The 68655-nt window shown below is 42.1% G+C and overlaps 2 protein-coding genes across 2 annotated transcripts; both read right to left on the bottom strand.

The window, feature by feature from the left end:
* Positions 1-8265: 8265 nt before the first annotated feature.
* CPB1 (carboxypeptidase B1) lies at positions 8266-33074 on the bottom strand. The gene is made up of 11 exons (XM_064152884.1): positions 33004-33074; positions 32823-32898; positions 30659-30783; positions 28117-28216; positions 26503-26604; positions 25331-25432; positions 22534-22644; positions 21906-21996; positions 20590-20792; positions 10064-10148; positions 8266-8488 (listed from the first exon to the last, which is right to left on the bottom strand). Exons 1-11 carry the CDS (start codon positions 33072-33074, stop codon positions 8301-8303), a joined length of 1254 nt encoding a protein of 417 aa, XP_064008954.1. The 3' UTR covers positions 8266-8300.
* Positions 33075-63898: 30824 nt separating this feature from the next.
* Positions 63899-65675, bottom strand: AGTR1 (angiotensin II receptor type 1). The gene has a single exon (XM_064152844.1). It carries the CDS (start codon positions 65629-65631, stop codon positions 64552-64554), a length of 1080 nt encoding a protein of 359 aa, XP_064008914.1. The 5' UTR covers positions 65632-65675; the 3' UTR covers positions 63899-64551.
* Positions 65676-68655: the final 2980 nt, after the last annotated feature.

The following is a 68655-nucleotide window of genomic DNA, read 5'->3' as shown; positions in this document are numbered from 1 at the left end:
TAAGTATTAATAATGCTTAATTGTCTTTAGATCTGTAGCTCACATGCAGTTAAAATTGCTCCAAAATCAACTTGCTCCAGTTTTCTGACTTATTATTTTATACCTGATGCCTTGAAGTATTTTTAATGGGGATTTTTTTGTGACTTGAGAAACCGTTGCCAGCTTGTTCAGCTTCGTTTGATTATAAGTTTTTGCTTTGGGGTGTGTGTTTGGTTTTCTGTCATACCACTGTTTTGCAACATCTGAAATGAGTTCTTGTGGAAGCAAAACCCTTGTCAGCTTGTCACGCTGCCACAAGATGTCATGAGAAGCCGCATCTCGCTTCAAGATGGGTGTGCTCTGGGAAGCCTCTCCAGCAGCTAAGTCAAGTCATTGTTCTGGAACCATGTGTTCTGAAAGCATCTCTTTTCACCATGCACTACTGCACTGTCTCAGTTTCTTGAAGAACCTGTTTGACATTAGGGATTCTGCTTAAAGCAGAAGTGATGAGTGACTGTTGACATACCCTGGAGCAGCAAATGTGGAAGTGCCTGAAGGTTGCTGAGACGTAGCATACCTCGTAACTCTTAAGCACTGTAGCACTGAAGGGCTCTGCGTGTAGTAACCATCACTGTGTTTGCTGCCAAAGGACTGGTTTGTGGTTTGGCTTTTGTAGTTTTAATTTTTCTCCCCTCTGAATTTACTCCAGTAAGAGAAGTGTGTTTCTAGGAAGCAGAAAGGACTTTTTTTGCTCATTGAATCCGGGAACATCCCCCTGTACTCAGCACTGGTCAGGCCACACCTTGAGTACTGTGTCCAGTTCTGGGCCACTCAATTCAAGAGAGATGTTGAGGTGCTGGAAGGTGTTCAGAGAAGGGCAACAAAGCTGGTGAAAGGCCTGGAAGACAAACCCTATGAGGAGAGGCTGAGGGAGCTGGGGTTGTTTAGCCTAGAGAAGAGGAGGCTCAGGGGTGACCTCATTGCTGTCTACAACTACCTGAAGGGACATTGTAGCCAGGTGGGGGGTGGCCTCTTCTGCCAGGCAAGCAGCAACAGAACAAGGGGACACAGCCTCAAGTTGTGCTGGGGAAAGTGTAGTCTGGATGTTAGGAGGAAGTTGTTGGCAGAGAGAGTGATTGGCATTGGAATGGGCTGCCCAGGGAGGTGGTGGAGACGCCATTGCTGGAGGTGTTCAAGAAAAGCCTGGCTGAGGCACTCGGTGCCATGGTCTAGTTGACTGGATAGGGCTGGGTGCTAGGTTGGACTGGATGATCTTGGAGGTCTCTTCCAACCTGGTTGATTCTATGATTCCCCTGTACTCAAAGCACTTCTGCTTCTTGCCAAGCTGCCCTCTGTGATTTACCTGAACTACTGGTTAACTGGGGAGGTGCCAATGGCCTGGAGGGTAGCAAATGTAGCACCTACTTAGGAGAAAGGAAGAGAGGAGGATCCAGGAAACTATCGACTTGTCAGTCTGACCTCAGTACCAGGGAAGGCCATGGAGCAGGTCATCTTGAGGACTATTACATGCCATACAGAGAACAACCAGGGGATCAGGCCCAGGCAGCAGGGGTTTATGAAGGGCAGCTCCTTCTATGACAAGGTGACCTGGCTACTGGATGAGGAGTGACTGTGGATAGTGTCTACCTAGCTCATGGCTTGAATGAGCACAGCTCTACTGGATAAAGCACTGCAGGACAAAAGGGCCCAAAAGGTGGTGGTCAGTGGAGTTAAATCCAGCTGGTGGCCAGTCACAAGTGGTGTCCCCCCAGGGCTCAGTGTTGGCACCACTTCTGTTTAACATCTTTATTGATGACCTTGATGACATAGAGTGTGTCATCAGTAAGTTTGCAGGTGACACCAAGTTGGGTGGCAGTGTTGAACTGCAGGAGATTGGGGAGGTTTTGCAGAGACACTAGGATAGATTGGATGGATGGAGATGAGCTTCAATAAGGCCAAATGCCAGGTCCTGCACTTGGGCCACAACAACTTAAGCAGTGCTACAAGCCTGGGGAAGTGTGGTTAGAAAGCTGCCTGGTAGAAAGGGATCTGGGGGTTGTAGTAGACAAACAACTCAATATGAGCAAGCAGTGTGCCCAGCTGGCAAGGAAAACCAATGGCATCCTGGCTGGGATTAGAAATGCTGTGTCCAGCAGGAGTAGGGAGGTGATTGTCCCCTTACATTAGGCTCTGGTGAGGCCACACCTTGAGTATTGTGTTCAGTTTTGGGCACCTCATTACAAGAAAGGTGTGGAGGTGCTTGAGTGAGTGCAGAGGAAGGCAAGGAAGCTGTGAAAGGCCTGGAAAATAAATCTTATGAGGATCAACTGTGGGAGCTGGGGATGGTTAGTTTGAAAAAGAGGAGGCTGAGAGGATACCTCATTGCTGTCTACAGCTGCCTGAAGGGATGTTTTGGAGAGGCTGCTGCTGGTCTCTTCTCACAGGTAAATAGTGATAGAACAAGAGGGAATGGCCTCAAGCTGTGACTGGGTGGCTTTAGGCTGGACATTAGGAAACATTTTTTCATAGTAAGAGTGGACAGACATTGAAATGAGCTGCTCAGAGAGGTGGCCAAGTGACCACCCCTGGATGTGTTTAAAAGTCATTTTCACGTGGTGCTTGAGGATATGGTTTAAGGGTGAATTTTATAGAGTAGGGATAGTGGTTGGACTTGATGATCCTGAGAGGCTTTTCCAACCTGAATGTTTCTGTGATCCTACTTTCAAGTTCCCAGCTGAATTTCCTCTCTTGAAATCTACGTTAGCTTGAAAAAACCTTCAAGCAGCAACCTTGCATTGTTCCACCCCTCACAACTGCAAGGAGAAGGCATTTGGTGTTAAAGCTTGTTGCAGGGAAACTCAGCAGAGAATTTGAAGTTACTCAGAACTGTCTCCCACACATTGAGTTGCAGCAATGCTTTTGATGAATTGTTTTATAGAACACAGCCCCATCAGGAACTTCATTTTATCTCCTGTTGAGTTCAGTGAGATCTGTGTGCATAGTACTGAAGTACCAAATGTGCTTTGTCTAACATTCCTCCATAAACTAAACATGTGATATGCTAACATGCCAGCAGAATGCTTGAAAGGTCGTGGGGGAGCAGGATTGACTCCTGAGTTGTATCTCAGAGTAAGCCTTCAGGCCACTAACAGCACTTCCAAGTGAGGAGGAAAATGTAAGAATAGTTTTCTGAGAGCTTGTATGAAATGAACATCCTCTTTGGAAACCCTTTGAGTCATTCAGTTGCTAAGTCCATTTAAGAAATCCTTGGAGAATTAATAGAAGCTATATGAAAAATAATGTTCAAAGCCCTCAGTGAAATTCTGGTTTTGGCAGTTTAGTTTTCAAGTTATTTAGCTGTTGCTTTCAATGGGCCTGGGCTCATTAGTTGTATACACCACAAGGATGAAGAGTGAGTTCACAGACTTTGGTGGCATTATTCTGCCTAGACCTGGAAAGAGAATGGACGAACAGATTATCTGCTGCCATATGCAAGGGATACTTCTTTAAAGAGAAAAGGATCTCAGTTTCTGGATTTGAAGGTGCTACAAACCTGGACATCAGAATATTTCTGCCGTGCCGAGCACTTCAGCTTCTAAAACTTGATGTGTATGGGACTATTATCTTTAGGCATGTAAATCTTATGGACAGGGACATGAAAATGTCCACGAAAAGCAGGCTTTCTGCATCTGTTCTTGTGATTGCAGTTCCATAATCTGAACATTTTGCACCTTTGTAATGGCAAAATAGTGAAAAGGGACCATGCTGATGTGTGACGATGGTGCAACATAAGTGTGAACAGTGATGTCACTGCTGCAGCACAGCACATTTGTCTTAGAGTTCTGTCTGTAATTTGCAAAATTGACTAGCAGATCTTGGTTTTTTTTTTGTAGCAGGTTGATTAGATTATGGATTATCTCTGGTAGAAACAGAGACACTCTGAGCTGTATCACTATTGATCATCGTGACACTGAGCTGTGCTCTGTGGCCTGACTATCAGGTCTGCAGCAACACAGAGATCTGCAGGGATGATAGGCACTGCTCCTGAGCTGGTTGGCTTTTTTCCTTCATTCAGTCTTAAAGCTGATTCTTATGGCCCAATGCATTGATGTATTAAGGGGGAACATGAATGTTTTGGTTTTCCTCACGAAGCCAGGGAATTGGCAGTCGATTTTATATGAAAGAAAAGTGATTCATACTCTCCTTGAAGAACTTCCAAGTTAAGCATCTCAGATCTTCTGTTAAATGTAGAAAGAAAATACTCTAGTGTTTGCCAGGAAACTGGGGTGCTTTCTTTTAAAAGATATGAAGAAAAAGGTTTTAGGTGTTTTGCAATGCCTCCTTGCTTCTTGCCTCATCTGTATATATTTGTCTATTGGTAGCAAATTCCCTGTTCTCTGTGGTTTACTGCAAGTAGCCTAACATCCTTCCTGTAAATCCCGTTCTAATAAGCAGCATTTTACTCTTTCCTCTCCTCCTGTGGTAAAAGCCTGTATGCAGCTATAGTGTAGCTGTTCTGAGTGCAGGGGCAACCTGCTTTCATGCATGGCCCACATCTCTCCTTGGAAAAATGTGGTGACCAGAAGCATGCTGAGGCCCTATGTCAGCAAAGCTGCATTCAGAGCAGACTGTAGTCTAAGCAAAGGTTAATTTCTAGCACAGTTTTTGAGGCAGTGGAGCTTGGATCATAAAGAACAAGTCTCCTTCTCTGAGTTACCACTATGTGTCAGCAGCTGCTTGAGAACTTTGAACCAAGTTGGAAGTATCTTCCACAGAAACACGTTCTTAACTCTCACACAACTGTTGGGACTTACTGAACTTCATTCATTTTTGTGTAGGAGTTACCTGCTTTACACCAATGAGACAAGGATTTTTGCAATCCCAAGCACAAATCCAGGCTGGGCAGTGAGTGGCTGGAGAGCAGCCCTGAGGAGAGGGACTTGGGGGTGCTGGTGGAGGAGAAGCACAACATGAGCCAGCAGTGTGCACTTGCAGGCCAGAGGGCCAAGCAGAGCCTGGGCTGCATCAGAAGTGTGGCCAGCAGGTCTAGGGATGTGATTCTCCCTCTCTACTCTGCTCTGCTGAGACCCCACCTGGAGTACTGCATCCAGTTCTGGAGCCCCTATTACAAGAAGGATGTGGGCATGCTGGAGCATGTCCAGAGAAGGGCCATGGGGATGCTCAGAGGGCTGCAGCAGCTCTGCTGTGAGGACAGACTGAAAGAGTTGGGCCTGCTCAGTCTGGAGAAGAGGAGGCTCCCAGGTGACTCTCTTGTGGCCTTCCAGTATCTGAAGGGGGCCTACAAGAAAGTTGGAGAGGGACTTTTTAAGCTCTTAGAGAGTGACAGGACTGGGGGGAATGGAGCAAAGCTGGAGATGGGTAGGTTCAGACTGCACATAAGGAGGAAGTTGTTGAGCATGAGAGTGGTAAGAGCCTGGAATGAGTTGCCCAGGGAGGTGGTTGAGGCTCCATCTCTGGAGGTGTTTAAGGCCAGGCTGGCTGAGGCTCTGGCCAGCCTGATCTAGGGTAGGGTGTCCCTGCCCATGGCAGGGGTGTTGGAACTGGATGATCCTTGTGGTCCCTTCCAACCCTGACTGATTCTATGACTCTAGGAGTGTGCTGCCTTTGTTGGGCCTTTGCAGCTGTGCTCTGTGCTGAAGGAACATTTCCCTGTGAGTGGCCTGGTATCTCTAGTGTCACTCCTGTGAGACCTGGCACATGGGCTGTACATTGTCCTTAAAACACTTCATCACTTCTTAAATCCTTTTCAGTTTTAGAGCACTGAAATGAAGTGACTGAATGTATTTGGCTGAACAATAGCTTAATATGAGAAAGATGGCAGCTTTTGGGTGTGATTCTCAGCCAAGAAAATAGTGTGCTTCTTTTTCATTTATCTAAATTAAAGGAGCACTATAAATCAAATAGGAAAAGCTGAAATTGTTCTTCTCAGTCCTCAGTTGACCTGCATCAGGCAGAGATTAATTTTACAGGATCACATAACAGTTGAGGTTGGATAAAACCACTCAAGACCATCCAGTTCAACCTCCTGCTCAAAGGAGGTTTTACAGGGCCATATCCAGTCAAGTCTCCAAGGATGGAGACTCCACAACATCTCTGGACAACTCATTCCAGTGTTCAAGCTCCATGGATGATACATGACATTTATCTGCTCCTCTTCTCTGTATCTGTGTGCTGTGGTCTGTGTACTTCTCTTCTGCAAAGCTGCAGATCACTGCTTTGCTGTCATTTGACTTTTGTGGTTCCTGCTGCTGGGTGCTGTGACCCACCCCTCAGCTCCATCTCTGACTGTGTGTTTGGTGGCCTGCAGACCTACAAACATCCTTTATAACAATGAATGGTGCTGAGTACCAACAATTCACCTTGTAAGACCTGTGCTGTCTTCCCAAATGATACAGTTACAGTCAGGATAGTCCCTGAGTGGTTGTTAATAATGAAATGAGCCAAAATATTTTATAGTCTGAGTAATTTATTTTCTTGCCTTCTGTGACATGTTTGGCTGTGGCTGGTGTGTTCTGTTTGCATCCTGTGCTATTTTTGGTAATGTTGATGATCCTTCCCTGCCTTCTGTTGCAAACCAGAAGGACATGTCTTTTTACTGGTACCTGCTACTTTCACACATGGATTCAGTTTCACCAGAGATCAAAAACAGATGGATTGGTCATATGTGGGGACTAGTTTAATCTGAGTGCTGCTGGGCCAGTTGGAGTGTGCTAATGGATGTGTTCTTTTCTTTCCCTTGTGAAAGGGTCATTTTAAATTGGACCTTTTTGTTGCCTTACTCAGAGAAGAGACAAAAGAGAACTTTTTCTAATCATAGAATAGAATCATAGAATCAGTCAGAGTTGGAAGGCACCACAAGGATCATCTAGTTCCAACCCCCCTGCCATGGGCAGGGACACCCTGCCCTAGATCAGGCTGGCCACAGCCTCATCCAGCCTGGCCTTAAACACCTCCAGGGATGGGGCCTCAACCACCTCTCTGGGTGACCCATTCCAGGCTCTCACCACTCTCATGGTGAAGAAATTCCTCCTTACCTCCAGTCTGAACGTACCCAGCTCCAGCTTTGCTCCATTCCCCCTAGCCCTGTCACTCCCTTATAGCCTATATAACCTTTTAAAAGGTTTTATCCTATAACCTTTTTAAGAGGTCTGAATTTGATGATTGTCTTAGGAGAAGCATTTTCCCTGTGAGATGTGTTGCATGGGCTGCTTTGATAGCATCAAGTAGGGACCTGCCAGAAATAGTGCTAATTCCAGGAGCATCAATGAGCGGTGGAAATTCCTGCTTGGAGCTTCCAGCAATGGCAGGGAGGTCAGTCAAGTTCTGTGTCGACATAGGGCTTTTCCCCATCTTTTGTGAAGTGTGCCCCACATTATTCAAGCTCTAAGCACCATTCATAAATGCCAGACACATTTTCTGCAGCTGCATGTCCAGAGTGGCTATTTATCACTCTCACTCACTCCGACCCACTCAAACCCACATTACCTGTACAGAAAATGGATCGGGAGGGGAAGATTCTGTGCAGCTTCTCATGACATCAGTGGTTAATCATTTATCACCTGACTTACTTAATTGTAAACAGCAATTGTTCCACTCAGGACAGTAGGAACATGTGGGGCCCCAGGAAGTATCAGGACTCTGAGAGTACTTTGAAAGATGATGCTGTAGTGAGTGTGAGAGCCTTAAATGCAGGGTAGTTCACAACGTGGTTTGTATCAAGTCTTGGTCTTTAGCAGTAATTTTAAGCTTCTGCACTGAGGTCAGATTGGAATAGCAGTAACCTCAGACCAGACTGGTTTTCAGTGAAGGGCAGATCCAGAGTGGGTTTTGAGAAGATCTGTTAGAGCACATCACAATTAGCATTGTTTTCAAAGCAGGTGATGTGAACTTTCCCTTGCTACTGTTGCTATTAAGGCAACGAATGGGTGGATGAAAGTGCCTTTGTATGGATCACCCAGCTGTTGCCATCCGGCTTAGCATTCAGGCTGTCTTAAGTTCTAATGCTCTGCCTATCTGCTATGTGTAAAGATAATTTTAATCACTAAAGCAGCCTTTACCTTAAGTTCACTAAACTTACTGTGCTCTTTCTTTTTAGAACCTCCCAGCTGTACCAGTTTCCTTTAAAAAGGTCTCATTTCTCTTGGCAAACTTGTAGCTCTATTGACCTATAATGACTGAAGGATATGAATAAGAACATTATGTAAAGAGAAATAAAAATCTTAATTGTTAGGGAAGTAAAAAAAAAAAAAAGGAAGACACCTTTGCATAAAGCCTGCTTTAATAGTTTTTGTAACTCCACTCTAATACAAGTGGTTAAGGACATAATTGGCAATGTATTTAACAGCAAGTAAAGTCTCTTCGCAGGTGGGCTTTATCTGAGACTCAGGGAGAAGAAAACCATATCTTCCAGTGTCTCTGAGCTCAAAGGTGAAAGAGTACTTGATGCCTTGATCATAAGCCCAGTCATCAGAGCCCCCTGCAGCAGCATCTGTTGGTAAAGAAAGGAAATAAAGCTGAACTGGGAAAGCGTGGTTGTGCTTCAAAATGTGATGTGCTTTGGAGTCACATCAGTAGCCAGAAATGCAGAAAGGACAGAGAAAAAGGAATATTCAGTCAATTGATTGCTTTCTCCTGCCCATGGAAAAGCTTCTGTGATTTTAGGCCATTCGTGAGCTTCAGGCCAGCTGATGCATGCAAGCAAATGTAAACAGGTTAAACTGGTCCCTCCTTATCGATAGTGAGGGGAGACTGGGAGGACTATCTGAGGAACAGGAGGATGCTTGCCTGGGGCTTAGAAAGATTTGGTGTCAGAAGGGAACACCCTGTCACTCGATAGCTTGTTAAGGTTCATACAGAACTGCAGATCTGGTGTATCAGCTCTCTTTTTCTTCTGGACAAACAGCACCCTTCCTTCCCAGTCCTTTGGTACAACAAATGCAGTGTCTTTTGCTAAGAAAGGAGACTCTGGAATTGCTAAGCATTGCCAAAACATTTTAAGAGGGAAAAGTCTCTATAAGTATTCTAAAAATGGAGAGAAACGGGGTTTAATTTTTTTTTACAATTATTTAAGGAAAGAGAACTAGGGAAAAGAGTCTCCATGTTTAAAGGAGTAAAGATATCTTAAATATAGGAGATACTGAAGTTCCAGAAACATAGATTTGGCAACCTCAGCTTGGCTTTTGACACTGTAAAAGCTGTATCCTGTCAGCTGAGTTCCCAAAAAGGATAGAAGGATGTAATTGTAATGAGTACATTTCTCAGGCTATAATGCAAAGCAAAAGAAGTAATTATCTGTGTTGCTAGAGTGGTTGAAGCCCTTCTTTAGGATTCACATCAGCTTTTCACTTTAACTTGGAGATACTGGAAATGCAGAAAATCTGAGATTGGGGTTTTGTGTTTAAGTCTATGTACATAAATGTAGATAATAGAATTGCTGTGTGTCTCTGGCTGCTTGCACTTCTCTCTCTAACTGATCTCTCTGCTTCCTAACCCCTCTGGCCACCTCTCCAAAGTCACCTTGAACATAAGGCAAAGTCTGGGATAAGGTAGAGGGGTAGAAGGGAGGCGGAAGAGTGGTTGGGAGCCCCCCCCTGGGGACTCTGATTTCTGGGAGGGCTGTTGTGTTCCTGTATTACTTTTCTTACTTGTATATTTCTGTATATAGTTGTATAGATTGTAAAATACCTGCTTGTGTATTATGCTAAGCTGTAAATATAAAGCTTCACTCCAATTTCCAGCTCAGCTGAGTCTAGTCTGGGTGATTTTCACAAGAGCTGGGGGATGAGTAACACCCAAACCATCACAGTAGGATTTAGGAATTCATGCTATGCACATGAACTCCTAAACACTTTATCACATCACTGCACCTTCCAAGGGGCCACACGCTCCTTGGGATCCTTAAGGAATATATCATCCCCTATTTTAGAGATGACAGATTGCATGAATACCTCTGGGTAAATGCATGTGAAGAAAGGAGAGGGTGACAGAGGAACAAGAATCACTAGGAAACTGCATTTGGTGATCTCAGGAGCACTTCCTATGGTATATTTAGGCCAGTACTTACAGATTGTTTCAGCTCCTGGGCCATATGTGTACTTGGTGTTATGCAGACTGCGCAGCTGTTCCGATGCAGCACGAGCAATGGTATTCTGCAAGGAAAGAACAGCTTCACTCAGCTTTCTGAGTGAATCTAAGCAAATACATTGTACAATAAACTGAAAAGCCATGCTTGAGAAGTTTTTCTTTGAAACCTATTGTTCATTTCTCAGAATGTCTGGATGTCAGCAGCTGACAAGGCACAGCTGGTCCTGTTGTGGTGCAAAAAGCTTATCAGTAAAGAAGTCATTCTCCAAGCTTTAATGGAGTGTAGTGCAGTCTGTGTGCTGCTCTGCAGATGTACAGCCTGCTCTGCAGATGTACAGCCTGCTCTACGGTCCAGTAGGGTTTGGAAAGGTAGAAGGACAATAGGTAAAAGGATTTTCTATGCTTAGAATAAACTTGTTGGAGATTAAAAATAAATAAGGAATCGTATCTAGAGATAAGAGAATCTTAGAGAGTAGTAATAACTCCGTGCAGTAAATTGCAAACATACAATAACCTTTCTTTCCCTTCTATTCATGCAGTTATAAATTCAGAGTAGAGTCAGCTTGGTCAGTGGAGCTGAACACTGATACAAGTGGAAGCCGATTAAGGTTCTATAAATATTAACAGCCAGAAAAGGCATAAATTACCCTGGAACCATATGTAGGCTCATTAATTTCGATTCATCTCCTGTGCACAGAGGGACTCATTCAGCTCCCACTGATTCGAGTGAGGGTTGGATCAGGCCCATCAGTAGTACTACGAAGCTTTGTGTGTCTGCATAAGGAAAATTACAGACTTCTCTCTGGAACATGTGACTTTTCCAGATCTTCCTTGTACAGAATATTGGTAATAAAGCATGAAAGCTATTACTAACAGATGATAAATACGAATCATTTCTGAAAGCAGATGTTCAGTATAAGAATAAGCAATGGGTTACCATATCTTTCTTTATAGCTTGCAGCTGAATGGTTTGCTATTCCAGGAATTTCCTAAAGCCTTTTCTTTCTCTGTAGGTTATACTTTGGCTTACTTCCCAGTGGAAGATATATTGTCAAATATTCTTTGTTCATACTTAATGCTTCACGTGTTCCAGTGAATTCTTGAAAAGGCATATTGGACAATGTGTTTAGAAAATCTTAGTTAAGTGAGAGAACTTTCTCATCTCCTACAGAATCAAAATACTTTTAATTACTGGAAGCCTACTATATTGCACAATTGCAAGTGTCATCCCATTCCCAAATGTTGGATTTGGAACATTCAAGGATTATGCTCCCAAATGTTGGATTTGGAACAGTCAAGGGTTATAGTAGTTGGTTGCATGAATTCACTGTCATTTAGCACATTAAAATATATATAAAGAAGGCAGACAAAGAGTGGTCAAAGCTTGTCCTTCTCTGTGTAACATTGACTGTATCTGGAACGTTCAAGGATAATACTCCCAAATGTTGGATTTGGAACATTCAAGGATTATGCTCTCAAATGCTGGATTTGGAACAGTCAAGGGTTATAGTAGTTGGTTGCATGAATTCACTGTCATTTAGCACATTAAAATATATATAAAGAAGGCAGACCAAAGAGTGGTCAAAGCTTGTCCTTCTCTGTGTAACACTGACCATACCTGGAACATTCAAGGATTATGTCCCAAATGTTGGATTTGGAACATTCAAGGATTGTAGGAGTTGGTTGCATGAATTCACTGTCATTTAGCACATTAAAATATATATAAAGAAGGCAGACAAAGAGTGGTCAAAGCTTGTCCTTCTCTGTGTAACACTGACCGTACCTGGAACATTCAAGGATTATGTCCCAAATGTTGGATTTGGAACAGTCAAGGATTGTAGGAGTTGGTTGCATGAATTCACTGTCATTTAGCACATTAAAATATATATAAAAAAGGCAGACCAAAGAGTGGTCAAAGCTTGTCCTTCTCTGTGTAACATTGACTGTACCTGGAACGTTCAAGGATAATACTCCCAAATGTTGGACTTGGAACACTCAAGGATTGTAGGAGTTGGTTGCAGAAATTCACTGTCATTTAGCACATTAAAATATATATAAAGAAGGCAGACCAAAGAGTGGTGAAAGCTTTTCCTTCTCTGTGTCACATTGACTGTACCTGGATGTGGGGACTGGTTTCTGACCTTCCTATTGTCCAAACCCAAGCAATTGTAGGAATAATGTTGCTTCTTTGCATTTCACAAGCTTGGATTCGGAGCAGTTGGTGTAGCTGAGCTCTCTATGGTGCTTTGGTTTTAATTCCTGGACAAGCTGATTTTTCTACAGTCTGTAGTGTTTTTTTACCACATAGAGGGAATTGTAGAGATTGGGTGATACTATCTGCTAGTGACACCCTGCTATCTTCAGTGATTTTTAGCTTATACATTGGATTGACAGTCGAGACTGACCCAAGTCTTCTCTGAATAGTACATGAGTTTTAAAATGTAAATGGATTCTTCCTCTTTCCAAATACACATGAAGTGGAAATTACATTTGGAAAGATAATTTGATGCTAGACATAGGTCTGTTGGTAACTAGTGTCTGCTCTCTCTCTGATAAACTGCATCACAGGGAGACTGGAACAGCAGAGCTGCTGGTTGTGAGGAAGAGGGCATTCCTTTCTGTCGGATGATGGCTTTAAATCATCCCAGAACAAATACCAGGAAAAAGTATGTCAGGAAATCTTTTTAGCTGAGGGATTTTTTTTTTGTTATTGACCAGGAAGGTGTAAAAGAAGAGATCTGTGGAAAGAACAGTAGAAATCTCCTGCTGTTAAGAGCTGGGAATCCAGATAAGCAACTTCCTCAATGATCTCCAGGATGGAGATCAAGGTGGTGTTTTAAATGATCCTCTCTGAGTGAAAAACGTGACTGAGCATTTCCGACTTCATCATCAAATGAAACCTTATCAGATGTTTTGATGTCTAGGATTTATGAATGTCTATCATTTGCTTTCCTAATTGTTTTACAGTACAAAATCTAAAAGAAGACCACCAGATTGGTCAAGCATGGTTTTCTCTTAGTGAATCTGGGCTGACTAGTCCTGATAATCTTTTCCTCTAGAGCTCTTCCATCACCTTTTCTTGGGATGAAGGTGAGGCTGACAGGTCTGCAACATCCAGCATCCTCCTCCTTGCCCCTTCTGAGGACTATAGTGACATTGTCTTTCCTCCAGTCTCCAGGAACCTCCCCTGTTCTCCATAACATTTCAAAAATGATGACCAGTGTCTTAGCAATCAGCTTGCTCCCTCAGCACCTGTGGGTGCTTGCTGTTGGGGCCCATGGATTTGTGGGTTTCCAGCTTGCCTACATGATCCTTAATCTAACTCTTCTAGATCCGAGCCTTCCATCTTCTCTCTTACTTCCAGGGACTCAGATTCCTGTTTTAGCAGTAAAGACTGAAGCAAAGAAGGCATTTGTTAACTCTGCCTTGTCTGTATGCTTTGTCCCCAGGGCACCCACCTCATTCAGCAGTGGGCCAGCATTTTCCCTAGTCTTCCTTTTCTTGTTGATATGCTTGAAGAAGACCTTCTCTTACATCCTCTGCCAGATCTAATTCCAAGAGGGCCTTAACCTTCATCGTTGCATCCCAACATTCTCTGGCAATGTTCCTACATTCTTCCCCAGTAGCCAGTCCCTTTCTCTACAAGCTATAAACTTCCTTTTTCCATTTGAGTTTCTCCAGAAACTCTTTTCTCATCTATGCAGCTCCTTTGCTTCCCTCTCTTCCTTTGTTTTACTTACAGTCACCCCTTAATAATAATAGCAGTAGTAGCAAAGAGCAAACAAAATCAAAAGTTAATACTTGTGAGCATGAATCCAAAATACGAGGGAAATGTGGGTTTCTTTCTTGCTTGCTGTTTGTTAAATAAGACTCAAAATCACCCAGGAATTAACATGAAGATTTATGCAGATGCATATAAATAATGCCCTATGTTTTCCAAAAGGGAAAGTTACATTTAGCTTTTGGAAAGGGGCTGAGATTTACAAGCCTCTATGTTACGTGGAATACAGCTGCCAGAGGAAGGGTTGGTATCTTTTTGACTTTTGAGGATACTCTTTGGTGTTGAAGGATCTTTTTTTTTTTTACATCTCTCTGCACAGTTGGCTCAAATGAATTGTTGTGGTTTGTTTGGAGTTTAGTTTTTAGGGTGTTTTTTACCTTTGAGAATCTCTCACACACACATAAAAACGTGCTGAGGGTTATAGTAGCAGAGAAACAACCGGCGCCCTGAAGCCCTAGAAATAACTCCAATTTAATACCTTGTAACTGGGAGCAGAGAATGGCTTTTTAGCTTCTGACTAGCAGCTGAACTTGCAGAGCTGGTGATTTCAGCAGAAGGTGGAATTCCCTGTGCGGGTCACCCCTCTGTGTTTGCACAGCAATTACTGATGTTTTGCTTGATCTTGCGTAGAGTGCGTGGGCCACTGAGACAGCAGAGCTGTGTTCTCAGTTGCCACTACCTTACATAATTCAGAACCTTTAAACCTATTATTAGCTTTTAATGACAGGTATGTTAGTGGCCTCTCTTTCTCACCACATCTGGAGTTTTGGACTAACAAAATAAATGATCAGGCTAAGCACTTTGTGTGTGTTGCTAGGTAAATTTTTAGGGACCGTTTCCCTCGTTTGACTCGTGTAACATCAGGCTGGATTTGCCAGCAAATTGCAGCTGTTTCGAAACACTTCAGGGACATTGATTATGCAGCTGCTGCATGTGGACAACTCCCTTTGTCTGACAGTCATCTGGAGAAGCCTTTTTCACTAATTGGCTGGACCTCTTGCTTTCTCCCTTCACTGGACTGCAAACTGATTTGCCCGAGGTTGAAATCTGTATTTTCACTTCACCTCGGTCTCATGTGCTGCGTAAGCGACCCTCAGTTTCCTTTGTAATGAAAGCCTGAACATGTATTTGCAAAGTTAGCTTTAGCCAAGTGGAGCTAAACTTCTGAGACTTCTTGTTTTGCCAGTAAAAACAGACTGCTCTCAAAAGAGTCCACAACTGGTGTGTAATTTAGTTCACTACTCTGTTGTTGCTCATAGTGAGGCATGTCCCTGAAGAGTCCAGGGAATCCAGCCAAGTGGATTACTTTGGTATGCTGCTGCTTTTCTTTCCTTGCAAGGCTATTTCTCTGTGGCAGTCTCACACAGTGCTTAAGAAACTGATCCCTGTTGAGAGGGTTTCCAGTGTAACTGAGTCAAGGTCAGTGTACCATACACCTGTTAGAGACTCTTTGTCTAACAGCCAGATTTATGCAGGAACTTCATGGTGCTGCTACTAAACCCATCCTTGTCGGTACAGAGCAGTTTTGTTGTGGCAAATTCAGTGGAAGGGTTGTGAAGTCGATTGTAAATATTACTTTTCTGCTCATTTCCCTGTTTGTTGTGCTTCCTAGATGACTTTCACAGTATTTACTTAGAGCAAGTAGTACAGAGAGTCTGCAACAGCATAGGTTGCAACTTTTCATTGGTATTTCTATCTCCTAGATTTCATCTCCTAGAATTGATGCTGCTCAAAAATTCTCACAGGCTTTCATATATCTTAAACATGTTCAGAAAAAGACTAAGGAGTGAAAGACTTTCTCCTAGAACTGATGCTGTTCAAAAATTCTCACAGGCTTTCACATATCTTAAACATGTTCAGATAAAGAATTAGGAGTGAAAGACTTTGCTGCCAAAATGATAGCATCAGGTGAAGTAATCAGGCTAATATTCACAGTCATGCAATCTATTTAAAGTACACATTGCTTGCAGGCTACAGAAATGCAGGACATAGCTCCACTTTTTACTATAACCTACCTTAATTACTCAAGAGGAAATTAAATGCTGGAGAAACCCAGCATAGAAAGTGAATTTTGGTCAGCAAAAAGAACAACCAATGTGGCCAGTATGCATTCAAGTAATAAAAACTGAAATCCTGTGCCTAGAAAGTTGTCTTGGGTTGTAAATTAATGTAGCATTCTGCAGCCTGCCAAGCTGTGATAGTACATGTACAGTAACCTGACAATGAGTACAAACTGGCTGCAGGCACGTATTTGGTTCTGAATTTATTGTTTAACTGAGAGATGGAACTGAACCTGGAGAGGGGGGAAGGCACAATGCACGTTCCTTTGCTCTATCAAACTGTAGTTCAGGGCCAAAACAAGAACTGATAATGCTGGATTGGTCTCTTGAAAATGAGGAAAGCATGGGGTAACCTAATAGGAAGCTAAGGCCAAAATATGAACTGATTTTAAAATGTGGGCTGAACTGTTTATGAAAATGTGATTAAATGCAGAGGTTTTGATTGCAAGAGGAGAAAAATGTGTTCAGCAAAATAAAGATGAAAAGAATATTTTGGGGTGTGGGGAGATGCTGGTCTTGCCAAGCACGTTTTTGATTAGAAAAGCTAATGCTTCTGCTCTCTGTAGGAGGCAGATTCAAGCATGTATTCTGTGGGCCGGGTAACACTCCAGGGTATAGTAAAGAATGAGCCAAGAGGATTATGAAGCAGGCAACATGTGATTCACCAAAAGGAGTACATATTTGTGTCAGGGTGTCATCTCAAGGATATTGTGTAACTTCTGAGACATTCTTGACCTAGATTTTCCTGTCTTGGCTGTTGTTATTTTTGTTTTTCAAGTGCTGTTTGGGTAACAGCGAAAGTTCTATGCAACACCTGGGGTGAGGAATGGGAGGAGATGTGGGATGGGAAGAGAAGGATAGAGGAGAACCAAACAACATCCCTGAATAAGGGAAGTTAAAGTTTTGGGGGAATCCTTGTGAGCTCTGGGGTTTGAGATCCTCAGAGATCCTCTTGCATCTAAGGAGAAGAGTGGGAAGTTGTGGGCAGGACACATGGCTTTCACCATGTTGTACAGCCCAGGGCAGGGAGTGGTTGAGGGATAGTTCTAATCCCAAACTCAAGTAGATGGCAGTAACTTTGAGCTAGTTTGAGATTTGCTGTAGCAATGCAGTGGTGCATAAAGGATTTCTGTGATTTTAAGAGTGCCCTGCTCTGCCTGAGTAACAAAAGAAAGTTCTATACCTACTGGTGCTTTCCTGAGGCTGTGAGGGTTTTGAGCCCCAAGGACAAGCTGTTCAGTACGCTTGCTGGAAGGGAAAGCACAAACATTCTCTAGATCTTTCTCTTCTGCAAGCTTTATGTCATCAATCTCAATTACTCAATCTTTGGGCCCTCCTATATCTCAAACACTGAAATGCAGCATAAGCCCAATGGTATTATGCTGCCTTTAATTAAATGCAATGGAGCAAAATGTTGTTAATGATAAGCAGACATGTGGGGTTTTGTTTAAGCACATGTCCAGTGGCTTGCTGAAAAAGATAAGAAATTGCAAATCTTTCCTTTCATTTATTAGATCTGTCAGAGTAAAAATAACATCTAAGATAAGATAATGGTACTGTAAATTTTGCTTCTTCATTTGCAGAGTGATTTATGATCCTGTTATTTGCCCAAAGAATTTAGAGTAAAAGCTGAGATCCTCATTCTTCAGCATTTCTCTAAACCTAGACAAAACTGTTCAGCACAAACCACAACGATCAAAATACAAAATAATCCTTCTTTTTTTAGCTGTCTCATGGCAAGCACGTGCAATTACTGATTGAAAACCTTCACTTTTCTTTAGTCACAGCTTAAATGAAGGTGGTTTAGTTACTTGAAGCAACCTGAAAAGCTGCACTTTCGAACCTGACCCAGAGGCTCTTGAAGTCAGTCTTTCTATTTAATTCACTGACATTGAGGTGAGTTAGGCTCTTTCTGTTTAATTATCCCAACTACAGGCAATGTTGATTGGGTGATACTCTGATCTCATTTTCCAAAAGAAGGATTTTTGGCAAGAAGTCTTCCCTTGTTAAAATCAGATGCTACACCTCTGTGATCCTGCTGTCTTTTTGTTGGGATCACCAATAGAGGAAATATTTTCCCTTAATTAAGATGTGAAAAACACTCATAGGGTCACCTTGTCATGGTGGTGAGATTTGTGAATGCTTTGTAGTGGAAAATAATGGAATTCCCTCTGGGATCAGCGTGCCCAATTTAAAATGTAGGATATTGGAAAGACTAACTTGCAAAGTGAAATCAAATGAACTAAGAGAAATATCTAGCCTGCCTTGCTGAGCTGTTTATTTTTTATGCCACTTGGTAATTGCAGAATCCTCCTCTAGAACAGGATAAGAGAGGTTTTAGGGACTGCAGAACCTTAGTGTGGCTGATTGATTACATTTTATGTTTGCTAGAGTAAAATATTGCTAGTATCAAACTGTCATTTGACGGAAGAATTTGGGAAGCTAGACAAGCACAGAGGTTCTTTCTTATTGATCTGGGTTCCTTTAAAAAGGAGCTGTGGATGTAAACCTCTCCCTTTCCATCCTGTGAGAAACACGCTGGACTTTTAGTTAGGTTTCATCACAATTTTCTCTTGATTCAAAAGATTAGGCAGAATGTCATGCAAATTTTTAACAGATGGGAACTGTGTGATCTTGACAACAAAGGAGCTTCAAGGGTTTTGTGCAGTTTTATTGCTTTGGATCGAACTGCAACGTGTGTGAAAACCGAAGGCAAGAATTTACCACAGTTCCCTGCAATAATTACAAGTAAAAAATTCTGGAGTTATACACTAGGAAAATAAAATCTGCATCTTAATTTCACTCTCTCTTTTAAACTGTAAAAAAAGAAATCTGACAAGAAACTTTACTTTTGGCCCCAGTTTGTATTTGTGCTTCAGAATCATGACATCTCTTTGGGAGCACTCATAAATCTGTCAAACCTGCACAGCAAAGCAAGACACAGTGTTGTTGCCTTGGACTTTTGGCAGCAGCTAGGAAAGAGATCTGTTTGGTTTGTTTTGCTCTGTTGTTTTCCTTGCCAACAGCTTGTAATTGCTAATATGCCAGAGAACTGAAGTCATGTTATTATTCACAGTTATTGGGGTTTGGCCTTAAAAAAGGTTTGCAAATTTTATATATATTTACTAGTTTTCACCCTTCTCTCTTTTTTTAAAGGGTTAAAAAACAAAACAAAACAAAAGCCACAACAAAAACCCTATAGGTTATTTTTGTCTTACTTACATAGCCCTAGGATGTGGCCTTTCTCTAGGATGAATGAAAGACATTGTCCTTTGAAACACCACATTCATCCTCCTCTTCCAAATAAAAGTAGTGTTTGATTCCAGCCTCAGAACTGATACTTTTTACCTGTATTGTATCTGTCTTTAATTCTGCTTTTGACAAAAACTGCCTCATTGCCCTGAACCTGTACTGATCAGAGTTTTCCTGCTTTACCTCAGTGACAGCTAAGGTTCAGTAGGAAGTGGTAGGCAGAGATCCTTGTCTGCTGTTAGTGATACCAGTGGAGTAAATTAGCAGTTACTCCAATCTATTGAGCTTGATGTGCAGGGTATAATGTTTCTGTGTAAGGCTACATACGTGAGTGAGGAAGAAGCAGTGCTGCACAGTGTAGCACGGCTGGTAGAAAAACCTGATCTTGTGGCAGGTTCATTGTGTATGTGGAAATTAAATAAGGCTCTTAAGCTTATCCTGTCCTTAAATTATGTCGAAGCCATCACGGTTTCCCTTGTTCTTGCTACTGGAATCATAGAATCATAGAATCAACCAGGTTGGAAGAGACCTCCAACATCATCCAGTCCAACCTAGCACCCTGCCCTATCCAATCAACCAGACCATGGCACTAAGTGCCTCATCCAGGCTTTTCTTGAAGACCCCCAGGGACGGTGCCTCCACCACCTCCCTGGGCAGCCCATTCCAATGGGAAATCACTCTCTCTGTGAAGAACTTCTTCCTAACATCCAGCCTATACCTACCCTGGCACAACTTGAGACTGTGTCCCCTTGTTCTATTGCTGGTTGCCTGGGAGAAGAGGCCACCCCCCACCTGGCTACAATGCCCTTTTAGGTAGTTGTAGACAGTAATAAGATCACCCCTGAGCCTCCTCTTCTCCAGGCTAAACAGGCCCAGCTCCCTCAACCTCTCCTCATAGGATTTGTGCTCCAGGCCCCTTACCAGATTTGTTGCCCTTCTCTGGACATGTTCCAGCACCTCAACATCCTTCTTGAATTGAGGGGCCCAGAACTGGACACAGTACTCAAGGTGTGGTCTGACCAGTGCTGAGTACAGGGGAAGAATAACCTCCCTTGACCTACTGGCCACACTGTTCCTGATGCAGGCCAGGATGCCATTGGCTCTCTTGGCCACCTGGGCACACTGCTGGCTCATCTTCAGCTTACTATCTATCAGTACCCCCAGGTCCCTTTCTGCCTGGCTGCTCTCCAGCCACTCAGTCCCCAGCCTATAGCGCTGCTTGGGGTTGTTGTGGCCAAAGTGCAGAACCCTGCACTTGGCCTTGTTAAATCTCATCCCAAGGTATTGTCAGAAGCTGGCAGTACAGCTTCTTTCCAGATGTTAAAGAAGCTGCTTAAAGTTAAATGGACCTAAATAGCAAGCAATGATCTTTACTTATTCTTTTCATTCTGCCAAAACGACAAAGGGACTTACCAGTTCCTGATAATCCGAAGGCAGTTTGTAAGTGTATGAATAAGGAAACAGTAGCAGCTGGGAGTAGGAGTGAATTGTCAAGTATGCCTTGATTGTGGAAAGATGTTCACGGATAAAATCAGCCAAAGCCTTGGTCTCTTTTTCAGACTCGGGTGCAGAGCCGCAGTATGTGGAATCACATGGATTTTTGGAGGCCCCAATAGCTGGGAAGAAAGGGAAATCTAATCAGTATTTAATGACAAAAATGTGGCTGTCGGGAGAAGAATATTGTTGTACCACTGCTGCAGAGAAGCCTTGGACATCCAGCTGACACACGTGCCACATCAGAGGAGAGGATGTTTTATTGCATAGTTAAGACACTGGGCAACCTGGCACAGCATTAAATATGCTCTGTACAGTGTGCATAGTTGGAAGAATATGAGTCTTGATGGAAAGCTCTGTGTTAGGTAAGTGATTTGGGACAGTGATTTTGTTTCAGTGCTTACCAGTCCTCTCTTTGCATATTTGCCCCTTTTCCAAGTTGTTTCTAGGAAACAGCCAAGTAGAAACCACTCAGCAGAAGCCCCTCTCTACTCAGTGAAATAAGCCAAAAGAAAACTCTTCTCATTTCTATTCTGAACTCATAGAGTTGGGGTGCTTATATATATATAGAATCATAGAGTCAACCAGGTTGGAAGAGACCTCCAAGATCATCCAGACCAACCTAGCACCCAGCCCTATCCAGTCAACTAGACCATGGCACTGAGTGCCTCATCCAGTCTTTTCTTGAAGACCCCAAGGGACGGTGCCTCCACCACCTCCCTGGACAGCCCATATATGTGTGTGTGTGTGTGTGTGTGTATATGGGGGGGTATATATATGTAATGTGTATGTATGTCAGGGTGTATATTTGGACATATGTGTGTGTTTATATGTTCACAGAATCATATAATCATCATAGAATCAACCAGGTTGAAAGAGACCTCCAAGATCATCCACTCCAACCTAGCACCCAGCCCTATCCAGTCAACTAGACCATGGCACTAAGTGCCTCAGCCAGGCTTTTCTTCAACACCTTCAGGGACGGCAACTCCACCACCTCCCTGGGCAGCCCATTCCAATGGCAAATCACTCTCTCTGTGATGACATTAGTAACCAAAGTCTGTTTTGTGCCCAAAACTGCTCCAGAAATTGAACACAAGCTGCTCCACAATGCTATACTGGTGGTTCTCACTCAAGCTTAACTTGGGCCTACCACCAGATAGGGAAAATTAATAATTATCTTGCCTATTGCAGCTCTGTGCAATTGCTTGCAGCTACTTTCAGATGACACTTACTGCACCAGCCAGCATTAAAATTCCTGTTGGGATCTGTACCAATGCAAATGCTACCAGCATTTTTAGAGCGTGTCTTTCTCCACATGCGGTTCTGAAACAGAGCAGTGAAACACAGGTCATAGAATCAACCAGGCTGGAAGAGACCTCCAAGATCATCCAGTCCAACCTAGCACTTGGCCCTATCCAGTCAACTAGACCATGGCACCAAGTGCCTCATCCAGTCTTTTCTTGAACACCTCCAGGGACAGTGACTCCACCACCTCCCTGGGCAGCCCATTCCAATGCCAATCACTCTCTCCGCCAACAACTTCCTCCTAACATCCAGCCTAGACCTCCCCTGGCACAGCTTGAGACTGTGTCCCCTTGTTCTATTGCTGCTTGCATGGGAGAAGAGACCAACCCCCACCTGGCTGCAGCCTCTCTTCAGGTAGTTGTAGACAACAATGTGGTTACCCCTGAGCCTCCTCTTCTCTAGGCTAAACAACCCCAGCTACCTCAGCTTCTCCTCATAGGGTTTGTGTTCCAGGCCTTTCACCAGCCTTGTTGTCCTTCTCTAGACACCTAAGAGAAAGCTCTAACAGGTGGCTTTTCCAGCAATACTCTTCCTGAGCAGGAGGTGTGTACTTACAGTTGTCCAAGTGTAAACGTAGCCATCAATATTCACGACAGGCAAAACATAGAAGTCCAGTTTGTCAAGAAGTGTGGTCGTGGCAGTATCTTTTCCATAGGTCTCAACAGCCTAGTTGGAGAGAAGTGGAAGCAGCTGATAATGCATTCATAGGTCTGCATCTCCTCTGTCTATTTAAAGGCTTGGAATTAATAAATGTGGTGGGCAGTGTCATCCAGGTCACTGCACTGTGTCAGATGGCTGCTCTGTGATGTTACACACACTGACTGTCCTGGCTGGCCAGGCAATATGGCCTTTGCCAGTGCTGGGCTGGATGTTCCAAGGGGAGGTCCCTCTACATGTCATTCAAGTAATGTTACATGGAGCAAATTGATTGCACTGATCATCCAACAGACTCCCAAGAGGAAAGCTCAATCACCCTACTCAAACCAAACTGCTGTTAGGAAGCTATCTCATTCCTATAGATCAATTATATGGTAAAGAAATGTTGATTGTCAACAGGTTAATAAATCACCAGTAAGAGATCTCCATCTACTAGCTTTTTGCTTACAGAAGGGGCAAAGGTCTTGTCCTTAAATTCTCCCTATTTCCTGTCACTTTAAAGGTTTGGATTTATGTGAGGAGGAAGAATCTTTAGTCCCTTTTTTGTGTGTCTGTTGTACAAAGGAATTTCATCAATAGCCAAAATGATAGAGAATATTTCCAAAGAACACCTTTACACATTTCTAGTCATAACACTGTGAATGCACACAGTTATAGGGAGGCAGAGTTTTCCCTGCACTTTCCCAAACACATACACTGAAGAACAAACATTAGGACTCCTGCCATAAACCAGTATACCCTGACTTTCCATGGCCTGGCACTTTGTAAGCTTGTTCATCAGTGGCAAGGGAGAGTGCAGCAATCACGACAATTTGCTCTAAGAAATGTGTTGTGCTCATGTTTCCTTCACATAAATACTTCACAGACATAAGGAATACCAATCTTCTAGTACCCAGAAGATTTTTAACCCTGTTGTCTCAACCTGGGACAGTACCAACACAACAGAGATGCCTTTTGTCCTGTAACTAGCAAGTGTGAAGGTTGGATGTGGAATCTAGAATCACTAGAACTTACTTCTGCATGTTTTGGAGTTTTATGCTTGCTTTAGGCTTTTCTTTTTGTTTGTTTGGGGTGTTGGGGTGTTTTTTGAGATACAGATAACAGTCTGTCTTGCTCCTGTTTTTCTCTAGGTTTTGCTTTTATGTCTAGAAGCAATCCCAAGTGAACCGCTGATGGTGCTCAGAGAACTGCACTTCTAAAGCACTTGTGCCTATCCACACTTGGATCTACTGAGCAGAGCCACTGCTGGTGTCAGGTATAGCCATGAATTAAGTGACCAGACAGTGAAAATGACAGCTGTAGTGACGTGAATTGCTAAGAGAAAAATGGTAGCACATGCTGTCTGCAGCCTTATTAGGAGATAATGAAATCACATTCCCATTGACTCCACTGAGATGTCACTTTCAATTTCCACTGCTCCCTACACAAAACCGCATGGCTGTCTGATAAGACTGAGATTGTACTTGGCACCAGTGCCTCTGCCAGTGTGGCTCACTCACGTACTTTGGCTTTCCTTCACTTGGGTTTTAAATCCCAGCTTCTGCTTCTGGGCTTGTTGTTTTTTTAATCTTACAGCAGGAATTCTTACTAAATTTGAGATTCAATCAGTGAGTCATTCTTCTAAATTCATTGATCTCCCCTGCTTAGAGAGAATATACCTCTTCTGTGTAGAGAAGGCTGTGCAGCATTTGATAGCTCCCACCTGCTTTATATTGGCAGTGAGGAAAAGGAAAGCACAAAGGAGATAAAATTGTTTATTTCAAGGCCCAAAGCATCCCAGCCTGAAGTGAAGCTAATTTTACCTGTGCAGCTCTTCCCTGAATATGGTTTCATGTTTTAGCAACTATTCTGTACAGCTTGAAAGTGGCAGCTCAAAGGGAAGCATATGCATTTCTTTCTTCCTGGGTGGAGTTTAGGGAGCTTCATCTATAGCCTTTCTCCACTCCTGGGTACGTTTCCTTAGTGTGCTCTGTGCTTAGCTGAGGGTAAGTTTGCACCCCCTCTGCCTCTTACTGAGTAAAGCTGGTTGCAGGGAGCACAGCAGCTGATGCTGTAGGAAGTTCTGATGTGCATTCAGATACCTTCTGGTCTGCCCTTGAATTTGATTATTATATACTAGAATCATAGAATCAGTCAGGGTTGGAAGGGACCACGAGGATCATCTAGTTCCAACCACCCCTGCCATGGGCAGGGACACCCTACCCTAGATCAGGCTGTCCACAGCCTCATCCAGCCTGGCCTTAAACACCTCCAGGGATGGGGCCTCCACCACCTCCCTGGGCAACCCATTCCAGGCTCTCACCACTCTCATGCTGAACAACTTCCTCCTCACATCCAGTCTGAATGTACCCAGCTCCAGGTTTGCTCCATTCCCCCTAGTCCTGTCACTCCCTGATAGCCTAAAATTGTCCCTCCTCAGCTTTTTTGTAGGCCCCCTTCTGGAAGGCCATGATAAGGTTACCTTGGAGCCTCCTCTTCTGCAGACTGAACAGCCCCAACTCTTCCAGTCCTCATAGCAGAGGTGCTCCAGCCCTCTAATCAACCCAGTGGCCCTTCTCTGGACACGCTCCAGCATCTCCACATCCCTCTTTTAGTAGGGACTCCAGAACTGGATGCAGGTCTTTCTGCTCACTTAAGATTTTCTTAAACACAGTGACATTTTACAAAATAGCTTTTCATCATTAAGCTTACTGACTTCTTTCACAAACCACTGGCAGAAAGCAGGGGAGATCCACTCTCTTGCATGGAAACCACAATCGATGAAGATGGCTTTCTTATTTGGACTACTTTTTCCAACCTAAGAAAAACAAAGAAGAAGAAAAGCAGACCTTGAACAAAATGTTTGGAAGCAGAACACTGCAGTCAGCTTCCTAACCTAAAAAGTAAAATTCTATACAAATATGGAATTCCTTCATTAAATTTAAGTCTGTCCTGGATACCCCAGATTCCTCTCTTCTCCCTGTCTGTGCCTGCCAGGCTTGAAGGGGGGCAGCAAAGGGTCCTTACTGCACGTAGGGTGACCCATGCTGATGCCTGTGCTGAAATCAGGCTGGTGATTGGCTGTGTTTTCACATCCAGTAAATGGTAAATGGACACTTTGTCTAGGAGAAAGGGATAAATAGAGCAAGGGTTCCTGTCTTGGGGCTCTTCCCACCTTAGGGTTCTTCCCACCTTGATAATTCTTGTCTGGAGGGTCCCCTGCCACTGCAAAAGACAAGCTCCTGCTGTGACTGGACCATCCCCACTTTTGGATGGCTCCTACCTTTGTATGGCTGGTGGTTTTATCCAGTCCCTGCTTTGGACAGCTCTCCCCACTTGGCACTTTTTTGCGCAAGCTGGCAGGCTTAACGAGTCCTTAGAGAGAGAGCCAGCAGCACCTGGACCGCCCTCTCTCACACCCTATTGGCAGCTAATTGCTGACTGCCTCCCATCTCTGAATTATCCATATTTTTTTCCATCACAAATCCAGAAGATAGCCCCTTCTTGGTATTGTGAAGAAAATTAACTCTATCCCAGCAAAAAACAGCATCTCGTGAAGATACAAAATAAGTTCTTGTTTACTGCTAGAGAGACTGACATTTATAGATCCTTTTAGAGCAAATATGTTTACAAACAACAGCAGATGATCACTCAGATATCTCTCAGGATTGTGGCTGAATTTATGTTTGAACCTTCCAATAATTCATTATGCCTCTTTAAAAGAAAAACAAACCAAATCAAAACCCCAGAGTAATAGAGAACAAAATATATTAGATCTTTGATGAAGTGTATATTGCCATCTTAGGGTCACTAGTGTTTTAATAAACATCATATCCTTGTGGTGGTTAGTAGAGGAAAAGGCTGGCACAGAGAAATCCAAGCACTTACTTTGAGAAGGTAGATTGGTCGTCCTTCATATGTTTCCCCAATTACGCTGCGAGAGACAAGATCTGGGTTCTGAGCAGCAATGTCAGCAGTCCAAGCAACTATCTGGTTAATAGGGAGATTAAATTTAGTGATGTCTCTTTCCCTCAGGTCCAAACTAATTAGTTTGCAGCCTTCAAGCCAAGTCTAACTTGAGCAAATATTTCATAGAGTTTGTGGATTTCCAGGAATGAATTCATACTTGCACTGGAGCTGTATGTCTGAATTAAGATGTTATAATATGAATTTATCTAAACCCATCGTTAGAATATGGCTGGTGGATTGCAGTTCCCTTTGAATGTTATAACCTTGTTCCTCTCCAACTCTCTTCACAAAAGGAAACTATTTTTCTTGTTAAGCTGTGTCACAGAATCACAGAAACAACCAGGTTGGAAGAGACCTCCAACATCATCCAGTCCAACCTAGCACCCAGCCCTATCCAGTCAACCAGACCATGGCACTAAGTGCCCCAGCCAGGCTTTTCTTGAACACTTCCAGGGATGGCAACTCCACCACCTCCCTGGGCAGCCCATTCCAATGGCAAATCACTCTCTGTGGCAAGAACTTCCTCCTAACATCCAGCCTAGACCTCCCCCAGCACAACTTGAGGCTGTGTCCCCTTCTTCTGTTGCTGGTTGCCTGGGAGAAGAGACCAACGCCATCTGGCTACAGCCTCCCTTCAGGTTGTTGTACACAGCAATGAGGTCACCCCTGAGCCTCCTCTTCTCCAGGCTAAACAACCCCAGCTCCCTCAGCCTCTCCTCATAGGTCTTGTGCCAGAGTTTCTTTGCAGCACTGGGAGCAGAAGTAGAAGTAGATGTAGGGAGTTGGATTATACAGGTTAACTCAGTAGCAGTAAAGGAGAAGAGGAAAAATATTTTGAAGGGTTTGTGATCATAGAATCATAGAATGGTTTGGGTTGGAAGAGATCTCCAAAGGTCATATAGGTCTGCACCCTCTTCAGCAAGCAGGGACATCCTCCACTAGATCAGGTTGCCCAGACCCCACTCAAGCCTCATCTTGAATATCTGGCTCTGGCCAGCCTGCTCTAGGGTAGGGTGTCCCTGCCCATGTCAGGGGGGTGGAACTAGATGATCCTTGTGCTCCCTTCCAACCCTGACTGATTCTGTGATTCTATGATCTCTGGGGATAGGCCTCAACCACCTCCCTGGGCAACCAGTTCCAGTGTTCCATCACCCTCATGGTTAAGAACTTGTTCCTAACATCCAATCTAAATCTGCTTTTCTCTAGTTTGAAGCCATTGCCCCTCATCCTGTCACTGCAGGCCTTTGTAAACAGTCCCTCTCCGCCCTTCTTGTAGGCCTTCTTCAGGTACTGGCAGGTCACTATTAGGCCTCTCAGGAGTCTTCTCCAGGCTGAACACCTCCAGCTCTCTCAGCCTGTCTTTGCAGCAGAGGTGCTCCAACCCCCTGATCATTTCCGTGGCCCTCCTCTGGACTCATTCCATGTACGGAACAGAAGGGGGAAATGGAAGCAGGCTGGGAGTGTATCAGAAGCTATTTTGACTAGAGGGGCTAAGGGACTGAGCTGATGAAGTGGCAAACTTCTCGACTTTACCGTTTCCCAGTCGTTGTACTTCTCGTAGCTGTGTGCAGCGGTGCGAGCTCTGCTGTCAAACTGGGCATCCAGGGCAGCCTGCAGGTCGGCAATCAGAACCCTGCAGTGAGGCATCACCAAAGGCATGAGGAGAAACAGTTTGCTCGCAGGCAAGTAAGACCAGACAGACATTTTGGGTAATAAAGGCTGCATGGATTATGGAGTGAAGTGTGGCAAGATTGATTTGTATACTTGAAAATAAGATAGGTTAGGTTAAAATTTCAACCTACTACCTGCTTCACCCTTGCTGACACAATCATCAGGCTCCTCCTGATTAAAAGCTGCCGACTTGTTCCCATAGTAACAAACCCCCATGATGGCAACAGTTTGCTCCAAGAAGAACAGTAATGCTGAAAGAGAGCGTGTGAGAAATGAGCTCTGGGTTTACCTGCTCTTGCCATATTCGTAGACTCATAGAATGGTTTAGGTTGGAAAGGACCTCAAGGATCACCCACTTCCAACCCCCTGCCATAGGCAGGGACACCTTCCACTAGAACAGGTTGCTCAAGGCCTCGTCCAACCTGGCCTTGAACACCTCAGTAGGAAAAAGGCCCTCCCTTGAATTTATGGCACTGGAGTAGACTTGGTCTGCAACAGTATAACACTCCCATGCAGATGTTTGCCTGCTGAAATCTTCTGTCAAAGCAAGCTTCCAAAGGTTAGGTGTGGTTTGACAGCTCTATTGTAGGTGTCATCATCCATCCTCTAAGCTGCTTTAGTGCATCGCTTGGATCTGTCTGGATTGGTTGGGTCTCTCCTTTTCATCTTTCTCAAGCTAACACTAAGGCACAGCTCACCAAGCATGCTCTTGAGGACCTTTTGCTTCTATTTTGACCTTGGCTATCAAAAAATGAAATCTTCTTGTTTTTCCAGTGCTCATCTTAACATTCTTACAAATCTTAGTCACCAGGATGTGTCCTTGATCCATTTGTGCTTTGGATAGATGAGCAGGAGGCCAGTTTATGAGGCACCACCAGCCTTCAGAACAAACAGTGCAAACGACTACACTGACATGATGCCATGGCACTGCAGCTACACTTCAAAAGAACTGTAACAGCTTGGGTTGTCAAGGACACTCCACTCAAGTTTGTCAGGGATCCCTTCCAGACGTTATGGCCTTTGTTGCAATCAAAAGATTTGTGCAAGGGACCTGAACAAGTTCATGAATATTACAGGGCAAACTAACACACAGAGAGTAACTCCTCCTTTGCCGAAGAGGAAATTCCACTGCAGTTGGATTCCTGTGCTCTCTGTGTGGGGGATGTGGCATTATTGAAAATGATTTCTTCTAGAGTGTTTTTGTGTTCTCTTCCCTCAGTTACATGGTTAACACGAGGCCAGTAAACTAAGGGGTGAATTATGCTTGTATTTAGCAGATCATAGAAGTTATGTTTCATGAGAACTGTGTGGGGTCCAATAAAGGAGTTCTGTCTAGGGGCAGTGACAATGAGGCTGAGAAACAAAAACTCTCCAGTCAGGTGAGTGAACTTAGGAGAATTTGATCAAGTATACTGACCTTCTGTGTCTGAGTGCTTGATATAGACAAAATATCCACTCTGCATTGAAAAACACTCATAATCAAGCTGGCATGAGCCAATTTCAGTGCTCAAGTAGAGCTAAAGAACAAATGAAGACAAACAACCTCACTCCACTCCAGCCCAAAGTCAACTTCTCATCCTCTGTTAATGCTTGCATAGTGAGGAGTGGAAGATAGGAAACACATGCAACTGCCTGATCTTGCTCATTTCTCCTTGCTCTCTCATTAGTGCTGTTCACTACAGTTCTTCCATTCTCAGAGCTGTGTAATGTGGCAGTGTGGCTGTGTAATGTGGCAGTGTGGCCTCTTCCTTCCACTTACACTGCAGTTGTAATCAATTGTGGAAACTCAGTGATTTTTTACCTTTTTTATCAATTAAGAGTTCCCTCTTTGGAGAAATCATTGCCATGGATCTGCTGTGTGACTTGAGTAAGCCCAAGGATGTCCTGGGAATCTGTTCTCCACACTCCTTTGGCTGTTTACTTGGCAGCTGTCTTCTTTTGTCACCAGTTTTGCTCCTCTGGCTATCATTCTGCAGTTCAGGCAATTGTGTGAGGAGCCTCTCATGGTGTCCCTTGGGGTCCACCATTTTTCTGTTTTCAGTTCTCTGATACTACCATACAAACCTCTCTGGTGTACTTTCTGTCTCTTTCTCAGCCTTAGCTGCCTTTTGTCTTTAATGAGGACTTTTTTTCCTTCTGTGCTCCAGCCGTGTGTACTGCAGGGAGCTTTCACCTTGAGGAAGTTTCTGGTAGTAAGCCTTTGCTTTCCATCTCTTATGTCTATCAACATTTCAAATCACCCCTTTCACACAGTCCATTTGAACTGCCATATGAAAGCTGAATCCTGTCTAGGCATCCACAGCAGAGATAAATTTTATGACAGGAAGATTGGTTGACCAACATGAAAATATCAAACACATTTCCCCCTAGTATTTAATCTTCTATTCAAAGAGCACAAACTTACCTATACTCCAGACCACTTTGTTTCAGAAGATCTTCAACCTCAAAAGCTTCGGAAGCTTCAACTCGGAAATCAACTTGCATTTTTGGCCTTACCAGCGTGACAGAGTCTGGCTGCCAAAAGTCAACCTGAAAGAGGGCCAGATGGATACATAAAGAAATAAATGCATCCATATGGATGTCTTTTTTAGGTGGATGCCTATGTGCTAGGTGTCTTGCTTGTGATTAATATGCCAAAATCCATTCTTATCCTATTACACAGACTTGACCTTGCTTGCCAGAATTATCAACCTGAATTTTAACCTGCAATTGTTTAAAAAGATTTTATCAGGCCTTGGAGTTTATGTGGCAGAATTCTGGAGATGGCAGTGACAGTTTCACAAATGCCAAATATTCTGCAGTATCTGAGTACACACAGAGTGATACTCACTGTAATTATATTGACAACTTCTTTCATTCTTTGTACAGATTTCTTTGGAGATGTTTGCCTGTAAGCATTAGACAAGCAGACTCCTGACTCAGCAGCAGGAGGACACTATGTGAATCCTATCTGCTGGAGGAAACTGTTCTCTGAGTGCTTTTAAGGCTCAGTTCACTAAAGTTGCTACGAGGAGCCTGTGTCTTTGGAAGATGTTTAGTTCAGGGTGGACAAATGACAGTGCTATTACTTATCTCATGTATTTTTGCCAGTCAGCTTCCAGACAAAGAATCATAGAATCAATCAGGTTGGAAGATCATCCAGTCCAACCTAGCACCCAGCCCTATCCAGTCAACTAGACCATGGCAACGAGTGCCTCATCCAGTCTCCTCTTGAAGACTTCCAGGGACGGTGTCTCCACCACCTCCCTGGGCAGCCCATTCCAATGCCAATCACTCTCTCTGTGAAGAACTTCCTCCTAACATCCAGCCTATACTTCCCCTGACACAACTTGAGACTGTGTCCCCTTGTTCTATTGCTGGTTGTCTGGGAGAAGAGGCCACCCCCTACCTGGCTACAGCCTCCTTTCAGGTAGTTGTAGACAGCAATGAGGTCACCCCTGAGCCTCCTCTTCTCTAAGCCAAACACCCCCAGCTCCCTCAGCCTCTCCTCATAGGGTTTGTGTTCCAGACCCTTCACCAGCTTTGTTGCCCTTCTCTGGACATGTTCCAGCACCTGGATTTAGTGCCCTGTTAAGGGCCAAAGAGAGCAAAGCTGGTTTGCCAGTCTGCCTTTTTAGCCTCTCATCTCATGAATGTAAAGGAAATTGGGAGTGGTAGGCGTATTCAGAACTGAGCTGACTATTTCAGGGTATACTACTACTGACTCTTTGCTTTGTATAACAATGGCAGCCCAGAGAACTTTGCTTAACAGAAAAAAGAAAGCAAACAATCCCTTTGTGCCACACAGTTAAAAACAAGCATGGCATGTTTATTTTCTTAATATTGGCAGCACCATTCCAATAGTATATTCTAATACTGTTCCAGCATGCCTGTTGATGATAGTTCTCCACATCTGTACCTCGTTAAAAATACCATCCTTTCATCCTACAGATAATGGTGTCTTTTCCACCAACAGCTATTTTACAACATCAAAGCTCAAGAGAAATATTGAAAACACATTTTCTGTCTTTATTGTTTTTCCTCATGTCATTGTGTCATCATATATCTACATCAAGGTCACTAGGAAATATGTGGCTTGGTTGGAGAGAAAGGAAGCTTTAAAGGCAAGCCAGAGAAGAAAAGATGACATGAGAGACTAGAGGCCAAGCAAAAGTTCAGTGTATGGGGAGCATGGATTTTTAGATTATTTACATGAGCAAAATGTTTTGCCTGTAATGGTAAAGAAATCGAATAGTTGGAATTTCTATGTTTTAGCTAAGACATTCTTGAAAGCTCCCCACATCATTTCACATGCACTTACTCTATGAAAATAACTCTGGTGGGCATTCTGATATTCAGGCTGGGTTAGCTAGAACGATATTGAAATGTATTTGTACAGTTCTAGCTCTGTCACCTTGTCCTGTTCCTTCTGAAACAATACTCGAGCTGACTTGAATGGAATGAAGTGATCTTGTCTTTATTTCAGCAGCACGACTTTTTTTTTTCTTCTTAAAAAGATGTATGTTAGTTAAACAAAAGGAGAAATGTTCCTTTCAGATGCAATCTAGCCTCCTCCCCGAGTTCTTTACCTGGATGTTGCTGGCAAGGGAATTGATGATTTCCACCTGCTCATCGTTCTGTGGAATCACACGAAACACCTTCTGCCTGAAAGGGGAGGAAAGGGTTGAATTTGGAACAGGTAAGTCAGTGGAATGCTTTTGCTCCTGCAGAAGGAATTGTGCAAATATAAAACCTGATGTCTGTTCTTACCCATCAAAGGTGGAATCCTGCAAGTGAGCAGAAGCAGCTGCAGCACCTATGAGAACCAAGAGCGCCCACATATTTTTTTGTGAAGGAAAAACCCCTCAAGCTTTTCAGATCTGGGCTGCTTTTATAATCCTTTTTGCCCTGCTTCTTATCACTTATACCTAAGAACAAAGCACTGGCCAGATGATAGATTATTATTCCCTTGGCCTTGTTTTATTTGCACACTATTTATAAAACGTGCTTTACTCCACACCTGTGAAAACAGCTGAAGGTCTCAAGGCAGGCTGGCTAAATAACCTTGCAACTTTAGTGGGATAAAATCTTCATAGAAGAAAGTGAATTTAATGTCTCTATTATTTTATTTTGTATGTGGATTTTAACTAAATTATTATTTTGGGGGTAATAATTTGCTTACTGTATCACAAACTTTATAACACTTTATTGTTCCTTTATGTGTGATAGATGTCTGTCAGAAGTTGTTGCAGTGCGACTGGTCTTAATCACACAGCACTGCCCTGCTGCCTGAATAATGTGGGGCAGACTCAGACAAAGGAAGAGGAAACAGAGTTGAGGTGTGCCAGCTCTTTTAACAGAGGAGAGAAGTACTGATCTTGTTCACTTGATCATTTGTCTCTTCACTGAAACTGACTAGACAAGTGTCTGCAGCACTAGGAGTGCAGAAATTTCTAGTCACAGTAGAGTTGTACATATCCTCCCCATAATGCATTCACTGATTCATTGGAATGGGCTGCCCAGGGAGGTGGCAGAGTCACCATCCCTGGAGGTGTTCAAGAAAAGAATGGCTGAGACACTTAGTGCCATGGTCTTGTTGACTGGATAGGGCTGGGTGCTAGGTTGGACTGGATGATCTTGGAGGTCTCTTCCAACCTGGTTGATTCTATGATTAAGTAAAAATCAGAGGAGATACCTTTTAATTTGAGCACTACTCTAGCCATTATATGTAGGTTGACAAGATCAAATCAAACATGACAATACAAAAGCGTTTTTAGCTTTACCTTTCATGTTGTGCCTAAACTGCCCGAGTTGTGTGCTTGCACCACTGCATTTGCATCTGTTTAGTTTTCCTTAACGAGTACTTGGCATTAAATGCAATGTTAATTGCCTGTTGATGCTGTGTCCCGAGGTGACTGATGTTTTCAACAGGGAAACTCTAAATGAATCCGTAAATATGTAAAGACTGGAATTTCTCTTAAAGGGGTTCAGACACAGATAATCTTGAAAATGTTCTTTGACCCTGTGCTGTTTTGCAGAAATCTGCATGCAAGCATCTGATATAATATGTGGGGAAATATTAAATATCATCATAGTCATCTCATATTAATAAAAGTTATTTTTTTTTAAGTGCAGAAATGTGACCATTTTAAGAATGAATGTGGCATCACTGTGTCCAGTTCTGGGCTTCTCAATTCAAGAGAGATGTTGAGATACTGGAACGTGTCCAGAGAAAGGTGATGAAGCTGGTGAGGGGCCTGGAGCACAGCCCTGTGAGGAGAGGCTGAGGGAGCTGGGGGTGTTTACCCTGGAGAAGAGGAGGCTCAGGGCAGACCTCATTGCTGTCTACAACTACCTGAAGGGAGGTTGTAGCCAGGTGGGGTTGGTCTCTTCTGCCAGGCAACCTGCACCAGAACAAGGGGACACAGTCTCAAGTTGTGCTGGGGGCTGGATGTTAGGAGGAAGTTGTTGGCAGAGAGAGTGATTGGCATTGGAATGGGCTGCCCAGGGAGGTGGTGGAGTCGCTGTCCCTGGAGGTGTTCAAGAAAAGCCTGGCTGGGGCACTTAATGCCATGGTCTAGTTGATTGGCTAGGGCTGGGTGATAGGTTGGATCTTGGAGGTGTCTTCCAACCTGGTTAATTCTATGGTTTCAGTGATTGAGCTTACTTTGCTCTTTGCTTTTTGATGTAGCTGGAAATGATGGGGTTTCCTTTGTTGGGTGGGTTGTTTTTTCCCCTCTGAACAGTCACAGATGCAGCATTAGTGCCATCAGCTCCTGAGCTGGCAGGCATTATTGAATACTGTAATTTCTAACAGCAGTCTTTACTGTCTGAGATTAGGTCAGGAAAAAAACCCAAAACACTGACCTGGAATGCTACTTAGGTAATTTATTTTCCATCTCAGTTTTGATAGTTATTTGTCAGATTAGCTCATAAATTGGCTCTAAACCTTGTCTTGTTTTTCTAGCTGTATAATATAAATGTTTAATATTTGTATGATAAAGAGGCAGCATAAGGATAAATAAAACAGCAAATTAAATTTGGTTAAGCCATCTGTTCTTTTTAGTGGCTGATTACAAGCCAACAGCACATCAGTTGTCCATGGCTGAGTAAACCTTGGCCTTTATTGCCTAACACTGAGTGTAAAAGCTGGTATTACCTCTGATAAGATTATTATTGCTACTTTTAATCAAGAAAGTAACAAAGCCAGCTCAATCCTAAAAGGAGAGTGTGCAGTCATTTTCTTCACATGTATTTTGTCTTAAGGTGAGCACAGCTGAAACAAAAATATCAGCTACTGTGATTTCTTTGTTGGGGTTATTTGCTTTTTTTGGTGATTAAAATTCAAACCTTCTGTCATGTTGTCACTCACAAAGAGTACTTCCTGTCTTCAGCTGTAAAATGTTTTGATGCAAAGAATTTGCTGTATTGAAGCTGAAATTCATTTTTGTAGTGATGCCTTGTCTTCAGTTTTAGGGACAGAAATACTCTGCTACTCCACTTTGATAGGCTTATGAAGATTTAACTGCAGACTGATAGAAAGAAAAAGCAGACATTAGTGATAGCATTTCAGAAGTACCCTTTATCTTATGAAGCTTTTCATCCCATTTGTTATCAAACTGAGTGTAGAATCATAGAATCAACCAGGTTGGAAGAGACCTCCAAGATCATCCAGTCCAACCTGTCCTTCAGCCCTATCCAATCAACTAGACCATGGCACTAAGTGCCTCATCCAGTCTTTTCTTGAACACCTCCAGGGACAGTGACTCCACCACCTCCCTGGGCAGCCCATCCAATGCCAATCACTCTCTCTGCCAACAACTTCCTCCTAACATCCAGCCTAGACCTCCCCTGGCACAACTTGAGACTGTGTCCCCTTGTTCTGTTGCTGGTTGCCTGGCAAAAGAGACCAACCCCCACCTGGCTACAACCTCCCTTCACGTTGTTGTAGACAGCAATGAGGTCACCCCTGAGCCTCCTCTTCTCTAGGCTAAACAACCCCAGCTCCCTCAGCCTCTCCTCATAGGGTTTGTAATAATGTCTCTTTTCCTAGGGTCTACAGATTTCCTGAATCAGAGAGTTTGTTGAGCTCTGTTTAAAAAAGTCTGCTGTCAGTTACCAAATGTTTTCCATCAGTTCTTATAATCCTTTCTTGACAATTTGATTTTCTTAATATTGTTTGGTATTTATTATGTTCCAAAAGATCAGTGAGAAGCTCCTCAATGTCCAAATCTTAACCCTGCTTGTGTATGTAACGTAGCAAAATCCTAACGTGTGTCCTGAACCAGCCACATGTTTGAATTATGGGCACCCTCTTATCACCAATTATTTGTTAAGGTAGCATTTCCTAACCTTAGTTTTGAAGAGAAATGCTACTGAATGCTATTCTGAAGACCTTTGAGAGTACTTTGAAGAGGCCAGGATCAGCAGAATCTGCCATCTAGCATATGCTCCAAGCCTTCTTGGTACTTCTTCTGTGTTTATATATTCTTGATATAATTCATCAAAGGTTTTTTCAACTTCAGTGCCCTGGGACATGTTCATATCCTACTGTTTTGGTAGCTGTGGGTTGTCTCTTTGTTTTGTTTATTTATTTTTCACACTTGCAGGTATTCTTTAACAGGTGAACAGAAAGTGGATAAGGAAAGAATGGGAGTGGTGAGATCTAGGATATGGAGCAAAAGGAAAAAAGGACATCTTTCATGGCTTTAGGATGTGTTTCTACTTCTGCCATTGACTCACCAGGTGAGAAACAGCAAAACCTATAACTGTTCTTTTGTAGGGTCAGTGAATTCTCACCAAGATATCTCCTGTGAAATAGTTATCCTATTTTTTACCATTTGCCTCTAATACTTAGGCTTAGAAGTGACAGCTTCATTATCTGATCAATGCACAAATCAGTTAGTATTTAGAATGTATCCCTGGCCAGAGGTTGCTACCTGTATCACACATGGTCAGATTCCTACTTGCCTCAAGAGAGGTGTGGAATATAATAAAATACAAGCAGTCAGTAAAGGTATAGGCTGTGTCAGAATTCCCAGCACTCAAGCACCAAGAATCTGTTTAGTGACCAAATAGATATCTTTAATGAAACAGGTGGAAGAACTGACCTCACACCCATTGGCTGTGGACATCTTCTGCTTGATTAGCTGTACTCAGGATGGGCTTTCTGTCATGTGCAAGAGTGTGGTGAGTACTTAGACTCAAGCTTATTCCAGACATCTGCAAGACTGGCGAGGGTCATGTCATGACTCAGCGATGGCTCTGAGATGGAAAAAAGCATAAGGTTGCTCACCCTACACTTTTTAAGATGCTGAGATCAGCATGTAATATCAAGTGGGAGATCACATCTACAGTGAAAAGCTGATAATCTAACAAAGCACATGAACATCTAGACACTCAGTACTTCAACTAATAGAAGCCAGTTGAAACTTTCATCTTCTTGCAGTATCTGATGGGTGTAGGAGTTTCTCGTCTGGTGTAGATCAACACAAGATTTACACCTACATAATGTCTTCAGCAATGCCAGAACCAGATGCTGCCAAGGCAGTGTTAGAATTATTCTGTAACGAGATACAGCAGTATCTGTTCACTCTTGAGGTCTCTCCAGGATATCTACTAAGGGCTGTTAGCATGTTGTTTTTCTCAGTATTCTCCTAGTTCCCATTCTGGGCTCTGCAGGGGCTGAAGGTAAATCAGGCTGTCAGTGACCAATCATCCACCTCCAGTTATAACAGAATGATATAGACAGACAGATGAATCTCCATTCCATCCAGCTAAATATGATCCAAATAGTGATGCTACATTGGAGCTAACATAGCACAGCTGGATGACCATGAGTAGGAATAAAGATGGAAAATAGGTAGTAGCAGGAGAGTCCAGGATTACTAACAAGCATCAGCAAAAAAAGGTCAAGGAAGAGAGTAAACTGAAGAGCTTGACCATTTAGAAATGAATACATTTTCTCAGTTTGCATTTACTGAAGTAACTGAAATTTGCAAGCTGCAGAAGGGAATAGAACTCCACTGTGACCTAGCAGAACTGCAGCTAACTTTGAATCATAGAATCATCCAGGTTGGAAGAGACCTTTGAGAACATCCAGTCCAACCTAGCACCCAGTCCTATCCAGTCAACTAGACCATGGCACTAAGTGCCCCAGCCAGGCTTTTCTTGAACACCTCCAGGGACAGCAACTCCACCATCTCCCTGGGCAGCCCATTCCAATGCCAATCACTCTCTCTGCCAACAACTTCCTCCTAACATCCAGCCTATACTTCCCCCAGCACAACTTGAGATTGTGTCCCCTTGTTCTGTTGCTGGTTGCCTGGCAGAAGAGACCAACCCCCACCTGGATACAGCTTCCCTTCAGGTAGCTGTAGACAGCAGTGAGGTCAGCCCTGAGTCTCCTCTTCTCCAGGCTGCACAACCCCAGCTCCCTCAGCCTCTCCTCATAGGGTTTGTGCTCCAGGCCCCTCACCAGCTTTGTTGCCCTTCTCTGGACACGTTCCAGCACCTCAACATCTCTCTTGAATTGAGGAGCCCAGAACTGGACACAGGACTCAAGGTGTGGCCTGACCAGTGCTGAGTACAGGGGAAGAATAACCTCCCTTGTCCTACTGGCCATACTGTTCCTGATAAACTCTGGCTTCCTTCTGATAAACTCTTGCTTAATGCTCTGGCTTCCTCCTTAACAAAGCACATAGATTAAAGCATCTTTAAAATCAGTTCTTTTCTTTTCTCTTTTCTTTTCTTTTCTTTTCTTTTCTTTTCTTTTCTTTTCTTTTCTTTTCTTTTCTTTTCTTTTCTTTTCTTTTCTTTTCTTTTCTTTTCTTTTCTTTTCTTTTCTTTTCTTTTCTTTTCTTTTCTTTTCTTTTCTTTTCTTTTCTTTTCTTTTCTTTTCTTTTCTTTTCTTTTCTTTTTCTTTCCTTCTTTCTTTCTTGAGGTTAAATTTCATGTGCCACACTGAAAGAAAAGGAAAAACCACACAAGTCATGTAAAAATCACTAAACAAAAGTCCAAATAGATTAATTAGCTATTCTGCATATCAATTTGTTCATTGAACAGGATATTTGTTTTCAAAAGACTCGTGGTTCTTTGTTCATCAGAAGTGTTCATAAAACTCTTCCCAAAGCAATTAATTGGACTAATAATCTATACTTGGACAACATTATTAAAACACACTAATTGCAAAAAGCATAGTGAGAGCTCACTCACTGTTAGAGTATGGGGTAGAAAATTAAACCAAATGAGTTAATCTCAGCACTCTTTGTTCCTCTGTGAGCCTGTAAGTAAACAAAGTTCAAACTCAGTGGAGAATATGTTTGATTGAAGCAATTATATCAGCTATTTGTGAGACATCACAGGGAAAAAACAACAGGAAATCAAATTTCTGCTACTGAGGTGAACCCAAATCCGATTGAGGTATGGATTTTTGTCTAGCAGAAAAGTCCCTTTTATTCATAGAAGGAATTAATACAAGTGAAGATAAAACTGGACTTTTCAATAAATGGACCATTTGCTATTTTTCAGTAAACAGTAGGCTTCAGAGAACAAAGGAAACCATCCAGAGTTTCAACAAACATTTTCATTCATTTATCTGGAAATTAATGCAGCACATCTCTTAAACTCCCATGAAAGGGACCTTGATGAAGCAAAAAATGAAGCAAGCTGCAGACCATAAAGCAATGCCACTCCTTGAAAATATTTCTGTCTGCATACATGGAAATGTTTCAGCATCAAAGATTAGATAGCTGCTTTAAATGCAGTGTCTGGATTCTGCTGCATTCCACCCATGCAAGTCTGGATGTTTAAATTCAATTCTTTTTCTTTCTTTTTTTATTTTCTTGGGAGAGCATGCTCAAAGCAGCATTATTTTTGCCAACTTGACTGCAAAGAGGTTTTAAAGCAAGCTTATAGTACAGGTATTTCAGACACTGAGGCCATGCAAGTCCAATTTTAGACAGAGGCTTTTTTGCTGCTTGTTTCTCTCAGCTTCTTACATATCTCTACGCTTCTCAGCTCCCAACTACAAAATCAGATGTGCTGGGAAGGGATGAAGTGGAAGGAGAGAGATACTGTGCTGTGATCAACTGCCTCCTGAAACGTCACAGGATGTACCTGAAATCCTTACATTTTCTGTGAATTATTTAAAACAATTTCTCAAAAAAAAAAAAAGTAGTGGGAATGTTGCTGTAGTGCTTCGAGGTAGAAAACATAGCCAAGGCCCTGTGCTACAGTCTACACCCAGTATATCAAACTCGTGATGTTGTGTGACTAAGGACCCCAGCCACACAGTGCAGCTGCTCAGCTGCTGGTTTGGTGCAAATATCAGAAGATCTGGTCCAAGTGCCTGGCCAGAAGAAAAAAAAGTATGGAGCAGCAAATCTATTATATATATATATATATATATATATATATATATATATATATATGTATATACACTTGTTCTATTAAAACCCATAATACTCCTGTGTTGCAATGTTTCATAGCAAAAGATGAATTTCCTTCCCTGCTGTGGCTAGGTGGTTTTTACTACTCCACAGCAGAATGCTTGTAGAAGGATTGGGAAATTTTCTTTTCTTTTGCTTCCAAAGATTTTCCTACCTAAGCAAAGCTGCCTCTTGGTTTGTTCACTATGTTGCTCACATTTCACTTTGCTTTCTTACTGAAATGCTTACAACAAAATTTGTGACATTTAGAATTTTGCTTGCTTCTGATTTGTGCATAGTTCTTCAAGTATTTTGCTTTATTTATGCTGCCTTTTCCCATTCTATTTTTTACATTAGGTGAATTGCTGAAACTTCTCTCCTTTGCAGAAACTGGTTATGGTTAGGATGGTTATTATGGTTATGATGCTCAATGTTTTCCCCTCACTGAACAACAAACTTTTGGACTTTGAGCTGAGAGTTTTTGTCAGGGCTGAATAATAGAAATGAAGTCCATTAAGCTTCTCACTCATATCCCAGTACCTTTGAGGTGCTCTGGTCATTTCATGGTCTTCAGCATGTCCTAAATGGAAAGGTCTCATGAAGAGCAGAAAAATGCTGCTCAGTTTTTATTGTCTACAAATGATAAAACAATACAATTATGGAAAATCAGTGAAAGGGACAAGAGACCAGAGGGTTATAGTTTAAAGGAAGAAGATGGGTGGTATAGGGATCCTACTGCAGTTACAACAATCTTCTTACTCTTCTGCTGTTCTCAGACTTCCACCTTCAATGGAAAATCCAACATAGATTCACCTGGCCTGCAGTGCAGAACTTTGTCATATTTTATAGAGGAGTGGATTTATAGACTTTCTAGAACATTTTATAGGGCAGGTCCTCAGATGTCTTCAAGGTGAGCTGCTGTTTATACTTTTATCCTGGTAGTGTTTATAGGGGTCTGTTGGGATGGTGACATTTACAAATCCATATGAACCTTCTGCACTAATAAATGCACCACAGAACAGCATTACTAAATCTTTCAGGCTCTGGAGCTCATGAGACCCTGTGGCATAGGGCAAAACAATGCAGATTTGCTAACTGAAGTCTTAGAATCATAGAATCATAGAATCAACCAGGCTGGAAGAGACGTCCAAGATCATCCAGTCCAACCTAGCACCCAGCCCTATCCAGTCAACTAGACCATGGCACCGAGTGCCTCATCCAGGCTTTTCTTAAAGACCTCCAGGTCTTGATGAAGCTTGCTGCAGTGTTTTGTTTTGTTTTGTTTTGTTTTTTCTGTGGCTTCAGGGTAATTGTTCAAGTGACTGCTGAAACTGCTAGATTAAAGTTTGCTGTAATATGCTTTGCATGTTCATTGTATGGTCTGACAGGAGTGAAACAATTGCTCTGACTTAGAGCTTTCCTATCAGTAAAATAAGGATATCTGAACTGCAAAAATGCTGATTGTGAAACCCAGCATTTGTCTAAGATTAGGTTCATGGAAACCCAATGGTTCAAACTGGGGAGCACAACAGTTCAGCCAACACGCTGAACAGAACATTTAGCAAGAAGCTTTAAAACCTGAAGCTGATGAGTTCTATCTAGTTTTTCTTTTTCCTTTCACTGATCACAAGCAAAACAGAAACAGAGAAGAAAATTTGACAGTGTGATCAGAAGTGGGAAACCAGGTTGAGAATAAGAGGTGATAGGGAGATTGAGGTTAGAAAGGTCTTGTTTTCAATAAGTTAGTGAATGCAGTTCTGTCTCAAAAATGTGGTTGTCATTAGTCAAGATTTTACATTTACATGCTCAGATACACTGCAGTGTGTGTGTGTGTTCACATTTACTTATTTTATGTCTAGGTATTACTTAAATAAATACTCCCTTGAGCTGCCAGATCAGAGAAAAAGCAGGAAACAACTAATTAACAGGCCTCCAGCATGTTCAGTGTACACAAAAAGACTGTTTTTTTGTCTATTTTCTTTGATGTTCCAGATTAATGAGTGCAGTTCAACAGGAAACAGGATCTTTGTCCTTCAAAATCAAGAGCACTCCTTGCTTTCTCAGGCATCAGTTGTGTTATTCTGTCCACAAAGTTATCATCTGCCACCTTAGCCTGATGCTCCCACTACTCCTGTTGGAAAATGGTTTCTAATCATCACTCTCCTGATGACTGGAAACTGCCTTTTAGTTTATAACCTTAATTTGTTCACATCAAGCTGATATTCAATTATTCATATACCAGCATTATCCATCTTGCAAGACAGATGTACATTTCGTTCCTCACTGTCCCAATTTGTGCTATCTCAGTCAAAATTTTTGCTTCTATCTGTGGCTAATGAAAGTAGCATTTCAGAGGAGGAACCATTAGTATTTACTTCACAGCATCAGTGATTTCCCAGCTCTTGACAGCATTTTGTGCCACACATAGCAGCATTGCAATGGCTTTCCCATGATGGCATTGCATGGCAAGCTTATAATCAGCTCGGTTTTGATGACAACTGGAACAGCTCTGATGCTCATAGAGAACATATAGGGCTGTTTTTAAGTCAGTCTTACACTTTAATCTGTTCCCAGATCAACTGGGAAACTCTGCATGGCTTGTTACTTCAAAACACTCCTAGGCATTTCATAATGTCCATTTAAAAAGCCCATGGGTATATGAAGGAAATTTCACAGGATCACAGGATGTTAGGGGTTGGAAGGGACCCAAGCAGATCATCAAGTCCAACGCCCCTGTGCCAGAGCAGGACCACACAATCTAGCAGAGATCACAGAGGAATGCACACGTACAGGCCTTGAAAGGCTCCACAGAAGGAGACCCCACAACCTCTCTGGGGAGCCTGTTCCAGTGCTCTGGGACCCTTACAGTAAAGAAGTTCCTCCTTGTGTTGAGGTGGAACCTCCTGTGCTGCAGCTTACATCCACTGCTCTTTATCCTATCATGGGGAGCAAATGAGCAGAGCCTGTCCCCCCACCTCCTGACCAGCCATCAGGTGTTTATAAACATTGATTAAATCCCCTTTCAGCCTTCTCTTCTCCAGACTAAAAAGTCCCAGGTCCCTCAGCCTCTCCTCATAGGGTAGTGCCCTTCAGTCCCCTCATCATCCTCGTAGCCCTCTGCTGGACCCTCTCCAGCAGATCCCTGTCCCTCTTAAACTGGGGAGCCCCAGACTGCATGCAGTATTAAAGATGAGGTCTCACCAGGGCAGAGTAGAGTGTTTCATGTAAATATCTGGGTTAGACTTAAAATTTTAAATGAAAAAAACAACATCAAAACATTCCAAAACATTGGTACCAAGTGAGAACAATTGGCCTGCAGTACTTCCCTTATCAAATACCTCCTTAAGGGCATGTATACATTTCTTTATAAGATGTGGGGAAAATACACTTTGTAGGGGAAATGTTTATTTGTGGATTTTACTTTTTTTTTCAGGTTGACATTCTCATCTCAAAGTTCACAAAATACACGTGACTGGTTTGTCTTACTGAAGACAACTCTGGATCAAATGAAGAATATGATGCAGAACAAAAGATGAGAGAATAATCCCTCTGTCAACTTTCTCCTTCAATCACAGCATCAACCAGGTTGGAAAAGACCTCTTGGATTATCAAGTCCAACCTATCATCTAACCCTTCTAATTAACTAAACCGTGGCACTAAGTGCCTCATCCAGCCTCCTCTTAAAACATCTCCAGGGATAGGGATTCCACCACCTCCCCAGGAAGACCATTCCAGTGGGCAAGCACCCTTTCTGTGTACAGCTTCTTCCTAACGTCCAGCCTAAACCTGCCCTGGCACAGTATGAGGCTGTGTCCTCTTGTTCTGTCATAGAATTACGGAATCAACCAGGTTGGAAGAGACCTCCAAGACCATCCAGTCCAACCTATCACCCAGCCCTATCCAGTCAACTAGACCATGGCACTAAGAGCCCCATCCAGTTTTTTAAATAGAATCATAGAATCATAAAAGCAACCAGGTTGGAAGAGACCTCCAAGATCATCCATTCCAACCTATTCCCCAGCCCTATCCAGTCAACTAGACCATGGCACTAAGTCCTCAGGGATGGCAACTCCACCACCCTGGGCAGCCCATTCCAATGGCAAATCACTCTCTCTGGGAAGAACTTCTTCCTAATATCCAGCCTATACTTCCCCCAGCACAACTTGAGACTTTACAGCACGTACTCAGGGGTGCCAATCATGCTGACCCTTAAAACCACACATCAAGAATTTTTGTACAGTCATCTGATGTCCTGAAGAGAAGAGGGGACATTTAATTCAGTTTCATGTGTGAGATTAGGCAACAGCACTCCTCAAATGCCACAGGTCTACTGCAGATCAGGACAGGGATGATCCAGGGCTGGCCCAAATCACCGCAACAGAGACAATAGCTGGAAGCAAGTCTTGGCCTGCTCATACAAAATCCAGTTCTGAGTAAGTCACCCAAACTTCAGACAAGGGCACCACATCTCTGCACTGACTGAACTATTTAACCAGCAATAAGATTTTTGTGGCATTCTTTGGTGAGGTGTTTTGGGGGTTGAATTAATTTCTTTGTTTCTTTCTTTGTTTTCCTTTTGTGGGGATAGGGGTGCTTATGGAGGGGTTAGTTGTTTTCTTGGGGATTTTCCAGATCTCACTTCCATAAAGCTACATGGTACAAATATTCATTATATTCTAAAATGTGACCCTAACATCCAAAGCAGTTGAAACTGCCATCTTCCTAACTCTCATATTTCACTAAATTCCAGTGGCACCAGTGGTGAGTAGAAGGTGGATCTGTTTGTAACAAGGAAGATTCATCACATTTTACAGAGAAGTTGCTTGAAAGGAAAAATCACTTCTTTTTGAATCATTTTGTAGCACTTATTCTTTGAAGCATGTTTTTTAGTATCTTCATAGCTGCAAAAGAAAGGAAATGCCTATTACTAACTCTTCTCACATCCACTAAGCAAATTCTGGTTTAGTTCTTGCACTCTGCTTCAGTTGCACAGGAATGTGTGGTGGAGCTGTTCACTTAAGTGGCTGTTTCACTGTTGTCTCTTCCCTGGGACCAAAGAACAACAGAAAACATTGGGGAAACAGACTGGAAGTCAGAGGCACCCCAGATCTACTAAACAGAAGCATAATGAAAAATGGAGACCTTGAATGGTAATAAAACAACTGAGTTGGTAAAAACCTCAACTGATGGAGCTCTCATGTGGAACACATTGTGTCTACAATGTTACAGGTCATTTCCTTTGCCTTTCTCTATAAACATGTTTTTCAAATTGATTTCAAGTTGGTCCAGCTGCTTCAAGCACAGTGTATTGAAAGCATATTAATATGACAGACAACTAGCAGCTGTTGTTGGAAAAGTGACAAAGCAAAGGGTAGATGTTGCTTCAGAGGATGAACTTGGGCTTTCAGTAAGATATTTTGCCATTCTATGAGTTTTTCTTTGCAGAGGCTGGGCCAGTGACACAAAGAGGCCAAATTCTTTCCAGATATAGCTCTAGCAAACATAGACATGCCTTATGAGAGAGGGATATGCTGATGAACTCATTGTTCAAGGCACTGAATGACAGGGGAAAGGTGTTCTTAATCTCTCTGCTAAAGAAGACACTGCCACCTGTGAACCCTACCTATGGTTTGTTCCTATCCATAGAAGTATTTGTGTATCGAAGATCTGGCAGTTGTATGTAGCAATTCACATGCTCCTGGTGAAAATCTGTGCTCCAGAGGTGACCAGATTCATTTACTCATGTCCTGCCTCCTACCTCTTCAATTCAGACTAGCTTAATTTTTAGTTTTTCTACCAAATACAGTTTGGTTAAAACACAGGAAAGCTCTGCTTTTCATGACTAAAAGAAATAGAATTTCCCTTTCTAACCATGGAGTTTCTTTGGTTTCTTGCCTAAAATACTGCATTCTTGGCCTGAGAAGGAGAGAAAGCCACCACAGTCCATTTAACTGGCAACATTACATTCTTCTTTTGTATTTAAATCTATCAAGACACACACTGCTTCAAGTTTATTGCTGATGTGATCCTACAAGTTTCACACAATGCACATTGCCTGTAGCTGTCAAATACCATACAGCTTCCTTAATAAGAGAGAATAAACATACACATTCTTTGATCTGTTTCACTGCTCCCAAGTTTAAAATGCACTCTGAGAGCTTTTCATGGGATTTCAAAAAAACAGTTATTGAGAGGAGTAATTATGAAAGTAGTAATTTTCTCACTGAGGTTATTTTTTCCATAATTGAGAGTTAAGCAGTAAGAGCATTATGTTCCTTTATATTTCCCACACACACACACACAATGCAATCAATCTACAAGGACTTTTGATTTATACCATTTTTCTTTTGGAATTCATTCTGCCCTGAGGAACTGCTGTCAGGCAGAAGGTTAGGAGACTAGAAGAACGCAGAGAAAGTATGGAAACATATATAAGCAGCATGACAAGCACAAAGCATTTAAGGAAAAAAATAAATCCACATTTCAGACAGACTTGGGACACATGGTTAAAGAAAGATTGTTTGTGTAATCTGTTTCTGCCCATACAGATTTTGTGCAGGCTTTCATTCCTTTCATAACTTTCTAGCATTTCTAGCAGCAATTGCTTATGTGGAAAAGGGATTTAATGTATGTTCAATTTCCTGCAATGCTGTTTAGCATCTGGAAACTTGGGAAGAAAGAGCCTGCTTCCTAGGGACCACATTTCAAGAATCATAGAATCAACCAGGTTGGAAGAGACCTCCAAGATCATCCAGTCCAACCTAGCACCCAGCCCTGTCCAATCAACTAGACCATGGCACTAAGTGCCTCAGCCAGGCCTTTCTTCAACACTTCCAGGGACAGTGACTCCACCACCTCCCTGGGCAGCCCATTCCAATGCCAATCACTCTCTGCCAACAACTTCCTCCTAACATCCAGCATAGACCACCCCTGGCACAACTTGAGGCTGTGTCCCCTTTTCTGTTGCTGGTTGCCTGGCAGAAGAGACCAACCCCACCTGGCTACAGCCTCCCTTCAGGTAGTTGTAGACAGCAATGAGGTCTGCCCTGAGCCTCCTCTTCTCCAGGGTAAACACCCCCAGCTCCCTCAGCCTCTCCTCATAGGGTTTGTGCTGATTTAGGCCACGGTTCTGTGCAGTCACAGGGATGCAACTGTACAGAGCTCTTTTCTCTGTCACCCCGTAATTACAGGGAGCTATATTACGTTACAAGCTGATATTTCTCTGTTGAATTAATACCATTTCAGATACTTATTTGCTTCTCTTCTCAATTATCCTGAATTATGCATTAATAAAATAGCTGGTTGAGGTTTATGCCTTTGTAGAAAAAAAATGTAATTATGTTGCTATGAAGCTGATGAAGGAGAAAAAAAATGGCTGTTTGAAGAGAAATTTTTTTGTTGTCCTCTAAATAATAGAAATGAAACTTTTTGTTTATGTTATTTTTTTTCTCCTGGTTGCTTGTTTCATTGTCAATCAGAATTAAATTCCTTCAGATTATTGTTTTTAACTCATGTATGCATCCTGAAAGAAGCAATTTCTGATTTCTTTGCCAGCTAGACCAAGTTAAAAAGGCTGCTGGAGGGAAGGGAGTTCTATTTTGGCATGTAGGGTCAAATAACTCACAGGTTTTGTTACCTAACAGCAGCCTTCATTGCAAACCTGCAAGGTTTGAAGACTTTTACGCTTTTTACAGGTCTTGAGCATCAATCTTGCCAAGTTTTTCCAAGCTCTGCAAGGAAAATGATGACCTTTGTAAACTACGTGTTCGTCATGCCACAGTGGCTGACGCCTCTTTCGGAGCATGCAAACCACATCACAGAGCAGACTCTCGGAGAGTGAAATCCTGCTGCCGGAGTTTGTAAGCCGTTCTGTGGGCGAGGCAACAAGTTCTGAAACAGCCAAAGGTAGTTCAAGAGTAGTGATCTTAACGATTCCCTATGAAATGACACCGACTAGAGGAATGCATCAGGAATGGTGTGGTCAGCAGGAGCAGGGAGGTCATTCTGCCCCTGTACTCTGCACTGGTTAGACCACACCTTGAGTGCTGTGTTCAGTTCTGGGCCCCCCAGTTTAGGAGGGACATTGAGATGCTTGAGCATGTCCAGAGAAGGGCGACGAGGCTGGGGAGAGGCCTTGAGCACAGCCCTACGAGGAGAGGCTGAGGGAGCTGGGATTGGTTAGCCTGGAGAAGAGGAGGCTCAGGGGAGACCTTATTGCTGTCTACAACTACCCGAGGGGTGGTTGTGGCCAGGAGGAGGTTGCTCTCTTCTCTCAGGTGGCCAGCACCAGAACGAGAGGACACAGCCTCAGGCTGTGCCAGGGGAAATTTAGGCTGGAGGTGAGGAGAAAGTTCTTCACTGAGAGAGTCATTGGACACTGGAATGGGCTGCCCGGGGAGGTGGTGGAGTCACCGTCCCTGGGGCTGTTCAAGGCAGGATTGGACGTGGCACTTGGTGCCATGGTCTGGCCTTGAGCTCTGTGGTAAAGGGTTGGACTTGATGGTCTGTGAGGTCTCTTCCAACCCTAATAATACTGTGATACTGTGAATACCATCCCAAGGGACAGGAAGCTTAGAGCCATCTGACACTGTTGAGGGGCTGGCATAGACAGACCCTGGCTGCGCTGAAATGGTGGTGTGGGGGGCAGAGAGGTCCCAGGTGGTGCTCGTGAGGGCTGTTAAGGCCCATAAGTGCCCTAACACGAGCCCAGCGTCCGTTAATCCACGTGCCGGGCTGCAGCGCGGTGCGCGCTCTGGGCTTGAGCCCTCTGGGGCAGTGCTACCCAGGTGGTGCTCCTCAGGGCTGTTAAGGCACATAAGGGCCCTTAACACGAGCCCAGCGTCCGTTAATCCACGTGCCGGGCTGCAGTGCGGTGCGTGCCCTGGGGGCTGAGCCCTGTGGGGCGGTGCTACCCAGGTGGTGCTCCTCAGGGCTGTTAAGGCACATAAGGGCCCTTAACACGAGCCCAGCGTCCGTTAATCCACGTGCCGGGCTGCAGCGCGGTGCGTGCCCTAGGGGCTGAGCCCTGTGGGGCGGTGCTACCCAGGTGGTGCTCCTCAGGGCTGTTAAGGCACGTAAGTGCCCTTAACAAGGGCCCATCACTACTCTGAAACAGCCAAAGGTAGTTGGAGAGTAGTGATCTTAACGATTCCCTGTGAAATGACACCGACTAGAGGAATACCATCCCAAGGGACAAGAAGCTTAGAGCCATCTGACGGTGTTGAGGGGCCGGCATAGACAGACCCCGGCTGCGCTGAAATGGTGGCGTGGGGTAAAGGGTGGGGCGGAGAGGTCCCAGGTGGTGCTCGTGAGGGCTGTTAAGGCCCGTAAGTGCCCTAACACGAGCCCCGCGTCCGTTACTCCAGGTGCCGGGCTGCAGCGAGGTGCGCGCTCTGGGCTTGAGCCCTGTGGGGCGGTGCTACCCAGGTGGTGCTCATTAGGGCTGTTAAGGCCCATAAGAGCCCTTAACAAGAGCCCAGCGTTCATTGTTCCCGCGGCCAGGCAGCAGCGAGGTGCGTGCTCGAGGGCTGAGCCCTGTGGGACAGTGCTGTTCTTTCCTCTCTGGTGGGCACCCTTGGCTGGGCTGGGGTCTCTGTGAGCCCTGTGCTGGATGGAAAAAGCCTCTTCGTGTCGGAAAGAGTGACAGACTGGTGCGAGTGCCTTCTCTTTCAACTGGCGGCTTGCATCGGGCAGCAGGACTCCTGCCACGGCCTTGCTGGCCGCCCGACGGTGAGAGGATAGCGCTGCTTTCTGCGGTAAGTCGATGGTTTGCTGGGCTTCGGCATGGCCGAGTTATGAGGGACTTCCCCTTTTTGCTAGCTGATAAACGAAGAGACGGTCTCATTTCTCGTTCGTTGTCCTGATGAAAGGTAAACGTGCTGCATGTGAGCTGTATGTGACCCAGGGAACGCGAGCTCTGCCAGCAGGGAAGCTAAGGTCTAGCCAGGGCGGTCCGTGCGTTTCTAAGAGTTTTTGTCACAAGGATTGTGCTTGTTGGGCAGGGAAAGAAAGTGCGTGGCCAAATCCTGATCTCAGCCTCACGTGTGCAGCTCCCCAGGCTGCATCCTGGCTCCGCACATGGCCTAATGAGGTCTTGCTTGACTGCGAATGTGGATGGCACACTAGAGAGCAAGCCAGCAACTGCTCCTTGTTTTGCTGTGCTCTCCGCTCCGCAGCATCTGGTTTGCTTCACCGTTTTCGAGAAGAAAACCGCAAATCTTTTTTCACTGGGGAGCTGCTAAATATCAGTGCTTTTAAAAGAGTTTCAGAAGGGATAAAAGCAGTGTCTGAAGTCCTTACGTTTGGATTTGAGCATTAATTCGTAGGTTGTCTCTTATTAGTTTGTTCCCAGCTCGGGAAATCCTACGGAGTATTCTCCCTCAGGAAATCACATGCGGTGGTGTCTCAGCTTGATGGAGTTTTAGTTCTGTGTCTATCTTTGCACATAATTGTCTTTTGTAGCAGCGTTTTTTAGGGCAGATTTGTGTTTCTTGGGAAACTGGGCAAACCTGGGGAGTGTTTAACAGTTTGTCAGTGAAACCTGAAGTGAAATTTGTTGTGACCTTGTGGATGTACTTGGGTGTGATGTAGTAAACTAAGCACGAGTTGAAAAGACTGTGGGCAAAATATTGTGTGTGTGTGTGTTTATATTTCAGACTTAAAACAGCTGCCTGAGAGGAACTGTGTGCTAGCAAATGGCAGACTAGATGTATAAACCGAGAGTTAGATTAAGTCTGCTCATAGTACTTCTCTAATACTTTGTATTTCTCTAGTACTTTCAGTCTTCTAGGTGGATGTTACATGTGATATCTGTGTTCTTGTCAAGAAGTGTTGTTAGCGTCTCTTTCTTTTGTGTTCTTGGTGTAACAAGGTATAAAAGTTATCATCTATTACAAAGGGTATTTAAACTGTAGCAGGGTTTTTGTGAAGTGAAATCTTCAGAGGTTCAGGGTATGTTACATGCAGCTGGCAGCCAGTCACTAGTGCCGTTCCCCAAGGATCAGTGCTGAGCCCAGTCCTGTTCAGTATCTTTGTTGATGGTCTGGACGAGGGGATTGAGTCCAGCATCAGTAAGTTTGCAGAGGACACCAAGCTAGGAGCAGGTGTTGATCTGTTGGAGGGTAGGAGAGCCCTGCAGAGGGACATAGACAGGCTGGATGGGTGGGCAGAGGCCAAAGGGATGAGATTTAACAGGGCTAAGTGCAAGGTTCTACACTTAGGCCACAACAGCCCCAAGCAGAGCTACAGGCTGGGGACAGAGTGGCTGGAGAGCAGCCAGGCAGAAAGGAACCTGGGGGTATTAATAGATAGCAGCTGAATGTGAGGCAGCAGGTACCTTGGCCTGCAATAGGAACAGTGTGGCCAGTAGGACGAGGGAGGTTATTCTGCCCCTGTACTCAACACTGGTCAGGCCACACCTTGAGTACTGTGTCCAGTTCTGGGCTCTTCTGCCAGGCAACCAGCAACAGAACAAGGGGACACAGTCTCAAGTTGTGCCAGGGGAAGTATAGGCTGTGTGTTAGAAGGAAGTTGTTGGCAGAGAGAGTGATTGGCATTGGAATGGGCTGCCCAGGGAGGTGGTGGAGTTGCAGTCCCAGGTGGTGCTCATGAAAAGCCTGGATGAGGCACTTAGTGCCATAGTCTATTTGATTGGATAGGGCTGGGTGCTAGGTTGGACTAGATGATCTTGGAGTTTTCTTCCAACCTTGTTGATTCTATTCCTGGGTAGGTTCTGAGGTAAGGTGAGTTGTTTGGTTTTGTGGTTGGTTTATTTTGTTTGTTTGTTTTTTTAATAACAGACTATGTATCTCTATGTAGTTTTCTAAGGCCTTAAATACCTGCTGATTTGTTTCTGAATCTGTGTCAAGTTCTTATTGTTTATCCAGCTTCATAAATACACAAATGAATCTACAGAGCAAATGCAAGGATTTGTTTCCCTTGCCTGCACAACATTTCATTTCAAAAACAGACATAACATTTAACAAGAAAGACATAACAAGGAGGCCAAAAACAAAGCAGGGGGAAAAGCTGTTTTCTATCTAAAGCTTTGAGAAATTTTTTGTGGTCATACAGTTAGGATTGGAGCTTTCAAAGGTTGCTGGAGCAATGTGATTAAATTTAAGCCAAGATTCTAATGACATTAGAACATATCAAGACAGAGTGCCTTGCTTTAGGTCTTTGCTATCAAGAATTGTGACAGTTCTCTGTTCTATCTAAGTCTTCTTGTATGGCCTTTAAAACAAAAGCCCTTTTACATTCCAGGACTGAGTAGAAGTAATTCTTAGCAGCTATGAAAAGGGTGGATCTTTGTTTATGTCATGGTATTTGTGCTTGAAACTTAGCATAGTCTTCATTACAACACTGGGTTTTCTTTTTATAACACTTATCCTTCTGTCAGATCTTCTGATAATGTATTAAATGACTTTATTGAATTAATTTGTTACTTAATTTCTTAGTTGATGAAAAACTCAATGTGAGCTGGCAATGTGCTCTCATGCAGCCCAGAAGGCAAACTATGTCCTGTGCAGTATGAAAGGAAGTATGACCAGCAGGATGAGGGAGGTGGTTCTGCCCTTTTTGTTCTGCTCTTGTGAGCCCCCACCTGGGGTACTGTGTTCACTCTTGATGTCCCCAGTGCACGAGACACACAAGCCTGCTGGAGTGGTTCCAGAGGAGGGCCATGAAAATGATGGGAGGCTGGACCACCTCTCTTATGAGGATAGGCTGAGACAGTTGGGGCTGTTCAGCCTGGAGAAAGGTAGGCTTTGAGGAGACCTTAAAACAGCAGTCCAGTGCCTGAAGGGGGCCTACAAGAAAGCTGGGAATGGACGTTTTGCAGTGATAGGATAAGATGGAATGTCTTAAAGTTGGAGGAGGATATTTTTAGAGTAGATATTAAAAAGAAATTATTTACAGTGAGGGTGCTAAGAGACTGAAACAGGTTGCACAGGGAAGTTGTGGCTGCTCTCCTGCTGGAGGTGTTCAAGGTCAGTTTGGGTGAGGCCTTAAATGATGACCTGTTCTAATCACAGGTGTCCTTGCTGATGGCAGGTGGGCTGGAACTAGATGATCTTTAAGGCCCCTTCCAACCTAAACCATTCTATGAAAATTGTTTCACAGCTCTTCCTTTCTCCTATGATTCCTTCACTATAATTGGACTGTATATTTCTCACTGCTGTGCAACACAACATAAGCACTAGGTACTGAAGTGCAAATTATTATGGGAAAAACTCTGGCTGACAAGAATTAATTACAGATATAAATTATTGCATACATTTCTTATTATACAGTGTGAGCTTCAATGAAATGTTGATAGTGGATCATTAGCTGGTGCTAATCTGTATCTTCAGTTTTGGGTAGCCCAGAGAAGATTTGATGTTTCCTTTTCTTGAAATAAACAAAAGCAGCTTCTGAACTGTCAGAAAATAACAGTAGTTCTCAAGGGCTAATCATTACCAGCCTTTGTCATGGGGTGGTAATTGTTTCATGAATTCAGCTTCAATCAGGGAAAAATACACTTAAGTGCCAATAAAAGTTTTTATGCTGCTATGATTTCCTCTTGCCTCATCTTCCTCCTCCCAATTTATGGCTTTATTCCACTGTCTCTGTTACTAAGCAACACAGTACATGGGTTTAATGCAAATGACTTCAAACTCTCTGATAGTGAGGCAGAATAACATCAGGTTAATTTCCTGATTAATATATGCTACAAAGAAGTGCTGTGCACTAAAAAAAACCACCAACAAAGGTTATGGCTAGGAAGCTGCCTCATAGCATAACAAAAGTAAAGTATGTATTTTTGAAGTATTTCCTAGGTTCTCTTGTCTGAAATTGAAACAACCTTTCCAAGTGGACAGATCAAATGCCTGGTGCTGTCATTTTGACTTGATCTCTTCTGTGCTGAGCTGCCCAGCTGATTGCATAGTGTATACACCATGATGATGCAAGTAGTTTTCTCCTGGGTGTACCTTGTATTTTCATCTTTATGCAAGAGGAGATAAAATGGTTGTTCAGATGCTGAGTTTGCTCCACTTCTAAAATTAATGGCAGCATGTGAGACTTTCCAGAAACAAGTGCTGTCTTTCCATTCAAGTCAGCTGGTTTCTTAATGTTGGCATCATTGTGAGCAGGATTTGACCTGTGTTTGTGCTAGTTCGATAGACTTCTTTTGCATGCCATGGTAGTGCTCCCCCTATACTTAAAATTCTTCAGTATTGTGCATTGCAGGTGTTTGCATTTTTTTCCTACCTTATAATCTTAAAAATATAAAGTCTCATTTAAGAGATGAACAATTCTATTCTTACCCATACAGCAATACTATTTTAGACAGGAAAAAACCCAGATTTCAGTACCACCCCATGGGAATCTTAGGAGTAGTGTTTAGGCTGCAGTGTTTGCTCACAGGAACAGCTATGACAGCTTTTTTTCAGCCAGTGTTTGCAGAATTGCTTTGACATGTCTTTTCTAAATCCATGCCAATATTTGCTATTACAAGGTGGATTTAGGAAGCCTAAATGTAGAATATTAAAGGGTGTAAAGTACATTCAAAAAAGGATGTAAAACATTCAGTGCATGTTTACAATTTTAGTTCCTGTGATGTCTGAAGATTTATACCTTTAAAGCAGCCTGAGATACTGAAAGCTCAGTATTTCAGATGACTCCTGCCTGCTAGATAGACTCTTGGTTTGAAACCTAACCCACTCTCAATGCAGTGGAAGTAAAAATGTGTAATGCAGCTGTAGGAACCATCTCTTCATTGATTTGTCATCTTCAAGTGTTTCTTGTTCTGTGTCATTTTAGTATCTTTCCCCTTTGTTTAAAAAAAATATGTTATGTCCTGTTACTTAGAGGCCCTCTGAAAGAAATACTGAAACGTCTGTCAGCAGAATCCTGTCAAATGCACAATAAACAGAATGAGGAGTAGACAATAAAAATGTAGCTTAAAAATAACATTTAAATTGTGATTCCAAACTTGTGTGTAACAATGTTTGTTTTCAACTTTGACAGAGAGCTCCTGAGAGAATTATTCTGTGGCTTGGGGAAACAAAATAGTTCCCTAATTTAAAGCATAGAGGGCAAGTCTTAAACTCCTTTTGTTTTGTGAGAACACACATTTGAAAACAACATGGGATTAACACAGTTATGGAACATGTCTTTACTGTTGCCCATGGATTTTTCTTCACTGTTATAGTGTCCTTAATAGCTACACATCAAATACTTTCTGTGGCTTAAGAGAATGTAGAGCTTGTGTGTGTATACTAGGTGTAGCATGCAGTAGCTAGTATTGTATATTATCAGTAAATGTAATACTGCAAGCATTGCAGGTGTGTCATTGAAGGTAAATTTTAGTGATGTTTCTCTCTATGGGGTTTTCTTTTCCAGCATGTCTTTGCCTCTGTGGCTGTGTTCTGCCAAAGGAGTAAACTTTACCTGCAGCAAATGAAATAGTATTCCATTAATTAAGCATGCTCATATTCTGTTCAAGTTTGAATGTCAGGGACGATAATCTGCTTGTAGTTGGAAGTTATTGAGCTTTGCAGCATTGATCAGCTTCTCCTGTGACACAGGCAGCTCATCAATCAAGTGGTATCGCAGGAGAGATAAAGGCATATTCTGTCATGGAATAACCTTGTGAAAATATTTGAATTAACTTGGCAGAAAATCTTGCTTTTAAACAGCTCCAAGACAAGCAGTGAAGTGTAAGGAAAATTTTATCTTGCTGGTAAAGTTTGCAGCCTTCTTTTGGTGTGAAGGTCGAGAGGCTGAAATTGCAATATGCCTGTGAAGGTGTTGTGGGGTTGTTGTGGTTTGGTTGTTTTTAAACGTGTGCTGTATACTTTTCTAGTCTCTCAATAGTATTACGATTCAGTTTCACATTTAACTCCAACATATACTTGCGTTTCATGTAAGTTTCAGTAATGAATACTGATGTTTTGCCACTGATCTGTCAAGGTCTTGAAACGTATTTGGTATGCACATTAGTGGTGAGTTCCCCCAAGAAAATTTAAGTTAGATGCTTGAACAGATGACAGGTAGAAGAATTGTAGTAGTCTCTCTTGGTAAAGTACTATCTAGACTAAGCAATAAGTACCACATATTCCAATAAATATTTGAATTTTAACAGAATGCTGACTTGCAGACCTTGCTGATCCCAAGTATTTGCAGCTTCAGAGTTCCTGAGAGATGAGCTGCACAGATAATGTGCATTTTCACTTAGATGCTAGTGCTTTTGTCAGATTTTGTGTTGCTACCTGTGTAGTCTAAAGCTAAAACCACAGTGGCTTTGTAGGTTTGATGAGAAACAAAAGTTGGAAGAAACAATCTAACCACAGGGTGTGCTGATGGAATTAAACCAACACTTAGGTATTTTGTATTATTTAATATTTTCAGTGTTTAAAAAAATACAATGTTTGATGTAGATGTTTCTGTGAAAAATGTCTTTTTAAATGGTTCTGTTAGAAACCTGATGAAAATATGATGATTTTTTTAACAGTGGTGCATCTGTCCTCTCTAATCATGCAAAAAATACAGATGACAGTACAGAGAGCTATCATAAATAAGCAGAGAAATTCAGTGCCAGAAATACACTTTTGCTGGACATAGCATCTATACACAGCATTGTATGGTACAGTATGTGTATTTATGTATGAACACAATGCAAAGTATGCCTTTCTTCATCTTTCTTCATGCTTTTCTCCAGATTAATCATGCCATATAAAATCTAGGTTCAATGTTAACAGTTTCCTAGCAGGTAAAATTACATCTCACGTAGACTAATCTATGACATGTCTTTGGAAAGTACCCAGCAAGTCATACACACCCCCTGACCTTTTTTAGATGCACTGATGCAGAAAGAGTGCTGTAGGTCTGCAAATTTTGATCCCACTTGGAGGTCTACTACAGTGTGAAATGGAATCCTTAGAAAAACTACTTGAATACAAACCTGTGAAAACAAACTTATGGACAGTTATGAAAACCTAAAGGATCTGAAATCAAAATGAAATGGGCATAGGACTACTATAATATACTATATTTTTGTGCCATTATTTGTGGTTTGTGTTCTGGATTGGGGTTTCTCTGTATGTGTATTTGTACATTGTGTGATAAATCAAGCATGAGGAATTCAGGCTAGATTGGTGAAACTCATGTAAATCTGTATTCAGTACCTCTTTTTCCTTTCCTGGGCATATAATTATCTGAGAGATTTTTAATTTATCATTAAACTTTTTTTTCTTCTGGTGGTAAATAGTCTGCTAATACCTTAAATGCATCCTCTGACTAAAACTTTTCTGGATATTCATTTGATTTTATAGAAATGGCCAAGTTTACATATGCAAATATTAATTGGAGATGCCAAGAAGTCTCTGTGTATGTGCAGAGTTGCTCCTTACTCATAGAATATTTCAGATTTTTTCCTACTTCTTGTTTTCATATTTTCAGTGAGAGATAATTTTTTAACTAAAGTTAAAAAAAGAAACCAAAACAAGAAATAAAAAACCAGAACTCAGCAAACTTATTATTACCTAACATCAGGGTGAAATATCTTCAGCTTTCTACTTGTTCAGTAACAGCCTTGGCTGTCTACTTCATTCTGAGAATCTTTCACCCTCTGATTAGGCTGTAAAGCATCAAGAGAATGTATGTTTCTCTGTGTACCTCTTCCTGCACCCCAGGGCCTGTGTACCTTGCAGTACTGCAAATAACTAAAAATACATAGAGGAACAATTAAAATACATAGAAAATAAGTAAGGTGTTCCGTAGATAAGCTATGACAATTTCACAGTCCCAGCCTTTAACTGTTTTTCAGTTCTTCCCAGTGTGCAATGATAGAAAACAATGTATGGAGTGGGGTTTACTGGGGATATGCAAGATTAAGTCAGCTTTTATTTTCATACAAATTCCAAATGTAAATATGTGATGTGTTCTGCTGTTCTTTTGACCAAAAAAAAAAAATCAAAATACCAATTCCCTGTTTCCACTGAAGCCACTGTATCAATGTGGCACTGCTTACAATCATAGAATGGGCTGGGCTGGAAGGGATCTCTGAAAGTCATCTAGTCCAACTCCTTTGCTGTCAGCATCCTCAACTAGATCAGGTGGCCCAAAACCCCGCTGAGCCTCACCCTGAATATCCCCAGGGATGGAGCCTCAACCACCTCCCTGGACAACCTATTCCAGTGTTTCAAAACTCTCATGGTAAAGAGAACACCAAAGATTTTTCCAACCAAGTGGATATATTGACATTCAATGCTCAGCTACAGACAGCATGAGTCTGACTTTTTGGGACCATTATCCACAGTGTAATTGTCCTGTGTTTGACACAGTATTCCAGGTAAATCTGTCCCTCTAAGCTATTTTAGCTAATAAAAATTTAAGCCTAAATTCTGCTTTTAACTCTAGCTTTATGTATATACATAGGAAAATCAGTAATTTGAATTATTCATTCCAAAGAAACTTTATTGGTTCAGTCAGTTCTGGGAAGCACAAGTAAATTACTGGACTGCTGTTTTATGTGTATGTGACTTTTGGAGCTAGCCAGATACCCTTTCAACTTTGAACTGCAGACACAGCCTGTTCATATCAAGAGTTTAGGGGGAGCTGGGTTGAACTTCAGACTAAAAATGAGGAATCATGGTATAAAACACTTCAACATAAACCAGAAATACTTGAAGGATGATACATAGCTATAAATACACTGATAACTGTGTACTAATTACAATAATACAGAACCACGTATCTTTGCAGCAGAGACAGCTTTCACAAAGACATCAAGAGATGAAATGGATGTTTTTAGAAATACTTCAGACAATAAAAGTTCTTATATAGCAGTAGTAGATTTCTACAGTATGAAACTATCTCCTATTGAAATAGAAAACATTAACATCTGTTACTTCACAAATTACAACTGCACAGAAATAAAATATCTAGTTCTTGTAATTTAATTTACCAAGTACTTCTAAAGCTACAGACTATAGCACTAGTCCACTAAAAAGATGGCACAGTGTGTTCTCAAACACGATGTGTACAGATTTCCTGAGTGCCTGGCCACGTCTGCAGAAACTGACCAGTGACAATGAGCTTGACAGCTCTACCATTAGCATTGAGAATTTGTCAGTTCAGCCTTGGTAGTGAGGTCGCTGTTGAAATGGTCTCGATGATTGATAGAGCAACCTCATCATTTTGCATGAGCTGGTGGGATGATGGTCTTGCCAGGACTTTTAATGTGATGTAGCACAGAGCAGGAGACCCTGACCTTTTGAGTGGGATAAGAATGGTTCCATACTAAGCAGAATGTTATTAAGAAACTGTAAAAACTAAGAGCCTTACAAAACTTTGTGGAAGATGTTACTAATTAGCTGAAATACTTATTATTAGGTTTTGTTGAGCTGTTTTGTGGGGTTTTTTTGCTTGGTTGGTTGGTTTGTTGTTATTTTGTCTTGTTTTCTTTCTTTTTTTTTTTCCCAATTCTGTTGCAAAAATAGTCCTTAACACTAAACTGTTCCAAAATCAGCAAGTCCCTGTTTTATGCCTTCTTCCTCTGCCTTCCAAGTTATTTGTTTCACTTCTCCATGGCAAATTCTCCCAGGGAATACTTGCACTTTAGTATACTTCAAAAAAGAGATCAGCAAGATAAAACATGAGTGGAGCTATGTAAGCAAAACTAAACCAAAATGGAATCCTACTGTTTTCTTTGCTGTCACATTTTCAAGTAGCTGATGAAAACCACCACCTAAATAGTAATTCTGATAGAGAACTTCTGGCCTCATACTTGCTCTCCAACCTCTTTATTAACAATGTAAGCATGAAAAAATGGTTCAGCTAAGATGACAAATTAATCCCCACTGTATCTGTAATGGTTTTGTTGAAATTTGGGTTAACTGGCGCATGTTATACAGTATGATTTAGGACGGGAGTAAAATGGGCAAGCAAGTAGAGAACAAAGCATGAAACATGAGTCATATAATGTACTATCACAATAAATAGAAAAAAATTCTGTATGTACATGTCAAACACAATAGGATTTAGTACTTTTTCTGCCAGCAGAAAGAAAATATTCAAACAAGTCAACAGAATGTAACAGATAGAATGAGAGTTGTGATGCCTGTATTTAGAGCTACATGCTGTTCCCATTAATACTGGCTTGAGTTCCTTGCACCGAGAGAGCACAAGAAGAGACTTAGTTTGTCAAGTATTGTACTTTGGTCACCCTGAGAATGAAAAGCACTTTGGATACTCCTTTTAAAATAACAGTGTAATACTGTGATCTAATTAACTTTGCATTCTTTAATATAGTGGGAGTTTGTTCTTAAACATGCAGGTAGTTCTCATTTTGCTATTAAATTGAGGGCTCAAGACAAGTTCCCCCAAGATGGTGAAGTCATAGAGAGACAGATCTTATTTTCTCCTCTGGTGGCAAAGGTAGGTTCCTGCACCAACAGCCATCTCCTGCTTGCCCCTCTGTAGAGACCACACAGGTTAAATGTCCACAGTAAAAGCCAGATCCTACTCACTGCTGTTCTGAATGCCCCAGACACAGGTCTCCAGCACAGTGGGCAGCTGAGAACAAGGCTCAGCAACAATATGCTTTTTGTCACCTGCATTGGTTGCAGCTAGGTAGATGATGAAAGTGGTGTGGGTATTGCAAGGGACATAGGACTCTTTAGCTATTAGTTTGGGCTTTTGTGGGCAGGTCTTAACGAGTAGATATGGCTGTACACAGTAACTCTGTGCTGGCTGCTGCTGCCCAGTTAGAGTTGCTGTAGTGTTTTATTTCTGGATACTTTATTTAAAAATAAACACATCTTTTTAAAAGAAATACTAAAATATGACCCACTGAATTTGGTAGCTGATGACCACTTTCCTACCCCTCAGGAGGACAACATTTCCCCAGCATTATTTAACAGCAGCTTTGCCCTCTACTTCTGTTGCCTATCACTTCAGGGTCAGCCTGGCTTTCAAAGCACACCAGCTGCATTACCCTCATACCTTTCCTGAGCAACCCAGACGAACACATATGTTTGTGCTTTTTTCCAGTGACACTGGTAGGCACAGGGGGCACCAACACCCTAGGATACACGGTTTCTTAAAAACACAGGATCTGGCATGAAATTATCATAAGCACTAACCAATGGCTTTTCTGTTTCCTGCTGTTTTATTGTTCACACTCACTATTGCTTCTGCCTCTCTTTTTTTATTGGTCCTTTCAGGTAATTGCTTAGCACTTGTGCAAATATGCTTCATTTCTGGTTTTGAACATGTATACCTCTCTCCTCTTTGCAGTAACATGATTAACCTTTTGCAAATGAGCTATGTAGTGTGGTTGTTTGGAACAGTGGATTTCAGGGACCAAAGGGAGCTGTAGATGATGAGGAAACTGCAGCAGAGTAAATTTAAGCTGGACTTCTTTTTGACAGAATGAGTGGTCAGGCATTGGAATAGGCTGCCCAAGGAGGTGGTTTGTGTCACCAATTCTGGAGGTGTTTAAAGGTAGGGGATATGGTTTAGGGGTGAATTTTATAGAGTAGGCTTAATGGTTGGGCTTGATGATCCTAAGGGTCTTTTCCCATGTGAATGAGTCTGTGAAATGCTGGCTTAGCCCCTGTCCAGGAATCTGATTGCCTCCCAGCTGGACAAGCTTGTATTTCATTTCTACACGAGTTTTTGTCACAGGTAAGGAACTCAAGACTCGCCAGGGAAATTGCTGTCACAATTTTCAGATGGAAAAACAAGTTTGCGGCTGCATCCAGCAGGTGGCAAGCACAGTACACTGAACTGCGGCTGGGAAAGAGCTGCTTCAGCCGGGGGAAGTTCCCGGTGCTGCTGAGCGCACGCGTACACGACCAAAACATCACACCTAAATGACAAGCTCTGTCAACCCTTCATCAGCCTACAGAGTGCTGAGGCAGTGGTACTGCTTTGGATGCTGTTTATAATGCGTGGGATTATCACCATCCTAATTTTTAACAAGCGGCTGTCTCGCATGTAAGAGCAGAGAGAAGCTAAATATAAAAGCATTTTATATGATAATTAAAGCGTGCCTTTAAATGACACATTCAGGTTTCAAATTTCAAGCTACTAGCTTGCAATTAAATTAAATTTAACCTTTAATGAAAGAGTTTTGTTGGCTTCCTTTACAGCATTAGTAGTTTTAGTAACTCTTTGCAGTGCCTTGTCACATAGATAAGTTGAGATTGTTCTTCCACCCGCAAAATGCAAACAAAGGCAAAACTGAACAAAAAAATCATCTTAAAATAACTCAATGAAAGAGCAGGAAGATGCACAGGATTCCCAAATCTGATTGTAGGCCTTTTTTTCTTTCTCTTATAAAGTATTAAACTACAGAAATTACTTTTCTGTTGTGTGTTTTATTTTTAAAATGATTCCCTAATGTAAAAATTATTTGCATGTATGCAAGAGGCTGATAACCAGAAAATATGGATAATCCAACTGCTTGCAACCTAAAACAAAACCACATTAGATGTCAAATTTTGAAGATCAGAGATATTGTTAACTTTCAAGGGTAATTGTTTACGTGAGATGTGTAAAATTTTGGTTTTTCTTATCTTTTATGTCCAAAAGTATGAATTTATCTTTGAAGGCAATAAATAAGTGTGAATCAACAATAAGTATTAATCTGGAGCTTATAGTTTGAGGTAAAAAGGTCCCATGAGCATATAATTAGTTGAAACTTCCTACAGGGTTTATCACCATTTTCCCCTCAATTACATAGAGAGTTTAAGCTAGACTTGGGTTCTGATTTATGCTAGTATGACTCTGAATTAATTCCACACACATTAAAAAAGGTTCTACAGGGAGCAAATATTCTGTCTAGGGTTAGTTTTGCATAATAGAAATTCTGTGAAGCCACGGATCAAGTTTGGTTTCAGATCTTTTGTGGTGACTAAATCCTTATGAGGTAAACTGTAATACTGTCACTTAGCTTTTCAGAATGTCAGTTGATTAACTGTTGAGGAATTGGAAAGATTTGCTTAGTTGGTAATGTCTCTCATTGATTACCCTGGGCATTACACAATTGGTTTGAAGTTTTCTATCTCAAAATTCAGGTTTTCAAATATTTATTCTCAGCATGGACTCAGCTCCCTAAGTTAGTGTGGAATATCATGAGGAAAAGGTTGAATGTAATTTTTCTGTACCTGTATGTTTTTTAACACAGTTACAAAAATACCCACTGAGATATAAATCTACATTTGTGAAGTGGCATTTGAAATATAGGAGTATAAATCTAAAAAATATATTTATTATATATTTAATAAATAAATCTGCATTTTATTGCATATATTACTTGGGGAAAAAAAAGCCATTTCAAAAATGAAAAATAGTAGCATAAATCAGAATGAGACCAATTTCAAGGACCTTAAATTTCCATTTGAGTTTAGAACTGGGCTTCTATATATAGCATGTGTTTGAAAATATATTATAAATATATTTGTCATTTAAAAAAATATTAACAAAACAGTCAATGTAGCTCCTTCAACTCCTTGAGTAAAGACTGGAAAAGCTTGTGTGTGCACAAAACAGGTCCTTGTAATGCATCTGACTTGTACATGCTTTCCCTTTCAAAAAGACTTCTGAAATGGAGTTAGGAGTTTACCCTTCTTTTGTAGTTGTGAGCAAATGGCAGGTTGTTAACAGACTCTGAGGTGCCCGTCCATTTCTGTTGCTTTCGCTAGAGAAATACAAAACAAAAACCAAGCAGTCCTCTTCACAACATAAAAGACCACTGCTAAACCTTTGCAGCACGGTCTTGCTGAGGTGATCTAATGTTTCTGTGGTAAGCAGTAAGTGGTGACGTTCAGGACTGCAGATGAATTTTGTCATGCTTGCTGCTTTGCTCACAGAGTCGTTAATGAAAAGCATATTACAGAACTCATCACTCCGCATCGAAAGACCCAGCAGTCTTTTTAGTGTGCAAGCGTATATTTTCTGGTGGCCGATAGGAGAGGGAGCTCATTTTTGTTGTTAGGCTTGGATGTGCACTGACATTTGGAGGAATGTATTTTATTAGCTGAAGGAAGTACTTTTTAAAGTTTTTTCCAAAGAAGACATAAAAAAAAGGATTCAAGCAGTTATTGAAGTAAGCGATGCAAATAGTGAAGGGCATGGCCGTATCCACAATATCGGTGATTTTGCAGTCTGTTATTACATGCAATTGAATTAACACATCCAAAAAAGTGAACACTTGATGAGGAATCCAGGAAAAGAAGAAGAAAAAGACTATTGCCACAATCATCTTAAAAATATCATCGTTTCTAGTCTTGTTTCTTTGAATTTGATACGCCTTCTTCAGGGTCTTCCAAATCAAAGTGTAGCTGGTCAATATGATCAGAAAAGGAATTAAAAAGCCCAGCAGATTTTTGGATAAGCCCAAGCCAACCCGGAGCGTTGTGTTGTTGTTGTCGTACCGATAGCCACAGATAGTCATGTTTAAGTTCTCGGCGAAGAATATGTTTCGGTGAATGAAGACAGGCAGACTGGCCACACCGGCGAGAAGCCAGATGGCGATGCAGGTCATTCTGGCAACAAACGTGGTACGACGGATCCGGGACTTCACCGGATGCACGATGGCCAGGTAGCGGTCGATGCTGAGGCACGTCAGGAGGAACACGCTGGCATACAGGTTGAAACTTATCCCTGCTGATGCTAACTTACATAAACAGTTGCCAAAAGGCCACTGGTACTCCATGGCTGTGTAGGCTGCCCAGAGTGGCAGAGTCAGTAAAAAACACAAGTCAGCCAGTGCCAGGTTTAGAAGAAAGATGCTGGCTACTGTTTTTAATTTCATGTAGCAGTAAATGACAATAACGACCAGGCTGTTTCCAAATATGCCTACGACAAAGATGATGCTGTAAACGGTTGGAACCATTATGTAGATGTAGCTGTGTCTTCCTGAAACGGGACAATCCACGTGGATTCTTTTTACAGTTTCTTCAGTAGAGTAATTTGGAATCATCTTGATCTCTTCAGTTGTAACCTAGTTTCGGGGAGAAAATATTCACACCTAGGTGGGGAAAAGAGGAAGGAAATATTATTCCTTACAGGGATTTAATTTTTTTTCCAAGTTTCAAATCTCAAGTTTGTGTCTAACACGTGCTGATGTCTTGGAATTTAAAAATAAACTATCTTCAAGTGTCTTCTCAACCAGTTTATACTGTAATACAGACTTTGTTTGCAGAATAAAACAGAAGGAGGTTAGGAGTTGGCTAAACAGTGTTAGATTCTTTTTAACAGAAGTGAAATCTATCAAACTTTTTTCAACTAACCAACTTCCAATTTAGTTTAAAACTGGTCAGTGAACATATTTTGAGTCTTTGTTATTTTTATGATGTAACAGATGTCATAATTCAGGGACTTTTAGGGGTGTTTTCTTTCTGGAAATAGATGATATATTGAATAAGCAAAGAGAAACCATACTTCAGCACTCTGACTAGTATTAGTTCAGTCTATCAATACAAACTGTAAAGCATTAAATAAGTGAGTTCAAATTAGGTGTTCATTTTGATACAGGAATCATTAGATTATTTTTTTTTACTCTTCATTAAACTTAATTCTTTGAGACAATTTTTGTATCACAGAGGAAGATGAAGACACTCACCAATCTGGTGTTCTGTTGTGCTATAAATAGCTGAAGTATTTGAAGCTGCTTAGTTCCAAGCCACACAGGGAGCTATGGTATTTAACTGCCAATGAGCTAAAAAATAATCTGTGTACATCTAGATGTGCTCATTTGTTGCACATTAATAACTGCAGAAAGATGTTAAGAAGGGTGCAAAAAGGAGTTACAGTTCATGTTACCTTTTCAGTGACTGACAAAGTAGATGTATCCAAGAATTGTAGTCTTGATGTGACAAAGGTATTTCTGGACTTATGAAGTATATGGCAGTGGTGTGAAATCTCCTTTACAGGACCCTCATTTGCTTTGCTGGGACTTCTGTAAGAATGATTTCCTTATTACTTATTTATGACTTTAAGAAGCAGGTTATACACTCTGACACACAAAAATATTCTATCAGTCTAAATTTTTTCCCCTCAAAGTATATAAAAAGATGAAAACCTACAGTTGTTATTGTACAGCAGTGTTTACTGCTGTCTGCAGCAGCCTGTCAGCTGTCACCTAACTGCAACTGTTGTTGCACCAGACTAGGTGAAATATATTTGCTTTGCAAAAAGCAAGTGATCAAACACAACCTTCATAAATGTGAGCCACTTTTATGCAGAGAACCATACACACCTTAAGACCCTGGGCAAGACAGGTATGCTCAGAAAGGAAAGTTGTCAGTCATTGTAGAAACACGGACTATGTTATTACAGAGGTGGCTGCTCATTATTTGTGGTGCTGGGAAATAATCCTTATTTCAAATGGATTGCCTCTTTAATAGGCAAGTGAGGTATAGATATGGCTCAGGGAAGTCCACTCAGGAAGCCTGAAGCAGAGCCTTGTAAGCAAGGTCACCCTTTGACTCTCAAATGATTAGCTTTTTAAAATACTCCCTATTTCTCTACATTGGCTCATGTTCTATTACGTATCTGTAGTAATAAGCTGATTCATTTTCATAAATCTAGCAAGGCAGTTCCAGTAATCCTATCAAACTTGGGCTATCTAGTGAAATGCAGCTAATAAAGCCTTTTTCAGTGTGCACAATGTGACACCTCCCAGCCTCTCAGATTCACTCTGTGAATTAGTCTTGCTGCCTCAGTTGGTGCAGATGACTCAAAATGACATCAGTTTCTTTTGCCATGTATAAAAGTTACAGAATCAAGCAAATATAGCTAACAAAAAGAGATGTGCACTGTTCTGTTCACATGTGACACTGTAGTATATCCTGAGCCAGACCATGCCAGATTTTAAACTGTGCCAAACCTGGAATATTCGGTATCCTAAGGCAGGGAGAGGCACAATTAGAAGACTTTAAGCTAAGTTCTCTTGTCCCTTCACTGCAAAAGTGCCCAAGGAAATTTGGCAATAACTGATAGGTTCTGCAACACCAAGGTCTGACAATATTTGCCCTGTCCTAGCTTCATGCTGGTGCCGTGTGGTCTATTCATTATGACATCTTTTGCTCACTTACATACCTCCTGAGATACAAGTGCAGAATTAAGCAGTAAGAAACTACAGTGAAGTCTTTATCCTGAAGTGGTGGTTTTCTTAGCCCTGCAGTAAAATAGAGTAGGGCCCAGTTAAGGCTGAGCAAGACTTTGTGACATAATTAATCAGTCAGCAGTTCACTGGTGCATCCTGCTTAGTGAGTCTGAGTGGCTAAGACAAACGTAGCTGATAGTGAACATTGAGCCTTTGATGGGATCGTTTCTGTGCAGTGGTAGATACCAAGACTCCATACTCACAGTTACTTTGCCCACTCCTTCAGCAGTCTGTTTTGCTGTTGTAATTTCCAGTTTGACTTTCCCACCCATATGGTGGCCTGTGTTTTTTCATGCTGAGAGTTGCTTTAGTTGATGTAATTAATAGTGTATGTACTTCCAAGAAATTATAACGATAACACTGCTTTGTCAGAAATGTGTTAAAATAACAAATCATTTGTTGGGATACTTGTGTCTAGCCCTCTAAGGTACTGAATTCCTATTTGGCAGTGCTCTTGAGAAGTTTTAAAAAAGCAGAAAAAATCCCATAAAAAATCAAGATTTTGGTAAAGAATAGTAAGATACTTCAATTAATCCCTGTAAGACTGTAATCCTCCTGGAATCAAAGGTTTTGGTGTAACAGTGATGTCAGAATTATGTAATTTAAAATGGATAACCTATGAAACATCTTTTATACTAAGGAATTACAGTCAATAAGTGAATCCAGTGAATTAAAAGGAAGCAGAAATACATAATGTGGTTGGCTTTTGGGTAAATATTCAGATTACCATATGTATATCTAAAACCAGTCTGAATGTTGCTGTGAGACTGAACCTTGTAAGAGTTTTACATCTGAAGTATGCTGAGGAAGGCACTGTTGTTCCAAAGAGGAGCTTTT

Source organism: Pogoniulus pusillus, chromosome 13, assembly GCF_015220805.1.
Source record: "Pogoniulus pusillus isolate bPogPus1 chromosome 13, bPogPus1.pri, whole genome shotgun sequence".
In the NCBI taxonomy this organism is placed as follows: Eukaryota; Metazoa; Chordata; class Aves; order Piciformes; family Lybiidae; genus Pogoniulus; species Pogoniulus pusillus.
The sequence above is the reverse complement of the archived record's forward strand: the minus strand, read 5'-3'. Positions and strand labels throughout refer to the sequence as shown.

What these genes read in the sequence shown, in the direction of transcription:
- CPB1 (XM_064152884.1), bottom strand. Translation starts at nt 33,074, where the DNA reads ATGTGGGCGCTCTTGGTTCTCATAGGTGCTGCAGCTGCTTCTGCTCAC. An exon ending in CAGGATTCCACCTTTGATGG is followed by an intron (nt 32,899 to 33,003) that starts GTAAGAACAGAC and finishes CTCCCCTTTCAG; the next exon opens with GCAGAAGGTGTTTCGTGTGA. An exon ending in CCCTTGCCAGCAACATCCAG is followed by an intron (nt 30,784 to 32,822) that starts GTAAAGAACTCG and finishes GCCCTCTTTCAG; the next exon opens with GTTGACTTTTGGCAGCCAGA.
- AGTR1 (XM_064152844.1), bottom strand. Translation starts at nt 65,631, where the DNA reads ATGATTCCAAATTACTCTACTGAAGAAACTGTAAAAAGAATCCACGTG.